Source organism: Gymnogyps californianus, chromosome 28 (genome assembly GCF_018139145.2).
Source record: "Gymnogyps californianus isolate 813 chromosome 28, ASM1813914v2, whole genome shotgun sequence".
Classification (NCBI taxonomy): domain Eukaryota; kingdom Metazoa; phylum Chordata; class Aves; order Accipitriformes; family Cathartidae; genus Gymnogyps; species Gymnogyps californianus.
The window spans coordinates 2,808,144-2,867,383 of NC_059498.1; the positions used below are offsets into that span (position 1 = coordinate 2,808,144).

General features: G+C 46.3%; 2 protein-coding genes across 3 annotated transcripts; both read left to right on the plus strand.

Moving 5' to 3' along the window:
- The first annotated feature begins 7,702 nt into the window (after positions 1-7,702).
- Positions 7,703-48,668, plus strand: GPATCH8 (G-patch domain containing 8). Of its 2 annotated transcripts, XM_050911625.1 has the most exons (7): positions 7,703-7,771; positions 15,886-15,958; positions 29,424-29,491; positions 29,969-30,055; positions 33,992-34,135; positions 43,465-43,595; positions 44,004-48,668. In XM_050911625.1, exons 3-7 carry the CDS (start codon positions 29,465-29,467, stop codon positions 47,851-47,853), a joined length of 4,239 nt encoding a protein of 1,412 aa, XP_050767582.1. In that variant the 5' UTR covers positions 7,703-7,771; positions 15,886-15,958; positions 29,424-29,464; the 3' UTR covers positions 47,854-48,668. The 2 variants fall into 2 exon arrangements, with proteins under 2 accessions (XP_050767582.1, XP_050767581.1); XM_050911624.1 differs by lacking the exons at positions 7,703-7,771; positions 15,886-15,958 and adding an exon at positions 27,164-27,320.
- A 4,380-nt stretch (positions 48,669-53,048) lies between these two features.
- ITGA2B (integrin subunit alpha 2b) lies at positions 53,049-59,153 on the plus strand. The gene is given in 26 exon segments (XM_050912057.1): positions 53,049-53,206; positions 53,284-53,414; positions 53,493-53,549; positions 53,552-53,589; positions 53,677-53,842; positions 53,918-53,967; positions 54,161-54,206; positions 54,399-54,527; positions 54,614-54,661; positions 54,897-54,940; positions 55,061-55,120; positions 55,545-55,597; positions 55,737-55,945; positions 56,121-56,303; positions 56,395-56,440; positions 56,535-56,639; positions 56,763-56,818; positions 56,920-57,071; positions 57,277-57,340; positions 57,343-57,389; positions 58,036-58,106; positions 58,194-58,341; positions 58,486-58,578; positions 58,683-58,762; positions 58,890-58,970; positions 59,042-59,153. Coding segments are annotated over 26 exon segments (2,427 nt in total).
- Positions 59,154-59,240: the final 87 nt, after the last annotated feature.

The following is a 59,240-nucleotide window of genomic DNA, read 5'->3' on the forward strand; positions in this document are numbered from 1 at the left end:
GATGCAAAATGCAACACAAAATGAGATGAATGTCAATTGTGGTTTGCTGAAATTCCTAGTCTTTGGGTTAGGCAAAAGTCTGGTGCTCTGTCCGGTCCTTGCAGAGTGATTCTTGTGTCTCTTGGCCACTGCACTGATGCTGGACTAGTGATATTCATGCAGGTGTCCTGGATGCAGAGTGCTTGCAAGAGTTGTGCTAGGAGCCATCTTTGGGAAAAGCCAATGGATGTTAAAGTGCCTTGTCCACCTAAAGGTCTTGTAACTACTCAATCTCCTCCTTTAAAAAAGAAAATTTTAAATTTAATAGGATATTTGCTTCTGGAATCACTGAGTGGTTTTTTTTGTTTGGTTTTTTTTTCCTTGATCCGTGAAGGTGCCATATATGTGCAGACAGCGAGGATTTTGGAGAGGTGACATTTGCTCAATTGTGTTCAGATGCTGCTTCAGTTTCCTGCGCTTAACTGTTGAGACCTTGCATCTGTGCTGACCCGTCCCGGGACGGCTGCAGGAAATGTCAGCTGCGCTTTCCAGCCGCAGGAGCAGAGACTGGAGGGCACTGCAAAGTATTCTGTGATTTGTAGCTAACGCAGTCTGCCGTGGCTTTATCTACACTAGAAAATGGCCTTTTTTGTGGGTACTTGTTTCTCTTTTTAGATATTCCTAGTGTCTCAACTGCTGGTTTGCAGCCTAATGCCTTCAGAGCTTTCAGGAATGGGGAGTGGGCTTGGTTAAATATTTTAAAGTGGCACTTGTGTGTAACAACCCTGAATTTTATGGCTTGACTTAATATTTTTGGGAGTTTAAGGTTTATTGATTGAATTGATCAATAAATAGAATATGCACAAGTGGTGCTGATTTGCTTTAATGTTTTAAAATTCAATTTTCTAAACTAAATGCAATATAAATGTTATTTTTTTGATCTTTTCCTGATATTCTACCAGTATAAAACTAATGTTTGAATATCGAAGAAGCACACTGTTCTTTTCAAGTGCAGTTAAGCAATCATGATCATGCTGTGCTCTTTTCCAGTGCATTTAAGAAATAATGATGGTGAGTATAAGTGAGGCTTTTCTGCAAAATGACTTTCTTTAGATTGTTATCTGCATGGTCGTGGGAACAAGCGTTTCTGTGCACCTTCCTAAGCTGGTCCCGAAATTCAGTGTGGACATAAATAGATTGTTTCTGCTTTGACACCTCAGCAACTGCGTTTGGCACATTCCCTTCCCAGTCATCACTGGTTTTAGTGCTCTTAGGCACAGGTTTTATGCTGGAGTCTTCTTATTTTACTCCATTCACACCATTGAAGGTGTCATCCCTGTGACTTGTGGAGCAGGCAGCATTCTCCCCAGGTATTCTCATTCTAAGCTCTTCGTGTCTGACTTCTGTTGGTTTTTGTAACTTACATCATCTTCTTTCATATTAATAATAACGTTCGTGTAACTGAGCTCTCTTGTTGAGCAGTAACTGAAAGGACAGCTGAATGAAGGCGTTCTGAAAGAAAACCATTGCTTTCACGTCTCCATTACACTACTCTTTTGTTGTAGTTTTCTCCTGTCTCCGCATGAGAACCGTGTTTCAAGGTTTGGCCTAGCTACTGAAATGTAGACTGCCACATTTACTTTTCTTTTGAAATAATACATGGGTAACTTAGGGCTGTTCATAAAAGAAACCACTAATTCCTGTCAGGAATGTGCACTATATGGAATGTATTCTGCATGCTGACATCTTAATATCCTCTGTGCTTGGACGGATTGTAAAGAGCAGTCCAGTAATTAATATCCAGGGAGGTCTAATAGCCTTGAAGCAATTGAAGTGACTCATCGTTCTTTCCTCCTTGTGTTGGTGATGCTGTAGGTGACTTAGAAAATGCAGTGCTCAGAAGTCGGGTCTGGTTTTGGATACACCCTTTTGGGGGAGTGAGAGGGAAGGAGAGAGCATAGTTTTCTTCTGCTTTGTAGTTGTGAAGATGCTTTTAAAAGGGTTCCCCCCGCCCCCTGTAATATCTGTGTGTCCTTAGATGCTTTGTCTTCGCCCACCTTCGTGAAAAGGTGCCTCATGTAGGGGAGAGAATTAATTCTGTGATACAAGACTTACTCTGATAAATGGGCTGCAAATCAACAATTCATTTCACTTGCATTGAGTCATTTATTGGCAACAATTCTTGCCACTAAAATCACATTAAAGTGTGATCAAGTTCTTAATTTCTTTTTTTTTAATTATACTGACTGGGTCTCACTGCTACAATGTTTGGGACCTTATAAGTAAGAAACAAACAGCAGTACCCTTTGCCCTTAACTATTTAACTTGAATTGTTTCAGAAAATGCAGTGACTCCACTGTGTTTAATCTTGGACTAAATGGCATTTGTTGGGCCAGAGCTCTGAAGTATTTACAATCCAAATAAGGGAGAATAAGGGTCTAAAATCCTGCATGGAGGCAGCTTTTGTTAGTTGATTTTTCAAATGCTGTGTTCATAACTCAGCGGTTAAGTGTGTGAGGGCTCCAAGACGTAAGGTTTGGCGAAGGGCTTCATGCAAAGATCAAACAGTGGGAAAGTGGAGGAGAGAGGAGAGAACATGTGACTGTGAGTAACCAAAATGGGTACTTAGCCAAAGTTCAGATGATATTACTTAAAAAGTTACAGGACGCAAATGTACTGGCTCCTGGAGATGAATGCGACAAGGAAACTTAATGGTGTACGTGGTGTATAATAAGGAATGTTTAGATGTTGAAGGCTTGTCCTTACTTTTCATCCAAGTAGTAAAATATATTGAATTTCAGTACACTTGTAGTGAAGCTCCTAGCGTTGGAGTGCTTGCTGTAGCACAAAGTGATAGCAATAAATGATGCTTAAGTGGAAGCCTCTCATCTTATCTGCTCTGCTATTTTAGGATGGAGGTAGCATCTGTAAGAAAGTGATACAGGCAGTGCAACACATCTTGTTTTACAAAGCAGAAGTGAGGAAGCCTGATACAGGCAGCTTTAAAATGGAGGGGCAGAGGATGAGAGGGAGAAGGGTACTGCATTCAGCCTTGAAATCCTTGTCCACGGGAGCAGGTGGAAACTTTGTCATTAGCTAGCAGGGCCAGGATTTTACTGTATCTCTGTAATAGTCATACAGGGAAGAAGGTTTGGGAATAGGTTTTGAATAGTGCTGGTTTTAATGCAGCTGTTGTTTTATGGCCTGGTATCCATTTTGTAGGGATTGAATTCTTTTCCCTTAAAGGTTTCCTCTGAAGAGGGAAGTATCTCTCCAGTCTGCAGAAGACACAGATCAAACTCATACTAAAATGTGGTCTGTGCTTACTGTTCATGTTTGCCAGAAATGTAGTTTATTCTCAACAGATTCAACATTTAGGGTTTAATTAATTGTTAGATTTAAATGTTGAAGTATTTTGTCTTCCTCTGATTCATTGTCTTAAGATAGAGCAAAACAGAAATGTTATATGGATCCATTTGATGTGCCACATTGAAGGATTGGAAAAGAAGGAAGACAGATGGAATTCCCCCCAACTTGTTCCTTAGCCAGCTTCAGGGATGAGGAAGCAAAGGGACAGACTGTGCTGCCTCCAGCCCCACAGAGTCCCAGCTCCAAAAGGCCTGCCACGATGGCAGACAACATCGCCTTAACAAGCTGTTTGTCGTGGTCCCAGAAGCGAGAACCTTTTTTCTCCTTGTTCGTTAGGCACCATCAGGCTGACCTCGCTCATAAATTTGACCTCAGCATGACTGTTGCTTTTTTCCAGGGCGAGCTACTTTATGGTGGAAGGGAAATTTTTCCTTTATCATTTGTTTTCAGTACTGATAAATAAAGAACAGTTTCTGTGATGAGTACTGATTTCAGTTCAGTTTGGACACTTTGTTATTCTGATGCCTTAAATTCCCAAGCCTGCAACAGTCAGCTTCCTAATATAGGGAACAGTTTGTCAGCATCCCACCAGGGCTTGTTCCCGTGTGCTTGGGTGGCATTTGCATACCCAGGAGTTCAAGGCGATGGGAAGCACCCTGCCTATTTTGAAAGCTCTAGTATTAGTATTGCTGTTATTTGTAAAAACCAGCAACCTGTTCCCACTCCCATTACCAGTAACAAAAAACCCAAAGTAGATATAAAGTAGATAATAAACTCCAAAGTATATAAATATATAAAATAAACCCCAAAATATATGAAGTGGATAATAGTGGGATCACTAGAACTTAGAGAGAATAGCTTTATTTGCTTTCTGACTTCTTTGCATTTGGCTGTGACATAGTGAGTGTTCAGTGTTTTGCATAGTTTCTGGGAGGAGACATTGTTTTTAAGCACAGAAAAATCAAGTTGTAAAGCCTCAAATCAGCAAGGTGTACTTTCAAACTGGAATTGACCCTTGCCTTTGTAAAAACAATTTTAACTGTCTTGGCAGGCAGTGTGCCAAAGGAGATGATGAGTAGGCAGAAATATTTTGCCAGCTCCAGGTAATTTAGTTGACATATTCTGAGCTATCTGCAGGCAGCAAATCACATTGTGAAATTAGGCGGGGGGGATGTATGTCTTTGTTTTTGCTGAGAGTGTTTCAAGTGTTTGTTAACTAAATGTTATGTGGATTTAATTTTTTTATATATGAAGTTTTAGTAATGTGTTTTTGCTAGTGTTCAGCAGTCAACAGTGCAAATTCATTAACAGCATGTGAACTCTTGACTGCTTTTGTTCTCTTGGGCACTACTTTTTGGGAGGCTGGGCCATGTCCTTCTGCCATTGAGGTAGGTTTTATGTTGTCTTCTCCCTGCTGGGCTCCCTGACTTCACGGCACACACATGTACAGTCTGTACATCTACACTGTGCCCGTCTCCAAGAATTACTAGCTTTTTTAAGCAGCTCAACAACTGCATGTGCATGGTAAGTTTGCCTTCAGCTTGTTCCTTGAAGGCTGTCCAAAAAAAATGGATGAGTGGATTGCTGCCTGCAGATTAGGCCCCAGATTTGCTCTGGAGAGGCCGTGGGAAAGAAGACTACTGGGAGCAGAGTGTGGCCTGGGTGAATTATCGCTGTGGACTGCAGATGATGTATAGGCTGGCGGTTGGGGCACCAGCATCAAAGCATGTTCTCTTGGCAACAGGTTTTTGTCAAGATGGTCTCTTGCAGATTTGCATCACTGGATACGAACACTCGTTCCAGAGGATTTTTGGAGGCTGGTGCCTGGCTTGTAAAATTCCAACAAGCAGTCCGTTACAACGGTAATTTGCTCTTTCGCATGCTGGCTTTCGTTAAAATTCTTGCAGAAGGAAAAGTTGGTGTTGGTAGAAAGGAGGAGAGTGACAACATGTTTCTCTTGGCAGCGGTGCTAGGTGTTCCTGCTCAAAGTAATTGCGGAGCTGGGATGCGAATAAAAACTGCCAGGTGTTTGGTGTTTGCTGAGCAGCCAGAAGGATTTCAGTGGCACTGTGGGGCCTGGGAAAGGAATAGGGGGTGACAGCCAAGGCCTTAGCACCTCCTGGGGTTTCACAGGGCTGCGATGCTGAGCAGTGCCCCCGGAATGTAGGAGAGCCTGTGTTGTGGTTTAACCCCATCCAGCAACTAAGCACCATGCAGCCGCTCGCTCACTCCCCGCCCCCCCCCAGTGGGATGGAGGAGAGAATTGGAAAAAAAACCCTCATGGGTTGAGATAAAGACAGTTTAATAGGACAGAAAGGAATGAAAAATAATGATAGTAATAATAATAATATGACAATAGTAATAGTAAAAGAATTAGACTATACAAAGCAAGTGATGCACAATGCAGTTGCTCACCACTCGCTGACCGATGCCCAGTTAGTTCCCGAGCCGCGATCCGCCCCTCCCAGCCAGCTCGCCCAGTGTATATACTGGGCATGACGTCATATGGTCTGGAATATCCCTTTGGGCAGTTTGGGTCAGCTTTCCTGGCTGTGTCCCCTCCCAGCTCCTTGTGCCCCTCCAGCCTTCTTGCTGGCTGGGCATGAGAAGCTGAAAAATCCTTGACGCTACTTAGCAACAACTAAAACCATCAGTGTGTTATCAACATTATTTTCCTGCTAAATCCAAAACACAGCACTGTACCAGCTACTAGGAAGAAAATTTACTCTATCCTAGCCGAAACCAGGACAGCCTGCTGAAATGACCCCCTTCAATGGCTTTTGTGCTAACCTCAGCTGCAGGCATCTCTCCTGTTTGCTTTTGAGTTTACAGCTAGAAAGTCTAGAAAGTCAGGTGTTTTTCCTTTCCAGGTCTGTGCTAGTGACAGTGGATGTTAGTGCTACACCATAGACCTATTGAATGGCCAAAAATGGTTCACCATGTTTGCAATTTCAGGAATTTGAGGTTTCAGAAACCTCTGAAATGACAACAGAGCTACAACAGTGATGTTTTTTTCCTGAAATGGCCATTCACACTGATGGTGTTCCAGCACCAATGGTTATTCTCGAGGACAGAGACTGCCATTTGCCTTCCTAGTTCATGAACCCTGTATGCATAATATCCAGGAAAAAGCATGGAAGGATAGAATTTTGCCGTAGCGGGTGCTTGAGGAGGATTGCTTGACTCTAGTCTCTACTCCAGAGGCTGTTGTTTGTGTGTTGTACTGTGCTTATGTGGCACCGTTGGGTAGGGGAGAGGTTGCGCTGTTCAGAAATTGGGAATCTAGAAGTGTACATGATGTATATTGGTGGAGGCTGGGCACAGTACACCATAATAACAATCCTATATAATTTTCCTGTCTACTTTAATTATTATACATGGCCAGCCTATAGGACTAAAGATGTTTCATGGAGTTGCTCCAAGAGTGTAAGGAAGCAAGGTGCTTGGATTTATCATTCTTTGTAGCATTTTCTTTGCTATGTCAATATCTGCACACTTTATTAGTACACTTCCCTGTATATCTCTTGGTCTGTCTCTCTTTCCTCAAACGTGTTCCTCAGTCCTGTCATTTTTTGTGTAGCAGTTTTAGGTACTGTGCTCACAAACGCTTTAAGCTGGTACGTCTGGAATAAGCAGGTCTGCACGTGCATCCCGGCAGTCTTTGTGCCAACATATGTGCTTGTGTGGCCGTGTGGTCAGCTGGCTGGGGGGACTGCTCGGGGTTGAAACTAATGGCTTTTTTGTGTGTTGGAAGATCACTTCCACTAACAGTTCACTGTGCAGCTGCCTAGATTCAAGGAAAGGGCTGCTCCAGACCATGAACAAGTGCTGTGGGCACAGGGAGAGGTTTCTTTTGGTACCACTGTGGGTTTTTTGTTGGTTTAAGGTGTGTGAAATTACATGTATGCCTCAAGCAATTTGGATTTCCTGCTGCAAGGAAAGCCGTACTCTTCTTTAAAAGAGAAAAGACAACAACAACAATAAAAACTTTGTCGTGGTGGGGTCAGTTCCTTCTGCTTCTTGTCCTGTGTGGTTTTAAGGCCAGCACTGGTGCTTATGGTCAGTGTTTTCATAGACTTTCTAAAGAAAAAACCCAAAAGTATTGTCATCGTAAATGTTTGATATTTTGCCAACTTCCATAGTTTATGATTATCATCAAATTGGCTTAGTTTTTAGGATAATTTTTTTTGTTCTTACAGCCTATATACTCAATTGAGCCTTTATTTAATAAGTTCATTTGTTAGCAAAATTATGTAAAATATAACACTGTATACAAACCTGAATCTTGAAACTAGACTGTTGGAAATGTGTTCTCTGCTGTAGAGCTAACCCTCCTTTTCTTTTACAGGGCAATCACTTTGATCAATATGAAGAAGGGCACCTGGAGATAGAGCAAGCATCTCTAGACAAGCCTATAGAATCGGTAAGATGCATACTTATCAGCATCATCAACCCACCAAAAATTAGGCCGTGATCGGATGGTACTTGATGTGAATGCAGTCAAATTTGATAGGAGTGGGCATCTTTTTGTCAGTACAGGGTTAATTTTTTTGTGGTAAATTGCATGCTGAGATTAAGTGGGCCTGGGATTTAATCTTTAAGTAGTTCTCCTAAAACTATAGATGACTTTAAATTTTAGTTCAACATGATATTTCAGAAATTATTTGAAATAATACATTCATTCATAGATATTTCTTTTGTTAAGTTTTTATACTTTTCTTTGAAGAATCAGTTTAATTCATATGCAAACCTGATGGAATAGTGTAGTAAAACGTATTTTGATCCTTTTTTAGTTTATTTTTTTGGAAAACTACTGGTGTGTTAAAGTGTTAGAACGACATCTGGCAGTATGGACACACGGATGCATTACAGTATTAGTATAGCAGTCCTTCCCCATGAATCTGAAACTGCGCTGTGAGTTTCTGTAAAGTATTGCTTTGCTTTGAATTAGGTGTGGAGAATACAGCCATAAGATGGGGAAAAATTAAGTGTTGTTTAGCTTTATCTTTTTAAGCTTTTTGGAGCTTTTTAATTTTTCTCTTTGCAAAGCATCTTCTGCTAGTCTTAGGCACAATAGCTTGTTCAGCATAAAATGGACCCAAGTTTGGCACTTAGCTTTTAGCTAAGTTTCATTTGCAGTTTCAGTATGAGAGCAAGAAAACTTGTCATGAATAATCGAGGGTCACTTAGTGATGTTCTGATTAAGACTAGATTTTTGTTAAGAAAGTACTTGGCAAGTGTTTCTTTTCCCTATTAATAATTTAAGTTCTCTGTTAAAGTTTCTTCACATTAGTGTGCACTTAAAAGAAACTTATTGTTAGCAAAAGATCAATATATATTTTTCATTCATGTGTAGGTTGGTGTTGTGTGTGTTTGTGTGCGTGTTAGATGTTTACAAAAAATTTACACAACTTGGGGTGTTCGACATTTTTCTTCCGCAGCAGTTGGCCCATATTAGCTAAGCAGCCATGATCTGGTTTGTATTGCACGGTCTGCCTTTTTTAATTTCTTCTCTAGGGTTTCCTTTCCCCCTTCTTATTTCTGTTCTTCTGGTCCAGTGAACACTGCATATAGTACCTACTGTCTTAATGTGCTGGCATGATGCTAGATTTAGGCATGGCAGTAATTGATGACGCATGAGATAATGCTGCAGAGATGGGAATTCGTATTCAATGTTCTCCTGAATACTTCAATCTTACGTTGTGATGTGGGGATTTTAATTAAAATGCCACGCTTGTTTCCTTATGTAAATATAATGAGAAATACTTGTTGGTAGCCTACTCTGTGCCACGCTGGAAATTAGCATTTCAAAATAATTCAAATACTACTTACAGACTAGACTGGTTACCTGATTTCTAAAAGTGTTTTCCCAAACAGAGCAATAGAAGTGGTGTTCTGAAGGGAGTGATGCCTACAGAAGTATGTAAAATGGGAACGAGTACACAGGACCCAACAACATGGGCACACAGACGCACAGTGCAGCTTGGATCATCTGCAGATGTAATACTTTGTTGCAGCTTGATTAATGTTGAACTGTGGCAGAAAAATTAAATTCAATTACGGCTTTAATATTTTATTCATATGTATATCACCATCCAAATATCGGGACACTATTAATCTTTGAAACTTTTTGGTAGCTTTTAATATGTACAGTTCAGCCTAATGGTTAAATTTGAAAACAGTTTGATGGAGAGGGCAAGAGAATGGCTGCTTTGGGAGGAGAAAGAGTTAAAACGTCAAATTGTTCTTACTTTAAAATCCAGTTTGTTTCACTCTCCTTTTGTGTGTAATAAAGAGAAACAAGCATTTGAGGTGTAAGACCTGTAGCCTGGGACATTAAACTCTTGGAAGGAGTCACGGAACTGAGTCAATGTATGTTCTGCATTGTCACAGCAGTTGTGCTCTGTGTCAGAGCACACTTGAGCTGGCTTCACGTGCTAGTCTCAGAATTTAAAAGCTGTGACTGCTGCACGGGGTGTGTTTTTGGCCTCATGAACAAGTCCAGTGTCAGAAACAGCAGTCAGAAACAAACCAGTCACTTTTAAAGTTAATCGTCAGATGGTCTTCATGAAATACATTGTTGATTCTTAAAAGAAATTCTGTAGCTGGGAAGCATAAATAATTTTGTCAAGTTTCCTGACACCTGTGAAAATGCGTTTGCTTCCACACTATTAATAACCTACGTGCTTTTTAAATTGGCAAATCACACACATTAAAAGAAGGAATGGTTTTCTTGTCAGAGTTTAGTGGTGCACCTCTCCTGCAAGATTTTTCACTAGGAAAGAAGTGTTCATATTGCTTTTTCTGCTGCCTAGTATTCTATGCTGTTTGCTCACCCAGAAGTGGATAACATCCTTGAACTGAAATTGAGAGGGAAGGAGTAAGGGCAAGTCTATAATTTGCAAATACCACACATCTAAATATTTGCAATATTAACGAATTGTTTTATAATTCTTAACCAGTTCTCTGTTAGCAATTCAACTGACCTTTAAAAAGGAATCTGCTCAGAGTAATGAGTAAGAGTCTATGCTTCACATTATGGAAATAGCTTGGATGACAAATGTCTTTGTGCGAGGAAGGGTGTTTATAACAATAGCAGATCAAAGCACTTTCCAGTTAAAAGTTTAAAGTTTGGATATTCTGCAGACTGAAGAGTGGATTAAGTATATTCTCTTAAATGTGCTTCTTGCAGCTTCTCACGTCTTCTTAGTAATATGAAAATGCTTTAAAGACTAAAGGTAGCTTGCATTTGGAAATGCCAGGGGGCAGAGGGTTTCACTTGAAGTATACATTTGACAATCCCCCCTGAAGTGAGATCCATCTCTGCAGCATTATCTGTTGAGAGGTGCTGACTGTACTGCTACAGCATGCAACTCAAAGGTGGCTGGAAAAATAGGTTTGGGAGTCTACAGATCATTACAATGTTGAAATGTGTCCTCAATTAGCATACTAGTATTTTTGTTCCTGTGGAAATCCTGCTTTGTACAGCTTGTTTAGGCCAAAGATGTCTGGACTGAAACATGCGACTATAACCAAAGTACATTTATGGAAAATAGAGCTGACATGAGCTAGTGGATGTACGTAGCCTGAACGAGAAGCCAGCTATTTTCCATTACTAAATTGAAGAAAATATTTCTTATCAATGGACTCTTCATAGCTGCAAATACTGATTTCCCTCCCCCCCGCCCTGCCCCGTAACAATTTTTTTGTTCTGGTTTGAAAGATGCTGCACTTACACTGACTGTTCACGTCAGTGGAACCACTGGTGTCTGGTGTCCTTGAAAAATTCGAGCACTTAACCCTTTTTTAAATTGAAGAAGCTGCATGCATTTGTTTTAAAATATTTTAAGTGCACTGAGTTCAGGTACTCAAATGGGAAGTCACCAAGTATTGCAGCTTTAATAGAATCCAGATTTTCTTCACGTTAATTCCTTATTTCTGCTTATTTACTGAATCTTGTTGCTGTGAGTTTATGGTTTTCTTTGTCCCAGCAGTACAGATCAAGTAGGAGATAGCAATATACACTTAGAGCCAACACAAGAAAGCAGCCCTTTCCCCATGCAGGCAGTATGCAGAGTGTCAGGGAGTCGAACCACGCTGTCGCCGTTGCAGATTGGAGGCCAGACTGTGTATCACCCACTTATTCTGGAGCTTGTTAGTTTGTCCTTGTCATAACTAACAAATGTCCTTTTCCCCTCCTCTCTCTAATTCTGCTCAGTTACACAAGGAGGTCCTTGAACTACACAAGGTTTCAGGCTTCAGTTGGTAGTTGTTTGATGATCACAGGCTATTGTAGACGACTGTACGAGCTGAAGCTGGGTTTTGTCGCACTGTATATCTGTACAGATCTGTGGACTCCACTAGTTCCAAAGTGTAATTCGATGAGGCTGCTGATTTGACATTTAGCAGTAGCCATATGCGGACAGCGCTATAAATAATGTGCTTCTTGAAGCTGAATGGTGTAGCATTACTATTTGGCTTTTCTCTCTAGTCTTCATTGTGTCATCTGTAGTGAGCTATAGGTTTTGTTTTGGGAATCTTTTCAACCTCTTGTTTGCATGGGTTCACCCAGTAGCATTCAGTCCTTGCTTATAGATTCCTCGATACACAGTCAGCACAGTTTACAATCCACTCAAGAGAGGTATGGTTCCTGCCGATGCCAAGAGATGAACGATGTGAACACGATACATGGGGTGACGTGGGGATCTTACGGAAAACCTGTATTAGGCAAAACTAGTGTGTTGGTTTATCCGTAATGCAGTTCAATCCACTGACTGCGGATTATATCCCACATACAGCATCATCAGAACCTTTCAGTTCTTGTACGCATCTTTTCATTGTATGCATTTTTTTTTTATTGGCCAGGACCTTTGTCAGAAATTTGTGCTGGGGATATCCTGATCAGGAATCACTGATAACCGTGGAAAGCAGTCAAGGGCATCTTGTCAGGGCACAGGATGGGGAATTGGGGAGGCCAGTTTGAGCTGTTGGAGAAGGTCACTTTGGATGAGGTTTTTCCAAAGTAGCTTAGCCAACTCCCATGAAGGTTTGGTGAAGTCAAGACCTTTACGTTTCCTACACACTTTGGGAAAAGTTATGCTTCATCTGTAATGTGACGTTCTCCATCTGTAAATAGAAATGATCACTACTGAACAGCTCCAAAGTGGTGAGAGTAATGCCAGGAGGTGTAAATTGTTCCATCAAGAGCCTGCCGAGCCTCTGTGTCCTACACTGAGCATCCCGCAGTCTGGTGTCCAGCATTGTTTCCAGGACTGGGTGCCCAGACAGATAGCACTGCTGTTGTGAGTAGTTTGGACAGTAAATGAGAGCTTACTTGCTCACTCAAACACCTATTGGGAGACTTATTTTGGCTGCCTCAGTAATTTTTATTGTGGCTGTAACACAAGGAGCTCCAAAATGATAGTGTAAGGAAGTGAGGAGACTCGTGCCAGCTCTCTGCTGAGAAACGAGGGGATTTCCTCGTTGGGCTGTTGGCGTTTTTGTAGATCGCTGCAACTCTTCCTGTAGGAAAATTGCTACAATGTGAGGATAGTTTATTCAAAAGGAATGACAGTTCTTGACATCGACAGGGGAAGTCTGGTGTAAAAAAAAGATGTCTTTTCTGTGTGAAAGAGTCCACACTTTTACAGAACTTTCACTTAAAAATGCAATTTTAAAAAAAGCTACCAGCTGTTGCAACATTTGCTGCCCCAAGTCAAATTTTGGTCCTAGTATCCCTGGCTACTCCCCAGGCTGCCAGGCTTTGCAGAATGGCTCTCACATGGGAGCCTAGCAAGCCTGGCCTTCCATAATTTAATTTTTAGGGCAGCATTTACGCTGAAGAGCAGTCCTGCCAGTCTGCATCTGTGAGAAGTCTGCGCTAGTGATTTGAAACGGAGGAAGAAGGTCGAACATGGCTAGAAATGAGCAGACTAATGACTAGGTCACAACTCAGATGTTATTATTAAACTCTTAGGGTTGTTCTTCCTATTCAGTGAAACAGAAGATGCTCCATTTCAATTCAGTAATACTTAAGATTAGGAAGTAGTTTCACTGCTTAAGCAAACAAATGGAAGCGATCGGGGGGGAAAACACCCCCTTCCTGGGAACTAAGACAGGATAATATTCAGGCGTAATTCCAATTTATGTCAAACAACTTGCGACCATCCTCTTGAGTGGTTTTGTAAAAGTGGTGCTAATGTGTATAACCCTTCTAAATTTTTCTTTTTTCCCTTTAACATTTGTTTACCCCTTCACTGTGTCAGTCACAACACACCGCTCTTGAATCTCCCAGCTGGTCTTGACTTGTTGAATTTATTTTATGCTTTCACTCTTCTTTAATAAATACATTACTTGCAAGCAGTGAATTGAAAACAAAGCAAAAGAAAAACTACCATTAGTGATTGGACAGTTTCTTACTTTGTGTTACATTTAACTGTTCTTTTGACAGCCCAGTTTTTAAAGCCAGGTTCGTATGGAAATGCTTTCACTCCACTTGCACTGCTTTTGGAAATAGCATACTGCTTCATCTGTCTTTATTTTAGTGCATTCATAACACAACACAGTCAGCACAATGTCTCATCTCCACTTAGCAAAAGATTGCAAAGTACTCCTTGTCCTTTTTTTTGAAAATGCAGCCATTTTTGTCAGCACCGGCTTTTAAAATCGGATTCAATAATCCTTTGTCAGATACAGTTGCAATGCTAATGGTAGAACAATTAGTGCGTTATCCACAAAACCTTTCAACTTCGGGCCCCTTTTGCCTGAAGGACTATGCAGTTGTTGTGGCCGTTAGAGAAACGGCCTGCAGCAGATGTGTTTGCAGGTAAGTTTTCCTATGCTTCCAAACAGATAGTCTTCTCCATGGTGTTTGTGGTTGGAATCCATATTTGTTCATTTTTCCTTTTTTTGCATATACTGATTTAAGCTTTTATAACCAGACATTTCCGTACTTCTTTTTTTTTTTATTTTTTTTTCCATGTAGCCCTAATTATGTCCTGTGGGAGAGCCGGTAGTGTGGGAAAGACGTACACTGTAGCCTTGAAAAATACAGTGAGACAAAATGTATTAACTGGTTATATCAGAAAAAAAAAATTAAATTTATACTTGATAGAATCTTTTTGAGGAAAAATGTGTCCATGCAGCCAATATCTTTGGGAAGATTGTGTCTTTCAAGCTGATTCACCAAAGTTCTGCAAACCATGTGGTCATTTTCTTCAATGTGGAGTGAGTGAACAAACCACTGCTATTCTGATTTCTGTTGACAACTTGGTTACTTAATTAAAGAAACCTGCAGCGCATATATATATATATTTTTTTAAGATTCCATGTACCACTCAAGGTTATGGATTCACAGCCTGTTATAATTCAGGATATTTCCGTGATATCTTGAGTTGTGGTTTGCCTTATGACAATTAATAATCAACAAATACATATCTGATTTTTATTTTTTTATGATTAGAAGGTGAGCATGGTCCTAACTGAGAGTCCTTCTTTGAGGAGTTGACAGTTGGTCACTGCTAGTAAACTGGTAAACGGATCAATAAGGGATAAGCTGTCAGCTTTAGATGGTTAGAAGGGTGCCGTTAGCACTCTTGTTCCTTGTTTCGGGGAAGAAATCTTGCATAAAAACACAATGAATTCCACGCAGAGCCCTGCTCAGCCCTATTTTCAAAAGCTGACACTTAATTGCTGCGTCAGTACTCTTCCACGTATTCCGAAATAGCTTTTTTTTTTTTAGGAAGATGAGACATTATGCTTATTGTTTCCCCTACATGCACTAATGGTTCCTTGCTGTTAACTTATTGCTAGGCCTGTTTCATTCTAACATCTTAGTATTTTTGTTAGTTTACATGTGAAATGCATCACCCAGTCTGTGCTTGAGCTCATTTTATTTAATTGATTTTATTTTTTTTTTGTTTTACTAACCTCACTGTTTTTTCAGTTTAATATTGGCTGCATGCTAGTTTATATATATATATATACATATATAAAAACCCAATCAAGTCTAGCCTGGATTTTGCTATGATTGTGTTTTGGTTTCTAGTGGTGGGGCAGTCTTGCATTTACAACTTACTCAGTATTGTAAAAGCCTGACACACAAACAAAATGACTAAACACATTGTAGATTTTCTTTACAAAAAATCTTAAGTGGTGCTGTCTAGGTGATGGATATGATTGTATAAATAGCTTGATTTTATGCTTTTTACTGTCAATTTTTATTGGTACACTTTATTTTCTCCCACATTGCTTTTTTTTTTTCTTTTTTTATTTTAAACGTGATGCACAAAAGTTGCCCAGCACACCATCAGAAAGTGACCGTCCCCGATACCCCACCCCCCTGGAAAAATTCTAGCCAGCAATTTTTGACATTTGTCTTTCCCTTTTATTGGGCATATATTGCCTTTTCAGTAGCATTTTTTTGCATGCATATATATGTAGAAAATCTCTTGCTCATCACATGTTTAAATGTCAGCGGGAAGGGAAGAATATATTATTGGAATATTTTTGGTTTGTTTTCTCTGTTCTGTCTGTCAGGATAATATTGGACACCGCTTACTCCAGAAACATGGGTGGAAGCTGGGCCAGGGATTGGGAAAGTCACTGCAGGGTAAGTCCAGTAGCTTGTGTCTGAAACGTTCAACACCAGCTTCAGTCTTTAACAAAATTACTTCTGCTTTTTGTTCCTAGATTAGATTTTCTTTCCATTATTAATATATCCAAACAAATGCACTGTTGAGTTTCATATTTAGCAATTTGCAAGTGGAAGCTGCTGCCTCACTTATTGGTACAGGTTAGACATGATGTGTGTGTCGTGTACGTGTAAGAAATCACCGTGTTTGGCCTTTTTGGAGGGAGGTGAATTAACTGCCTACTTACTAACAGGTAGTTGTGCAGCTTCTAAACTATGATATTCTGCTGGCTGGATGCTTTGATATTAAAAGAATTAAAAATACAAGCTAGTTACGATGATCTGTGTGCATGTTTCGCAGTGGTGTCAGAAGCCATTAGAAGGCGAGTAAAAGGGCCCACTGAAGACTGAAAGTGGTGGCAGAGGTTCTCATGGATGGGAGAGGCTCGCTTCTAGTTTCTCCAGAGGGCTTTCACGAGTTTGACTTACTTCTGTTCCCCAGCAGTCTATTTGTCAGGGACTTAGCAAATCTCCTCGAGACACTGTAGTGCTAGTTGAACCAATGCACCTAGTCCTCATGCTGTCTTGAGCCTAAATTTTTCCCGTGACACTAAAGTCCATGATTTAAATTGAGCCAATGCTGCCCAGTTCATGTGGGTGGCTTTAGCCATTCCCCTGGCCAGTATTTCTTGTTCTGCAGAGGTCCTAGCCAGGGTGAAAGCATGCAACTGTGGTGTGTTGAGAAAAACCGAAGGTAGTGCTTCCTATCAGTTACTCCTTATGAACTGCCTGAGTATACAGCGTCTGCCTGTGATACTGCGAGTAAGGTGCTCAGTATTTACTGCAGGCACGAGACTGCGTGCCTGGGCAGTTTCTGTAGAAACCTCTTGGAGTGTTTGAAACTCAAGCGTGCCCTGAGTTCCTCAGAGTAACTTACTCGTGTTCCCATACCCTTAGTCTGAAGACCTGGGAGCTTGTAATTGGACTTCCATGCCCCTACACTGAGCCCATTAGAGAGATAAGTATTTCTGTGCTGTGGAGGACTGTCGAGAGGTAACGAGTTCTCTGAACTCTGGGAATGCATATTAATCTCTTGGACTAAGGCACTCTAACTTCTCAGACAGGACTGCGTTGGTGGTTAATGCTTCTTGCTTCTTCTAACATGGCTTCATTTGAAATCCTCTGGTTAATGCATGGCACTCTTACAGTCCTCTCATGTCCTGTGCTGGTGCCAAAGCTCAGGACGTGGTTATAGTTGTCACCTCTTGGGCTTCTGCTTTGGCATGGCGTTCACTGGATGTGCAATTTGGTCTGTTTTCTCTTTTGGGTGCCCAGTATTGCACTGTGCGTCACCAATGTGGAAACACGGAGACCTGAAAGAGGCTAAAGCCTTCTCCCAGCCCCAGCCGGATTCAAAAGCACAGCCCTGAGGGGCCCTATGCTGTGTGGTGTTGCAGGCACTGACGTGACGGAGTAAATAGCAGATGACTGTACAGTCTTGAGTTTGGGGCAAGAGGATGGTGTCACCATGTCCAGCGGACGAGAGAGCCAGGGCTGCCCACAGGGTTGATCAGGCATTTGCGTTTTGATACTTGTCCAGATTTAGATTTTCCCACTGTGCATTTCAAAGCGTTGAATCTGTGCTGCATCTCTGACTCACGTATTATTGAAGCTCTGGTGATTTGAACTGTCTGGAAGCTACAGACAAATCATGGGTATGGGCTGTGAGGGTTTTCCTGCGCCTCCTGCATTTTAATAGAAACGCAGGAGTAAAAATAGCCCATCTTGTTTAACCCGGGTAGGTGCTGAAACCTTCCTAATGTGGGCTTTGGAGAGCGTGCAGGAGTTGTACAGTGCTGTTCACCTTCTGGAAGGAAAACAGCACCCTGTCCGTCTGACAGACAGACAAACAGCCTCTCCGGCCAAGGTGCCGGGCAGGCAGAGGATGCAGAGGAGTGCTGCTGCTCCAGTTCTGCTCGACATAAAGACATTGTCGCTGTTTAACCCCAGCCGGCAATTAAGCACCATGCAGCCGCTCGCTCACTCCTCCCCCACCCAGTGGGATGGAGGAGAGAATCGGAAAAAAAACCCTCATGGGTTGAGATAAAGACAGTTTAATAGGACAGAAAGGAATGAAAAATAATGATAGTAATAATAATAATATGACAATAGTAATAGTAAAAGAATTAGACTATACAAAGCAAGTGATGCACAATGCAATTGCTCAGCACTCGCCGACCGATGCCCAGTTAGTTCCCGAGCCGCGATCCGCCCCTCCCAGCCAGCTCGCCCAGTGTATATACTGGGCATGACGTCATATGGTCTGGAATATCCCTTTGGGCAGTTTGGGTCAGCTGTCCTGGCTGTGTCCCCTCCCAGCTCCTTGTGCCCCTCCAGCCTTCTTGCTGGCTGGGCATGAGAAGCTGAAAAATCCTTGACACTACTTAGCAACAACTAAAACCATCAGTGTGTTATCAACATTATTTTCCTACTAAATCCAAAACACAGCACTGTACCAGCTACTAGGAAGAAAATTTACTCTATCCTAGCCGAAACCAGGACAGACATCAAGGGCACTGCCTCTTAGTTACGAGCAGCTAGAGCCTGTGCCTGTTGCCTGTGGCATTGATGATGATCCTGTTGGGAGTGTTTAATTCATTATCCGGTGACCTTTTTACATGAATTTTAGATCGTCCCAAAATCCAAATATAAACTGCTGGGAAGGAAACACTTGCATCCAATTTTAATCTTACTCTAGGAGTTTGAAGAGTGAAGTTACTTGATGTGCACTGAGAATGGAAGAGCAAAACAAAAAGGGTCTTCCTCTCTTCCATGTTCCCTTCTTGCTCAGAAAAGACCAGGAGAGATTTCTAAAGAGATGTAAGAATAGCAAATGCAGAGCATCGCTGTTGTTAACTCTGCTTGCTTCGTGCTGTGCTTGAGCCTAAAATGTTAAACAGCCTACAGTTAAGAGGTACAGCAGAAGCAGAACCACTTCAAGTAGCCTTTAGCTGTGAATATGGTATCTGACCTCCTGTAGAAGAAGGCCTTTGCAACAAACCCTCAAAAACCTCTATTTTGGTTTACATATATGGAATTGATACTGCATTCATCTTTTTTCCATGCAGTTGACTTCAATTTAAAAGGAAGTTCATGAGTTCAGTGTGCTTATTTTTGTTATGTAGCTTTTAATTCTAGATGTTCATCAGAACTGATGAACATTTAGTTCCCTCTTTAGTTTCGGTGAATCTAAAAGTTATACTACATTATACTTGCCAGTCATAAATGCTTATTTCTTCTAGTAAGGCCATTATGTTGTTGTTCAACAAGAACTTCATGCTGCAGGACTGTACTGTTGTGATGGCTTCCTTCATGTTAACTACCCACTGTGGATATAATCCAGCAGTGAGAGTGCTGAACTGTTTCTCTGGATGGTGGCTGGAATAGCCTAAAATTCACACTTGCCAATTGCTGGTGGTAAAAATCTGCTGTTGTAGTACACAGGTACCCAGCAGATTGGCTCATTCTCTGCAAAATTTCAGAAGCAGAGTAGTTTTGTACCTACTGGGGCAGCTGCCGTGTGGTGTAACTCTTGTTAACCATCGTAGCTGGTGGAAGAGCTGAGCCACTTGGATAAGCAAGCAAGTAATCCATGTTCTTAACGACATAGCTGTCGTAAGAGAAGCTGTGTTCTAACTGTAACACATCTCCATCTTTTGTTTTATTTTAGATGCGTATTGAGTGGAGTATGACAGGGATAGTGCTGTCATCTCTGACCATGCAGGTGCTCGAATACTGGTTCAGAGAAGCTCATAATGAATTCAGCAGAGTCATTCCTCTGCTCATCTCTTCTCCTGATGTTTTTCACATTTTTTTTCCACAAACAACTTGCGTTATATTTGGAAATGATGCTTCAACTTGCTAACAGCCAATGAATATGAAAAAGCAGACGAGGGGGTTGCCAGTTGACAGGGATCTTTTTAATCTGGAGAGTATGGCTTGGGGAACCACTTTTCTATAGAGATTGTGTGATGGTTGTGCTCTAAGAAATGACAAAATGGTGATTGTAGACTGTTTTCTCTTGGGGGGGAACACATATAATTGATAATCTTGAATTCTGTGGTCTACTGAAAAAATAAAACTAGCAAAAGATGTGGTTAGAAACACTGGCTGACCTTCATGTGAAGTCCTGTGCTAAATGAGACTGAGGATTGTGAATTAATCAGAGGAGTTACATAAGTCAGAAGGGGAATGAGAGGGCTGAGTGAAATCTTGGAATTCAAATACTCTAATGATTTCTCTTGGAATAAGTATTTCATATTAAGTTGAAGTATTATTATGAAAAGCATTGAGAGATTGACATGCAGAAGTGGTATAATTTTAATCATACATTTGAAAATATTTTTATGAGCTCTTCACATTTTCCCTGTGTTTTCAATTTTTTGACAAGTCTTGTTTAAAAAAATAATTGTGCTGAAAACTTCTGTTTTTTCTTTTGGACTTGTGTGTTTAATATGAGGTAATAGTACTCTGGAGGTATAGGTGCAAGACTAAAACCAGTAGTTTAATCTCATTTAATTAGACTAGGGAAAACTGAACAGAGCAGGTGAACGCTATCCTTAGGAAAGACAAAGGCTATTAACTAGCTTTGCCAGAAAACACGGGAATATGTGACTTCATTTGATGCACTCAGAAAGAGGATAACAGGACACAGTGAAATGACCTAGCATTTCAGACTGGCTGATGTTTTAATTTGGCTCTCTTGAATCAGTCATCTAGCTCATCTGGGGAGCCATGCCTGAAGAATTAGATGGCTCTCTGGGATGAGGTCAGGACTGTAGTGTGTGTGTGGTGGGGAATAGCTGATGAGGACAGGGTAGACCTGATAGCGAAGAGCAAGCAGGCAGGCTTTAAAGGCTAGGTAATGCCCCATCTGTGGTATTGCTGAGTTAATTCACAGCCATCCTTCGGTTCTCATGGTTATCCTGCTGCTTCCTCTGTCGTAGCAGGGGCTGTGGAGGGAGGAGAGGGGACAGCACTGAAGGGATGGTTTGCTGCGAATAGAGGTGGTTTGGAGAGTGCGGACCGGTCAGTTAGGAAGGTTTGTCTGATGTTTACTGGCCATGTGGAAGGGACTCTCAGGAAGGATTGACCAGCTTTGGTGGACAGGTCTAGCTCAAACTTAGCTAGTCGCCTCGGGAGCGCGTACTGGGTAATAACTGTAATTATTCAACATGCTTTTCTAGGTTTGCCCTTTTAAAGTTCTCTCTTAAGGAAATGTGCTTCCTTGACTGCAACCTTGATGCTTTAAAATTGCTCCAACACCTGTGCAGAAAGCAGTTATGTTAAGTTTCCCTATACCACAAACTGTGGGTAGTGTACGATTAATTTGATAGGTTTAAAAGCATTGATTTAATTCACGTTCCCACAGTATTCCCAAGACTAGAATTATCCTGGTCTTTTGTGGTATCTCTGAGAGGTGAATCAGAATCTAGTATTTTGCTATGGCAACAGATAACATATGTTTTTGTCATGGCATAGCTATTCTTAAGTACTTAAGTTGTTTAATCCAATAGTTTAGATAATATGGGGTTTTAGTGTAGAACTGGAATTGAGCCTTGAAACTTTATGTATGAAGTTTGCTCCTTGGTTGTCTGTAGGGGACTAAGGCAGTCCTTTCATCACTTGATTATTGTTGTGATGAAAATGTGACTCAGTGTGAAACTAAGTTAAGTTTCAAGGTGGATGGCAATGCTTTGTGGGATGCTGTTTTGTACTAGTACTTGGGTTATCTCAGTTTTTCAGAAAATAGAAGCAGCAGGTGGCTATGTTTAGAAAAGGGAGGTCCCTTTTGGGGCAGTTAGTTGAAGTAGCAGTAGCTTTACCTGTAGCCTTTGGTCCAAAAGAAATGCCTTCTGTCCCCTGATTCCTATTCCTATGTAGTAATAACTTCCTTTTTGTTTGCTTATGTTTTTAGCAAAGTTTTGGCATCATTTCAGCATAACTATTCTGAAAGGCTGGTTGCATCTTCCTGGTGAGCAGCAATACTAATGTAATGCTGCCATGGAGGAGGCAGGCTCCTGCAGTCAGAGCCATGTTCAGTGTCATGGGAGCTCTTGGCAGTGCCATGTAAAGCTGTGAACCCCTTCCTGCATGCTGGTTCTCTTCCACTCAGGCTAAAACCAGTAAACCCTTTACAAATTGTCAAGACAGTGCTGTTCCTCTTGATCAAGGTGTGCTGCAAACTCATGGTATAAATTATACTGGTGACACAGAGAGCAACAGTTACAGGTGTGCATAACGGAACTTTGGTTTTATTTTATCCTTTCATGAGCATATAAATTAGCTAACAAGATAGCAAAGTCAGCTGCATCAGATTTGTTAGAAAATGCTAGAATTGAGTTCCTCCATCTAACTGTATTCTTGTTCCATGGTTTTCAATTAAAAAAAAAGCACAAGTGGATTTCTGCTCTGACTTGCAAATTCTGTGATGATAAATATAGTCATCGTTCCCCCTCTTCAGTTATACTACGATGCAGTTCTTATTTGGCACGTTCTTCAGTAAATCTGTTCAGACAAGCTCTTGTTTTCCCTCTTGGTATAAAGGATAAGTAGAGTGAAAGAACAGAACTGTCTGACAGAAATGCTAGAAGATGTGCAGTGAGGAGGAGAGCCTGCAGGTGAAGAAGTGATCCTGTGGCTAAGGCAGGAAATATCCGTTCTCTGGCAGCCTCGGTGATAATTCTCATTTCTGAGATCAAGCTCAGTAAGAGTCACTATTCCCAGACAGTGTCAGGTGGCCGCGGGTGATGCACACTATGTTTTCTGGATGCCGGTTTTGTTAGACGTGTGGGGAGTAATAAGCGGAGCTTTGACCACTCGAGCAACTGAGATCAGTCGCAAATGTGATCGCTTGGCAGCTGTGGCTTGGAGAAATAAGCTCAGGGTTTGAATTCCAGAGGTCTTGAATCCTGGCTCTGTCACCAGTTCGCCAAATGGCTTACAGCTAATATATTAATATATTTTTCCATTTGTTAAATCGTCTGATCTCATGAAGGCAGACAGAGTAGATGTTTGTCAGGCCTTGAGAACATGGAACAATGAGCATCTGAGAAAAACACCACGAGGAAATGAGGAATGTTATTTCTTTCTGGGTTTTGAAGCTTTGTAATAAGTACAAGAAAATATGGAAGAGAAAGATAAAAATGCTAAACAGTGCCTTATTCAGTAAGTATGGAATGATTTGGCAGTCTTACCCAAGAAATAGATGTGAATACAATCTTACCTTCCTGTATCTTAACATGTCCTCATGGGAATCTGAATTCTGACATAGACTAACATTTCCACGCTTGTGCTTGCAACATAAATCATTGCAATAGACTAATATTTTCATGTGAAGTTAGCTTTGAAAAACCTGGGTAACGTGGCTTTGAAAGCCTGCTATCATCACACCAATCTTCGTTACTATGTCGAAATCCACAAGACCGCAGACCTAAAGGAAAGTTTACTTAATGCCTCAATCTCCTTTGGGGGAAGCAGTTGCCCCCTTGTTTGTTTTCGAATGTGCAAGATCCTTCCTTCGATTACTGGTGATAAGTTTATGGGTTACTTGAGTGTGTGTAGTCAGTGAAATCATAATTCTTTCAGTGACACATGCTTATTGTGACAGAGATGGCCTTCTCTTGGCTTAGTATCAGGCTTTATTGCCCTTTGTGTTCGTATAATGTTAAAGCAGTTTAATAAAACTGTGAAAGATGAGTGCATGGGAAGTGAGTAGTCATGGCCGTGCACAACCTCCCCCCACTCTTGCAGTGTAGCCTTAAATCAGATAGGACTCTTCAGCCCTCTCCACTTACCAAGATGAAGTAAGACAGCAACTCTTATCTCTGATTTCTATTCTAGATCAACCAAGATTTACGTTCTTGCTCTAACATCTTCCATGTTGTTCTTTAATACCATTGATCATCATTTGGGTTAGGGATGTTTTTTGACCCAGACTCTGCTGTGTGCCTTTCCTTGCAGAAGTTCAGGGAGTTCTGCTTGGTTTTCTGCCAGTGTCACCCTTGGTTTGTGTGTCAAAGAAGATCTGAGCTCCTGTTTGAAGTTTTCCATGTGATTGGGGTGTTTGCAACTTGTCTTTCAACTGTCATTTCTCTCCTGCTTAGTAAGGATTAAGTTCACAGTGCAGTTTTTGTGTACTTGGAAAACAGTTTCTCCTCACTGGTACTTGATGCTCGTCACTGAGGATGATAGATGTTTCAGACTTTGAATCTCTTGATTGTTTGTGACCCCTTCCAGAAATCTGATATAAACAGGATGAGCTCACAAATCTAATTCCCAAAGGAGACTAGGATAAAAGGTTGCCCTTGTTTGTTTGTTTGCTTCTTGCAGCAATCAGAATGAGCTTGATAACATAGCATCATTTTTAGCCAGCAAGGAGCACCACGGAGCATGCCAGGACTTGTTCACCAGTAAAAATCAGTGGATTTCCTCATCTCTCTGCTTCTGATGTACTGAATGAGGAGTCTGAATTTTCAGCGTGACAGCTCTTGGGCTATCGAAACAGGCAATAGACCCAGGAAAGTTTTGAGAGCTTGCAAAATCCTGATCTTTGAAAATGGAACTCATCCACGACCACAGTGACTCCTCCCTACCTCACATCTTCACAGAGACAATGCAGTTGAATGGTGATCATGCCCTGTATCTGTGGATGTGTTGCTGTGGGCAGTGGTAGCTAACTTCAGGCACCTATTGACCTCTTACAGCCTGTAGTGGGCTTTGTACCACAGGTGACTAAACAAACTGACCCTTATCCACCAGAGCAAATCCAGTGATGTGATCATGAAACTCCGCAGTGCTGCCTTCACACAGCCGTGTTTCTAAGCTCTGTGGTAGTCCCTTTCCAAGAGCAATTAAAACTGTGGTTTTGTTTTCGGTTGTAGCATAAAGATAGCGAGTAAGTAAAAATCCTCTGTGCTCAACGAGATCACATCCCGCTGTTTGAATCCTCCTGAGATGCTTAGTTCATGAAATTCTCCTCTGATGAAGAGTGTGATATCAGTCAGTCCTCTAGGATTATATCCCACAAAGCTTGTACCTGGGAGGAATTTCTATTAAGATGTCAACATAGTGAGCAGGATTAAGGCTGTTTTGTTACCTCTCTGGTGCTTACATGCTATCATGTGATACACTGAAATATATTTGATTGAATTGTGTTAACGCATAATTTTGGGGGTACATCTTTTTTTCAATGGGAGCATCCTGTTCTTTCGCTGTCATTAAACAGACCTTCAGAAACGTCTTGTATCTTATTGCAGTGCACGATATTGCTGGAGGGAGGAGTTCTTCTGAATCTGCAAATTGTCAATGAAAACTGGTTTCTGTTTTGACTGTTTAAAAAAAGATAAAATGTGCACTAGTATTGACAACGCCAGCGTTTCTAGACGGGCTCAGATGGTAGGTCCATCTGGTGCAGCGTCCTGTTTTGAAGAGCAGAGCAGCATCTACCCTCTGTGTCCAGAGAAGGAGCACGCGCCCTGCAGCTGGCAACTGGAACGATAATCCTTCGCGTACAGCATGACTTGGTGTCTGATACTAAAGCCCTGAAGCGTTAGGATTAACTCTTTTCCCAAGATTTGTTAATTTATAGCACTGCTGGCAAAGTCTTTGCTCATATCCAATAACTTTGTGCAATTAAAAAGGAGTGAATTTGGAGAAGCTTGCCCTGCAAGGTGCTGCCTGCAGTCTGCCTTCTCCCTGCCGCTGGCAGATGTCTGGGCAGGCACGGGGCTCTAGGAAGGAGGCTGGCTGTCGGGGTGTATTTGGGGGTGAGCAATTTTTCACAAGCTGGGAGAAAGGTGTCCCCATTTCTTTGGGAAGAGGAAAGCAAAACAAGTATATCTGGTCAGTTTTGAAATCTCATTTCATTTCTGAATTAAGGAAATAATTACAAACTTGAAGTAAATTAAGAAAATGGGATTTTCTAAGGTGCAACTCTTGTGTAAGCTGTTTTTCCCATCCTGCTGGAGGTTTATGCTTTGTCCTCTCCACAGAAGTTTTCCCCTTGCGTGGAAGTGTTTTATACAATAACCCTCTCTGGTTTGGAGTTTGTAGCCTGTGTAATGTGACCAGTCTGTAAAGGAAAAAGTTTGTGACCTGGTTCAGAAAGAAAATACGTTTTCTGGGGTGTAGGGGGCCGGGGCACGGACACAGCTTTGTGTGTTCTGCATGATTTACCGTGTGGGGGGGTTAGTTGTCGATGTGGCAGTGCTTGCAACCCTGCATAGTGGCATAAAGTGTGGGAATTCTTGCCCTTTCTTGAAAGCTCAGTTTTTCCCTTCAAAGTACGTTGGTGTACCCGAAAAGAGTCAGCAGGAACCCTAAACCTGAGAGTCCCACAATGTCTGAGAACCATATTTACATGCTGGTAAAGATCCCGTTGTCATGCACAGGAGCTCTGGAATAAATTTTCGTGAGGAAGTTCTTTAAAAGGAGAACTTAAAGAGCTTAAGTTAAGTCCCATTTTCCCCTTTGGCTGCTCTCCATCTTCCGCCCAGCCCGCTTGGCAGTCAGTGGGGTGAGAGGTGGCCCTTTGGCCACACAGAGCCTGTTCCTTTCCCTCAGCCGTAGTGGCTTTCCGAGGACACGGAGCGAGGCTCCCCTGGCCCCAGTGACCCACCGCCCAGCGCTTTGCCCGGCAGCGTGTCCTGCTGCCCTGGACAGAGCCGCGGTTTCGGTGGTGGGGATGGGCACTGCTGCCCGTAGCTGTGTTACGTGCTCAACGTGGTCGGACGTGGCGCTTGTCGGCCGGGTGTCATGCTGGGCGGCTGTGCTGGGTGGCTGCCGTGGTATTTCATTCATAATGAAATGATGGTTAAGTTTAATACAAAGGCATCGCTTTTCGCATTGAATACTTTCCTCTTACCTGAAAACAGAGCTCCTTTTGACCCAAAGTATTTGTAATTGCCTTAAGATCCTGATTTGTTTCCTTTTTAAACTGCCTGCTTAAATGTGCCTCAGTGCCTCTTTTAAATTGGGCTGTCACCAGGAGCTCAACCTCTTCCAACACCCAAAACTTTCAGGTTGAGAGCGCAGCTCTGAAAACAAATAACTGCTCCTCAAAATCTACCCGCTCCCTGATTCCACAGGGCAAAGCATGGTGATGGGGTGGAGGGGTGAGGAAGAAGCCTCGTATTATTATTATTTTTTTTTTAACCCATCCTACCTGCCTACTACAAACGGCCTATTTTCTGCCCCTAATGGTTTCTGCCTAACAAATGGTGTTTCTTTTTTACAGCGTTATGATCCTGGACTTGTTGTGGTGATGGTAAACTTAGCAGTGGTAATTTTTTATTTTCAGACTGAATTACTCCTTTTGTCATCAGTGCACCAATATGTTAGGCTTACTTTCTCTGTTGTAGCCATCATCCTTCTGCTTGGTCTTTCATTTTCCTTTCCTTTCCTTTCTTTATGCACACTTGTCTGATCCTTGTTCATTAAAGGGTATTGCTAAGAAGGGATGTTTCTGTTTGTGTTAGAACTGCCAAAATCAGTTTAAACATAAATTTCTAATACTGTCCAAACTTGATTTTTCCCCAACACGATGGGCACTAGCACTTGCTACTGCAATTTCCAAATAGATTTTGAAAAAAAAAAAAAAAAAAAAACCCAAAAAACTTTGACTGCCTTAGAAGGCAAAAGTACTGATGCATTGTTTGTACGCAGGGGTTTACCAGGGCAATGAGGCTGCATCGAAAGATCTCGATTGCTGGAGAAACAAAACAAAACAAAAAACCACAAACCAAAACAGAAAGAAAAAAGCTTGCAAAAAAAAAATAATAAATTGTTGGCACTTGCTGCCAGCCATTCCATTTGGGTTCACCACTTACCAGTAAATCCCTCGCTGAGACGTTATGAAAGTGATATTGCACTTAGGAAGTCATTTTTATAACCTGTCTTTAATTTGGTCCTTTTGCTAAAAATTGCAGTCACTGCTTACTTTATTATACCATTGGGCGTAAGAGAAACATTATGGAACGGAGAACAATTAAAATACCCAAACAAAAGCTCAATTCAAAATATCATTTTGGATCAGCGTGATAACTATTTTTGGACTTGGTGGATATATGCCTGTCAAATTTATGGGCGTATAAGCAAAACAATAAAGCGATTAATTAAAATGGACTTGTTTCTGAAAGAAAAACACATGCCTCTGTACTTTAAGAGTTAAAAAGACACAAGTCTGACCAGAGTGGGTTTCCTTTGAGGACTCTGGAGTCTTGGGATCTGTGGGCTGTCGCTTTTGCAGGAGTTCTAGAGAAAGCTGATATTGGAGAAGAGAGAAGTTGATGCCTACACAGGTTTTCTGAGGCAGTTTTAAAGACTTTAACCTCTTGCGCATGTGGATGGCAATGGAATATTTTTGGCATGATTAAAACCTGTAGATCTTTCAGCCCAAAGGTATAATATATGTGTATGTGTGTATAACAAAACAGTTGTTTACACCAAAACAAGAGCAATAATAAGGGAAGTAAACATTCTGTTTTTTTACTCAAGGTATGCACCGGATAAGGTAAGTACTTTTTCAGTGGGCTTACATCACAACGAACAGCGCGAGTTGTGATGTAAAAATAAAAATAATAATAATAATAAAAAAAAAAAAGCTGTGGTAGTAAAGTGCTTGTCTGCCCCATTTTGCTTTGTTTGGCTGGTTATGAGTGGATTAAAGATATGTTTTTAAAAAAAAAAAAATATCTCCAGCATAGTTTGATTAGTTCAAAGTCAATTTTCTTCGCAACTAGTCCTTTTCACAGCTTACAGATGACACAGCGAGTGCTAGAGCATCTCTCTGCAGGAGCTGGGGAAGCAGGTGCCCGACCACCTGGCCTGGGCCGGGCGGTCGTTTGGGATGAAAGAAGTTTGGCTTCTGTGCCATGCTTCTCGGTCAGCTTTCCTTACTCTCGGGAAGGGACAAAAGTTGGCGGGAGGGAGGCTTCCACATCTTTTACAGGAAAGTCCTAATCAATTATTAACGTGGTAGAGCAGTAAAATGTATTTAATAGCTTTTTCACTTGCATCAGAAGATGAGGAGTATGTATTGCCTGATGTGGAAGCATTGAGAGGAAGGCTCATTTCTCAAGTCCTGTTAACAGCCCTGCCCTAGGACTTGTCGTGGTTGAACATTAACCACAAGAATATTTTACGTGACCAGTTAATATTCAGAAAATACCATTTATCAGTACTCGGGGTGCATTTAACTGTAATCGGTTTGGAGCCGAGAAGCGGGTTTGACTGTAAGCTGTGAGAATGGCTTGTGTTTGGTTCACTGTAGCTTTCTGGTCTCTGCACTCCAAGGCAAGATCTCTAACCACCCAAACCCAATGTGTAAAGCGAGCTGTGGTGATGGACCGGCCCCTGACCGCCTGTGTGTGTGTTCCTCTTACAGGGAGGACAGATCCCATCCCTATCGTCGTCAAGTACGATGTCATGGGCATGGGGCGGATGGAAATGGAGGTAAGCTCGCCCGGCTCCTGCCCTGCACCCGGTCACTCCTTGCATGGCTCTTGGGGAGTTGATAGGGAAGAAATTTAAAAGTGAGAATTTGTGCATCAAAGGTAATGAAAAACTTGCTCTTAACACAGTAAGAAAACACTTCTCAAAATACATACTCTGTTTACCCATGGGTACCTGAGTTCTGAGGTCTGGATGCTATCCGAAATTCCTGGGCTTTGCGATTTCACTTCTGCAAAGCTGAGGCTGCTGTCAGCAGTGGACGAGCCTGCTGGGAGCCTCCACCTTGGAAGGATTAATGAACTGGTTTGCATGTGGGTTACACTGTGGGATGACAAAACGGGGAAAGTGAAGTACAATATGCAAAGATTCTGTTTCGAACCTCATCTTTTTTAAATTACACATTCTGGCAGTCTCAGTAGTGCAAAGTATTTATGGGACAAATTGCATCTCTCTTTTTTTTAAAAAAAAAAAAAAAAGCTTGACTATGCCGAAGATGCCACTGAGCGGAGGCGTGTACTGGAGGTGGAGAAAGAAGACACTGAGGAGCTGAGGCAGAAATACAAGGTACTGAAATGGGGGCATTAACATCAAAGTTCCCGTGGGCTGAATGGGAGAGGATTTTTTCTGATAGGACAGAGCTGCTCTTGTTAGGCTGCGGTAATGGTAGTAGGAATTAAGTATTCTTGTTTTTTGTCATGTTGAGATTATGTATATTTTAACAAACTGGTTATTCACTTCCTGGAATTAACCTTGATGTTTGTTTAGCTGCTTAAGAGCTACAGGATAGCAGCAGGGCTTTCTCTGTGTGCTTTGCTCCTGTTCTGGAAAGAACAGTCCTAGGGTAAGCAGAACATTTCCTTCCCTAGACCCAGGGCTGCCAAATTTTTCTAGTGAACCTGCCACGTTGTCAGTGCAGAATCTGCAGATGCAAATGTTAGATGGGCAGTTATCAGCTGGAAGTGGAGTAGATCTGTTACTGAGCAAGCAGTAAGTAGTGCATTATGATATTGTTGCATAAATCCTGCTTTCTTTGAAACAGTAGGACACTGCTCCAGTTTTGAGAAATCGATGGGCTGTATCTCTTTGGAAGAATTTCTCAGGCAGCATTACCAAAAAAAAAAAAAAAATTCTGTATTTCCATAGGGTTTACAAAACCTGTGGGTTTTTTTGTAAGCCAAAGACTGTTATCTTTTTAATGATAAAAATGGGCCATCATGTTGGCATTGAGTATGACATGTTGGAGCATACTTGGATTAGCTGTAACTGAGTTCTCTGTGGAGACATGGTCTTTGCTAGTCCTTTAATCCACTCTTCCACTTACCAGCCTGTAAAGTACATCGAGTCTTAAGAAAGCCTGCTTGTTTAATTATCCTGAGATTTGAGAAGTACTGGGGTTGAAGAAGAGCCCTAGACATTAGAATAAAAGGCCAGTTTTGCATAAATTCTAGTTCTTTGAGGAATAATGAAAAAGTAGTTTCAATTCCATTAAAATTAAACATAACCATGGCAAATCTAAAATTCCATTTCACTGGTTCAACAGTTAATACTGCAGGCAGTTTATTCAGCTACAAAAATTTATAGCCTCCTTTCCTGATTTTTTTTTTTCGTAAGTTGAGACCTTGACTTGCTTGGTAAGTGAATTGCTGGTATATTTGTTCATTTAAAAATAAAAGCCATTGTAATTACTTTTAAAGCTAATTATTAGTTTGGAGCTGAACGCAGTTAGTGATCTCTTCTGGCACACTTTAAAGTACAAGCGTGCTCTTAAATGGGCTTACGCAGCCAGTGCTGAACAGTTCCTCTACGTTCAGGTGCATGTTCTCCTTGAAGATGTTTCTCCTTTTTGTTGTTTTTAATCTCCTGCTGGGTGGCATGCTGCTCACACTCTACAAAGGGAAGGTTTGGCTCTGACGTTGGCTGTTCTCGGGCAGCGTGTGGCCGAAAGCCTGGATCCCTTTCTGCAGCAAACCCCCAGCTGCGATGCTGGGCATCTTCAGACAGCAGCAGCTGTCGAGTACAAAGTATTTCTTCGTTTCAGAGCGGTTGGTAGGAGCTCTTGTGTGAACTGCATGTAATGATGTTTTATCTCAGGTCTGCAATGCGATTTATAGTGAAGTTCTTGGGTTTTGCAATTGTCTTTTCAAATGCAGTTGAATGTGCGTTGCTCTGAGACTGTTTTGTCTTCCTGCCGTTATTCAGCACAGATTTTTTTTTTTTTTTTTTCAGGAACTCTGTGGAGCAGTAGCAGTCTCTCCCAACTCGAATGTGTTTTTATTAGCATGCTTTATCGTTAGGCTCTTGCATTTCTGTATTAATCTGTGAAAAATCTCTGCAAGTGTAATTTTTTTCATTGCTCCGCAGGAGTCCATTATGTAATTGCCAACTGTGGCCGCATCCTGATTAGCCATTCAGTGAGTCTCAAAGGAATTTGAGATAACTCTGCAACCAAGAAGCAAGCAAGAAATGTTCTTTAATTCCCTTCTTTCGTGTAGATTCTGATCATTCAAATGGCTGTGTTTTCATTGTTTAGCCACAGGATGCTTTCTGAAAAAAACCTCCACGTGGTGCAGGAAGCTTGTTCAGGGTTTCGGAGGAACTTTAAATGTCATTGTTCTGTGGATCTCACGCTGCTCTGTTTTCCTTTCTTGTCTTCCTGGAGACCTGCTTCAGGCTCAAACCTCTAGATAGTTTTGTTGATTTCTTTTTTTTTTTTTTTTTTTCCCCCTTCTTAACGAGGGCATCTGGTAATAGATGGAAGCAGGAACTTGAAATAGATTTTTTTTTTTTTTTTTTTTTTAAAATTTAGATGATGAACAGTGCTTTAAATCGGAAAAAAAAAACCTTTTAGCACTAGAATTTTTCAGGTATTCCCCCCCTGGGTGTTGAAATTTTTTTATATGAATTTTGCATTATAGAAAACATGCTCAGCAATATTATTTTAATGTAATTCTGATGTGGTAACTGGGAGATAAACCATATTGCCTTCAACAAGATCTTAAATAGAAAAAAAGCTTTCATAGTATATCTTTCTTAAATGCTTGCTAGCTCCTCTTGCTAATGCAAGGAAATTTCCCATAAGAAGTTTGTATTGAAGACGGAAACTCTTAAACTCTTAAGTGCTTCTTCTCAAATGTTAGGCTATGTTTTCTTATATAATTTCTCTTTATTCCAGTTGAAATGCATATGGTAAATAGCTATATGGGGTTTGCTGATGTTAGTACAGCGTACTTTGTAATACAACATTTGTAGGTTTTTTTTTTTTTTTTTTTTTTTTTAGTTTGCATCAGCCTAAGTGCTTCCATCTTGTTAAGGTGAACCTTCCCCAGCTTTCTTGTAGAGAGTGGTGATGTTTTATTAATTTTGCCGGTTGGATTGTAATTGAAATGACCTGGCTAGAGGAAGAAGTTGCTTAGCCCGGAGGTTAGTGTATGTCTCAGCATCAGGAGCGTTTTGGAGCCCCCCTCCCCAGTTGCTGAGCCCCCCAGGTCCGTATCGGCTGCGGCTGTGCCCTGGGGACGGGGCTCACAGAGCAGCACAGGCTCACTTCCAGGCACTCGACTTCGAGCCATTACAGCCACTTGAGGGACTGGGATTTCCGCGGCGTCCCAGAGCTTTTTGACTCTGTCAGTCAAGAAGCTGCTACTTTTCCTTATAGCAAAAGAGGGGAGGACATGACTGTTGCCAGTTTAGACACCTCACCTTTGCTTGGAGATTTGGTTTTGCACCTATACAAATGTTGAATTATATAAGGAAAAAAAAATACTGTCTGCAACCTCTAAGGCGGTCTCCCTCCCCCTCTTTTATTAAGTGGCAGCTACCTGTACCCACTCCCAGTGTAATCACTGTATTTGAGCTCAGCTTAATGGACAGCATTGCTCCTGGGAAGATTTCACTGACTGAAAAAGTACACTGAAGTGAATTAGGCTCAACGGTTTGTGAACTGTGCTTTCCCAGCCGCGGATCTGTGTTCCTCCCTATTGAATTGCAGACAAACTGAGATCAAGCAGACATCTGTTAGCACTCAAAATGGAGGAAGTATCAGCATTTAAAGTTCTAAGATTCTGTTCCAAAAGCAGTGATTTTCCTTGGTTTGATGCGTATTTTGTGCATCTTATGTGAGCAGGCAGCTGCCAGTTTGTTGATGTGTTAGCTTGAGGCTTTGAACCTCTCTTTTTGTCTCAGACAATCCAGCAGGCTCTCCTCTTGCAGCCGCAAAACTGCCTTCCTGCCATCAGCACTGGATGTCTTTTTTTAAGCAGTGTCCTTTTACTGATACCTGTGCTAACGACAAGATTATGTTCTATGTTAGGAAACTAAGTCAAGGCTAGGTTGGTAGTGTTGCAAAGTTATCCTTCATACCTTTTAATTTGCAAAGACTGGTCAGCTTAATAAATAGAATCATCGGTGTACGCTAAGGTTTTCTTAAGGACTATTTTTCCTTAAAGGATTAGTTCATCTTCCAGTTTGTTTAACAGAAGCATTTTTTTGTTAATTTTGCAGGATTATGTTGATAAAGAAAAGGCAATTGCCAAGGCTTTGGAAGACCTCAGAGCAAACTTCTACTGTGAACTCTGTGACAAGCAGTATCAAAAACATCAAGAGTTTGACAACCACATAAACTCTTACGATCATGCTCACAAGCAGGTAAACAAGTGTTGATAGCACAATTCATCAATTTTATATTCATTGCAGCAGTCTTGTTTGTGCTTAATACTTTGAATTTCCCCAGTGTATTTATTTTCCTTATAGCCCCGGGAATAGGTGTTTTATGTCACTGGTTAAGATTCTTATGCCCACCATACATTTAAAAAAACCCAAAACAACAAACAAAAAAACCCAACCCACGGTTGGCATCAAGGAGTCCAGTTTTGAATGACCCAGGAGCAGGAATGGGCTGCTGTTAGACTGGGAAGAGTACACGTGCATATGGATGGCTCCCAGTTTGCATCAGCTTTTAACATAGTACAACTTTGGAGACTGATGATATGCCATGTGTGCGCATTTTAATACTTTAGTCTGTGTTCTGTCAAGTTGCTGAAAACAGACTAGGAAATAATGGGCTGTGTCAAAGGAATTGTAGAAAAGGAGCACTTTCCAAATTCTGTAACCCTCAGGAGAAGGTGGATCCAGAATCTGTGTGGAACTGGCTGTGGTCCCAAGGTAGGGATGTACCATGGCATCTACATGATACTTCATACTGCACAGTAGATAATAAAAGTTCATGTGTTAGCCTGATCTATTTGACCATTTGAAGCTGCTAAATGAGATGTAAATGTACAGCAGATAGCGGTGTTGTGCTCATCTAGAGTTGAAATTGCTCAAAAGAGGTTTTTTGATATTCCTAGTCATAAATTCTAACAAAACAATCATTAAAATGCTGATAACTTCTGGAAGATGTGCTGTAGAGTACTAGATCTTGCAAAATAGCAGTGAAGCAACAGCTTAAAAACAAGGATATGGCATTATAGAGTATGATTTCCTCCTCCCCCCCCCCCCCCCCCCCCCCCCCCCCCCCCCCCCCCCCCCCCCCGCCCCGTGTATTAAGTGTAGGATATGATAGTTCAAAGTAAATTCACTAAGGGAGTCTTAACAGGAATTCTCAAATTCACTAAGGGAGTCTTAACAGGAATTCTCATGGCAGAGCAATTTCTGTTTGCATACTGTGATGAACTGTGGTTTAATAGAATGAATTTCTGCTCCTAATTGTTTTACTTTGTATTGGGAAAATGGGCTGCTTTGACCGAGCTGGTGGCACAGTCGTGGTAGCTGATAGCAGTGTACTTCATCTAAAGGTTTCCATCAACTTCGTTGAAACTTGAGTACAATGACGTGCATCTGTTTAGGAGGTGGAAGGACCTGTTTGTGTCACATTCTTACAGTTACTTGTGTGGTGATGCAGTATGATTGTCAACTCCTGTTTAAAACCCTTGGGTGATTAGTAGGGGGACTGACATGAGATTGGGAAGGCTGAGAGTTTTTCTAGCATCTAGAGATGCTGTGGAAGAAGAAACAAACCTGTGGAAAGCAACCACCCCTCATTGGTATGAAAGGACTCATCAGTAGGGGTGCAAGAAGACTGACCTGAAAGAAAAATGTCTTGGGAACACACAGGGTGGCATAATCTTCTCATCGGCAGAAAGGATTTGGGGGTTGCTTGGTACTGTTGATTATTTTTAAAGGAACTGATGTTCTTGGATAATTTGCATCCATTGCAGTAACTTCAGGCAGGCTTTGGAGAAAATGAGCCTTCAAGCTCTCGCTATGTCACCCAGCATTAATTCTAGTTACACAGGGATTTAAACAAAGAAGCAATAATGCTTTGCTTAGGGAAAAAATTGCTTGTCCAGCTTTATGTCATGCTGAAATGTGTGTCACCCTGTTGGGTCAGTGTTCAGTAAGTGAACTTGAAACTACCTAGAAATAATGAAGGTAAATTTGCATAAGTAACACTGTCTCACTTCTGTTCTTCATTACTGCTCAGGATAGGCTCAGTTCTAACAGTCTATTCTGAATTTTAAGGTAGTTGAAAAAAAACAAACCTGCTCTGCTTTTCATAATACATTGCCCATTGATGTTTCGTGTTTTGCCTCTTTGGACAAGAAGGCTAACATAAATTTTTTGAGGCAAAACATAAGGTTTTCTTAAAAGTAGGCTTTCTTGGAAAGATGAGACATTGCAGTGTCCTAGATAATACATACCAAGCCGGTTTGCTGTAATTATCTGCAGTGTTTTGTCTTAGTGGTAATTCTTGAGGCAACAGTGCTTCGTTTTTGCCTTTTTCTTAGCTTGTTGAACAGATTTCCACGGGATCACTTTTGCTTTTAAGTATTTTTAGTTACACATACCCATGACACTGAAGTGTTTGCTTATTCCTTCTGTGGCTCAGTGAGCATTAGGCTGTCCCTGTAAATAGATGTTCCATCCTCAGATCCCTTTCTGCTCCCGAGTTATAAAGACACTGTCTTGTATTCCAGGAAGGAACTCAGGATTATTGCGAAACAGGGACGATAGGTAAGTGTATTGATCCCTACCGGATAAACTTTGGACCCACCAACTTGTCAACACCAAACAATTAAAGGGGAGGTTTTATTATTATTATTTCGTGACTATACTGGTTTCATATAGCATTCGGGTATGTCTGAATTGACCTCAGCACCAAGTTTCTACCCAAAAGGCAGTATTTCTAGATTACCTTAACTGGGAAAATAATCTTCAATTTATTATCACAAACCATTGGCCTGTTTAAGTCATTGGACTTTAAACATCTTGTTGGAGGTGTGCAATGTTGTTCTCTAGATATTTTTTTAATTAGGTTGATACTTGAAATGAGAAGTACAGATGTTTTAAAGAACAGTAACCCTATCTATTCACCAAATGGTCAGTCCCTCTCAGGGGAAGCCAAAGGACTAAAAGCAATTCGAGTTCATACAGATGGCACTGCAAGAGGAAAAATAAACTCAGTTCCCTTAAAGATCCTTCAGTGAGCAACTGAAAAAGCCTGTAACCATAAATGTCATACCCTGGAAAGCTACTGATATCTTTAATGGGGTGTTTTTAGCTGTAAGATCTTGAGCCTGGCAACTAGAAGGACTGGTAGCTTATGAAGGACCCCTGCCTCTGATGTTACACAGTCCTGACTGTCCACAGAGTAATAATAGTTAACAGACAAATGCAAAAGGTGGCAAATGTAGGAAGAAAACTTCTCCTGCAGCTAGCGAGGAACTTGGGTAGTGAAGATGGACCCCGTGTATTTTTGTGTTGCTTTCCTGCAGGTATGTGACGTCCAGATGCTTGAGACCTCCCACAGTCCTAGAATACTCTGGGCTTAGTGGGAACGTATCCTTAGGGCATTACATCCGAGTGGGCCCTTAATTCAGGTTTAGGTTTTGACATCAAGCTAGAATACTTCATGTTAGATTTGCATGAAGGTGAATGTGGGTCACCTTATCTGGGGTTGTACCCAGTTCGCGTATTCATATCAAAGAAACCTAATCTGTATTGTCCATCACTTAGAGCAGCTTGCAAAAATTGTTACAGTTGGAATTATTTTACGTGTAATGTAGCATTTAGAGTCAGCTTTTACTGTGTTTTTTTACTTCATCCAAGAACTTACTTACAGAATCTTGTATACGGTCGCCTCTTTCCTGCTAGCATGCCTGATGAAGGGGTTGAGCTGTTTACTGAGTCACTGACCCAACAGAATAAAAACATTCGTCTTCTGAATTCAGTGTGAAAAACAAACATGTTCCTGTGTGAACTTTTTGCCAGGTTAACTGTGAGAACGCTAACCAGTATTGAAATGCAGTCTTTTATGTAGCTTTCATTTTATTTATTTCTAAATGTGTGGCATTTTGGAGGTGTAGATGATTAATTCTGCATAGATTCTCTTCATAAAAGGACAAAGGGAATGTATTTCCATAAAGAAGTTATTTGGGAAAGAGGGCGGAACTAAGAACTGAAGCTATAGATCTGCGGTTCTCTTCATGCCCTAATTATCTGGATCTTTGCTTCTAATGCCGAGGGGGAGGGATCTGTTAAAGCACAATAAAATTACCAACACACTCACTGCTGTGGTTGATGAGTACTCTAAATCCAAACCCTGAACTTTCAGGTTTGGGGAGAATTGGACTTGCGCTTTCCAAAAACTTGTATCTTCAAGCACAGCTTGAATGTAGAAGACTGAAGAGAGAATCTCCGAGATACTCGGTGTTACATGGGAGGCTTTTCTACTCTATAAATGCTTTACCCTCAAAAAACCCATGGTATTTTTCTTAATCCAGTTTTAGCTGTTCAGCTCCTCATTTGCTGGTGGTAAACACATTTGGAGAAGTGCACTTATGCATGGAGAGTGTTCAATAAAATAAGTCTTCAGCGTGCAAGGCCTGGACATTGTGATTGCAAGCGATGCTAGCCTCCTGAAGGGCAGGCAGACTCGTGTCATTGGGTTATCTGCATTGCATTAATGTGTGGTATATTTTTCTAAGTTGAAAATGAGGTGTCAGGGAAGAAATTAAGATGAAATAAAACTGCAGTTGCATGCCATTTCCCCTCTGCTCTTTTCACTTCATTTACGAGCGTGCAGAGAATGTTGATTACCAAAAATAAGCAGGGCTTGTGTTCTCACTTATATAAAATTACAAAGGTTGCCATCCTTTGAGCTCATATTTAGCTAATGGTGTAGTTCACTCCCAGAAGCTTTTGTGGCAAAGAATTGAGTATACGTCAAAAGTTCAGAAAGCCAGAAATCTGCTGGCATGTAATGAAAAGTACATTATTATTTTATTTAATAGGGTTTGGCAGAGAGACTTGAGAACAATAGCAGGGGAGGAGTAGGCTCTAATGCCATTGTGCTGTCACATGAGCTGCCTCCTGTCTTAAGCCAATGCAGAAATCTCACTGTATGTGGATCCAGTCTATCCCTCTCTCCTGAATATAAGGTTTGTCAGGAAAGTCTCAGATCTTCAGGTCTAGTAAAACAGTGTAGCGGAGTGCTTTTTTTTATTCTGAGAATAACATGAACTCTTTCTGCTCTGCAATTTTAGGCAAAGAATGCCTCTCAAATGGGCCTCAGTTCAGCGAAATTGCATGGCTTTGTCAGCTTAAACTGAGAAAATCGGTTTACTGCTGGTCCTGAACCTGAAAAGCGATGCACTCCAGCTCGATACTCGGGAGGTCTTACCTTGATACCATCTCACCAGCAGAATCTCATGCACAATTGCCACAGCGTGCGCTGCGTTTTTTCCTGTTACGACAGTTTCTGAATCCTGATTGTCCCCCTTTTATTTAACCACTTTCACGTGTCTGTGATGGGCTATCTCTAGAGCTTTTAAATGATGCCGGAGTGCAGCTTATTTAAGCCGATTTGAAGAGAATTGTAAGGTAATGGCATTGTATGCCAATTTGGCCCCTCCTGCGCTATGCAGTGATCGGGAGATAATCCATTACTGTAGCCTCTTTGTGCTGGAGTACTGAGGTAGCTGCAGCTTTTACAGAAAACCTGTTCTTTAAGAGCTCGATTTGCACTCCCATTGAAATTTAGAGACGACTTAGTAATTTTGTTAGAAACAAGGCTGAAAACTTAAAATACTATTCTTTGTTACAAAGCTGAGGTGGGCGGCAGCTATTAATAAAACACAATACCAAACTAAAGGAAGGCTTCAGGTAGTGAAGTACTGCTTCTAGTGTGCAGAAATTTGGACAAACTTTATTGGAGTGGTAGTGATTTGTGTCCTTGTTTGCTGGTCACTGGGCTTACTGACGTGGCCCTTCTTATAGCTGAAGTAATAAACCAGCAGAATAATATTGCTTGGCTTCATGGTCACTATCATCTTACAGTTTGTAAATGCGTTGCTGCTTAGATAAACCTTCTGCTTCCTCAGAAAACACTGCTTTTTCTCAGAAAAAATGCTTCCTAATTTTTAAATCCTATAGTAGCATGAAGCTATATGTTTGGTTTAATACAGGTTGGTGGCTCTGATCCTGTTGAAGAAATTATAGTCTTGCTGAGCACTGTGGGAAGACTTAAAAAGGCTGGTTTCACCCCAAGAAGATGGGTTCCAGGGCTCCTTTTCCTTAGTTGGTGGGGAGAAGCTCCCTGAGGATGACTGAGTGGCTACGTTAAATTCTTGCTTCAATTTCTTTGCTGTGTTGGAGGGGAAGAGGCAGCTGTGCGACTCGCCTCCCACGGCTGTCCAGCCTCTCTGAACACCCACGCATATGGTGTGGTCCAAAAAGTAATTTAGAGATTTTGGAGGATTAGAATAATGAACGCTTGCCTAAGGATTAGATGGAAATTTCTTTAGTGTAAGCCTAGCTTAAATATCGATTTAGTTCAAATAGCTTTCTGGGAAGGCTGAGACCTGGAGTTTGCTGAAAAGCATTTCATTGCTTTGATAGACTCCTTTTACTACTGTGAAATTGTACTTCAGGCTTTTAATTGCTTCACCCCAGTTAGGTTTGGGGGAGGAGGGTAGGCATAGCTGTAGTTAACTGGTTATCCAATGTTCTTTGCGTGGATAAATGGCTGGATTTGATTATGCACTTGGAACTATTAGCGAGGTAACAGTTACTCTGACAGGATATTTTGAAAAGTTCTGGCTATTTTAAAAGTTCAGTGCTAATCAGCTGCCTGCAAATGTAGCCGCCTGCATCTGTTCCTGTAGTGATTTGTTTTTACAGATGAGCAGTCTGGTCTTCTGTTGTCCCTCTTTCCCTTACCCCAGGTTGCATTTATATAAGATAATGCAGTCCAGCCAGGTTTGTTGGAACTTGGCTCCTTGCAAACTTGAGAAATCATTTCTGATGATAGGTGCATCATTTTAGGTCAGTCAAAGATGCTGAGCTTCGTTATGTTCCACATTTTACACTTTGCATTCCCAAGGAGATGGCATGGTGCAGTTGTGGAGATTTTTTTCTATCTTAAACTTACCCAGCAAACCCTTCTTCCTTCTGGCCCCTGTGCTACAAAAAGAAACTCAGCCTTGAGATCTCTTAGTCCTTCGTAAAGTCAGCTTTGTAAAATCAGACAAACTTTCCCCAATTTGGGGAGTAATAAATTCTCAGTACTCTTGAAACCAGGGTTAGTGGTTTATCATCTTAAAAGGCACAGATATCAGTGTAGCTAGAAGTTGCATATTCTGGAGTTGCAGTACATCGGGGTAGTTCACTTGCTTCGTTGCTTCTAATTTACAAGTGTTGCACAGTAAGAGTGGGAGGTTTTGGGGACCAGAGACACAAAAAGGTCAGCATTTAAGGAAATGGGCATTTAAGTCTGTTTTCATTGAAATTGTCTATTGTAACAAAGGCAGGATTGCATTGTGGGCAGCTGCATCATCAACAGACTTTGAGCCCATTTTATTTCAGGGGGAGATGTTTAAGGCCATGTTTGGGGTTGGAGGTGGGTTTCTGAGTGCAGCATTGCACCTTCCTCTTTAAAGTAAAGGGTCACAGTTCATTTGTGTTTTAAATAGCTGGGTCATATTTTTTTCCAAATGAATGAGTGACCTAGAGACTTGGCATCGAACCCCAGTTAAATAGTTTTGTCAGCTGTTGGTGACTTTAACTTCCTGGAGCATTTTAGATACGCTTTTTAAATCAGCATGAAAAAGCTGATAGCATTGCTTAGTCCATTTCCCCCCCGCCCTTGGAAAAAAAATTACTATCCAACATTTAACATACACCACAAAACCCTTGAGCCCTTTACTTGTCCTGGTGAAAGTAGCTCTGTTGTTCCAGGTGGGATCATTGCTGTGTCTGTGCGTGTATGTGTATGTGCGTTCCTCCCTTCTGCTCCAGACTCCCTAAGCTCAGTCCCGTAGCTTCGCTGGCTCAGCTCCTTCTCCGTAGAGTAGCTCACAGACACACCGAGAGCCTGTGTAGTAATGCTTGCTTTTTATTTTTTTTCCTCTCTTCCACTCTTGTTATATTTTTACTTTCTTTTTTTTCTTTGTGATGTGACGTTTTCAGCTGATGTATTGAAAGCAAACCCTTCTAATTTTGGAGTCCAGATCACAAGAGTGAGTTTCTTTCTACTAGTGTCTATAGCTGTAATTTTTTTGTGTGTCCTCCCCTCTGATTTTGGTAATGCTCAACCACATTTAGTAAATACGATTAGGTAAGAGAATCCTCTGTCGTGTCAAATCTTCCCCTTTTTCACAAAGCAATGTTCTCTTTACATTGGGCCAGCTTAATTCCTCTGATTTGAACTCTGGGTTAATTTTCAGATCCACTGTTGCTGTGTGTACCGGTCTGACTCTGCTCCATTAAAGAGGCAGAGTCAGCCAGCCAGAAGGAATATTTAGAATTCACAAACGATTTGTACATCTTGTATGAGAATTTTTCTAAAGGGACTACTGCTTTGAGTACCGTTAGTCTTTCAGGCCCTTCATAAAATGCCTGAAAAACATGAGACTTTTTCAAAAGCTGGGTACATGATGCTTTCTGGAATTGGGCCTTTTGAAAGGGTTTCAAATTGTGCACCAAAAAAGAAAAATTAATCCTTTAGGATGGTAGAGGTCTTTCTTTGCTGCTTTCTGTTACTGAAACTTCTGTATAGCACTCTAAAAAAAAAAAAAAAAAGCCTTGTAAATTTTCACATGTATTCAAAGGACAAACAGCAGCCTCTTTTCCTAGTGCTTTGAGATTGAGACAAGGACTTTAAATTTTCTGAAGTCTTGGATGTTTGATTTCTATTATAATTAGATATCTAGATTTCCTCAGTGATGTTATGATGTTTGAAATTCCTTGGGTTTGGGTTTACTTCCTGATAGGGTAAGATTTCTGGGGAACTTAGTGTTTCTGCCCTCTAAAGTATTAAACCCCAAAAGACCCCACTGCATTTTAGAGCATTTTGTTTCTTGAGAGACTGTCTCAGAACTACTGTCAGGAAAGCAAGTAACTGTTTGTGGTGTATGTTGTATTATTTATTTGCTTACCGGAATCATTAGCATGGGATTTTTGGCACCTTCTCCAATGTAATTTGTACATTGCTTTTGTAAGATATAATACCTGGGTAACTCTTGCACCAGCTAATCCCTTTCTGTTCTCTGGCCCATGCTGTTAAGACTTCTGTCATGCACTGTTTGTCAAGTACATTTGCACCCTGCAAGAGCAGCAAAGTAAACAGCCTTTTTTTTTTTTTCCTTTTCCTTCCGGAATTTGCTTGTTGCTTTGAAATCAGCTTTGTTGTACATGCTAAAGAAAACCAGTAATGTTGATTGGAAATGCATATACACAGACTTGAAGTCATAGCCAAAAGTGATCAACAGTTGTCTTTTCATTTAGCTACTGGGAGGATGGCAATGTGCTCCGTTTGGTTTGTTGAGCTAAGACGCTGTTGCTCCATCCTAGCTCAATAAATGTTACTGGGGAGAGGCTTTACAGCGTACTTTCCAGTGCTACAGCAAAGAGACGCTTTCGGACACTTAACCACAAACCGGTTTTGTCTAATCCGTTCCTGCTTTCTTTTGCCTCAGAGGTTGAAAGATCTCAAGCAAAGGGAATTTGCTCGCAATGTCTCTTCAAGATCACGGAAAGATGAAAGGAAGCAGGAGAAAGCCCTCCGGCGTCTACACGAACTGGCTGAACAGAGGAGGCAGCCTGAATGGTGAGTACGGGTGATCCCCGAGCACCCTTGGAGCACGTGTGCGGGAGTCCTGCGTGGGGCTGCAGCCTTTTGCTGCGCTGGCATTCTTGCTCCTGTAATCCTGCGCAAGTTTTGAGGGCTAAGCTTCATGCTTCAGTTTGGCCTCGTGCTGTGGTTTTGGTAGGAGTGAATTCACTAAACCGGTAGTCCAGAGCATCCCCAAATTGCTTTATCCAGCAATACGTTTTCTTCAGTTATTTAATATTATTTTAAAATCCAAATGGCTGTATAATGCTATTTTAATGCGTATTTCTGGATACAAGAGTACTTGAAATGTGTAAAAGACTGTTTTAGATGAGGCATGAATCCAGCTGCGGAGGTATACAAATGGCAGTCAGCTGTTTTCTCTGTTTTAACTTGTTCATACAGTGCTCCTGGAAGTGGACCCATGTTCAGAACCACCACGGTGGCTGTGGATGAGGAAGGTGGAGATGATGACGATGCTGCAGCCAACAGCAGCTCTTTCATCCAGACGACTTCTGGCCAAGCTACAGAGATGACTATGGACAGAGGTTTCCTAAACACTGGACAAGTCGGTGGCACTGTTATGCCAAGCCAAATGCCCATCCAGACAGCGCAAGCAGTCAGCTTTGGCATTAAGAGTACTTTGGGAACTCCACTGCAGAAGATAGGTGTGTCATTTTCATTTGCGAAGAAGACTCCGGTAAAGCTTGAGACCATAGCTTCTGTTTTCAAGGACCACGTGGAAGAATCAAGTTCTGCAGATGGAGCAAAAGCTGATGAGAGAGGGTCCTCAGATGCAGGGAGCCTGCAGAAATCTGGTGAGGGCGAAAGCACAAATAATTCTGATGGCAAGGCGGAGGAAGATGACCAACATGACAAAGATAGTGGGTCTCTAGCCACCACGTTATCTAAACTAAAAAAGATGAGACGAGAAGATGGACCAATGGCAGTTGAACCAGAATACTACCACTATATTCCCCCAGCCCATTGTAAAGTAAAGCCTAATTTTCAATTCCTGCTTTTCATGAAGTCTACAGAACAAATGGAAGCTGAAAATGTGAATAAAAAAAACACGCATGAAGTTAAAAAGGGTAGTTCTCCGAAACCCAAGCCCGGCAAGTACACAGAGAAGGCTGGTGAGAGCACGGGGCAGCAGAAGGAGCAGAGTACTACTGAAACTGCAGCTCAGCAGAGCAAAACAGAGCTAAAAGAAGTCCTAGAAAATGCAAGTATGCAGGAGAGCAAGCATCTTGCAGAGAGCAATCTCCCCGAGCCAGACACTACTAAAGAAATCGCTCAGCCCATCCCAAGCTGTAAAGATGTCACTGAAGGACCAAAGCATCTGACAGGACCTTTTTTCCCCGTTCTGAGTAAAGATGAGAGCACGACTCTCCAGTGGCCTTCAGAGCTTCTCATATTTACCAAAGCAGAACCATCGGTTTCGTACAGCTGTAATCCCCTGTATTTTGATTTCAAGCTCTCTCGCAACAAAGATGCTAAAGGTAAAGGGGCAGAGAAATCTAAGGATCCAGGGGGTCTATGTAAAGAAAACGTTCAGAGCACAGAATCTGGTGAGATAAGCAAACCCAAGGAGGCAGAAAGCGCAGCTAACAGTTCTGCTCTAAAAATGGAGAACAAATCTCTGTCCACCTGTGGCTCCCAGAACAAGCAGGAGTCCAATTTGGCAAGCGTTAGTAAGGGAGAGGGAGAGGACAGTAGTAAAAGCATAACCAGTAAGAGTAAATCTGGAAGATCCCATAAACACAAAAAGAAAAAGAAGCACAAAAAGTCCAGCAAACACAAACATAAACACAAGGAGGAAGCTGATGAGAAGGGCCGAAAAACTGACCTGGGGGAAGAGAAGCCCAAGAAACGGAAAAGACACAGGCACAAAAAAGGCAAATCCGCTCTTTCTACTGAATCGGAACGGGCGCTAAAAACTGAACTGTCTGAAGACTGTAGCCATTTCCAGAAGAAAAAGCGGTGCTCTCAGGAGTCCCAGAGGAAGTCTCTGTCTGCTGAAGAGGGAAGCAGCGGTAAAAAAGAGGATGGTGGTAACTCCTGCCAAGAGCATGGCAACAAAAAACACAAGGCTGACCTGCAGCAGTTACCTGCTTCGAGGAGACGGTGTTCGGCTCCTTCCCTGGGCAGGACCAGCCGCAGGAGCCGACAGAGCAGCGGGGACTACGACAGCGACGAGGGCTCTCACAGGAAGCACTGCCGGCAGAAATCGCCGTCGCAGTACAGCGATGACTATGACTCTGGCAGCGACCAGTCCAGGAGCCGCTCCAGGTCGGGGCGGAGGCACTCCTCTCACAGGTCGTACTCGACCAGCTCCGACGCTTCCTCGGACCACAGCCGGTACAGCCGTCGGAGAAGTTACTCGGATGATAGCTACAGCGATTACAGTGACCGGTCAAGGTGCCATTCAAAGCGGTCCCACGACTCGGAGGATGACTCTGACTACAACAGCTCGAATCACAGATCAAAGCGGCGCAAGTACTCCTCTTCTGAAGATGACTACAGCTCGAGTAGGAGCAGGTCGAGGAGTCGAAGCAGGAGCCGAACTCACCCTCGAGGCAGGTCAAGAACAAGGAGCCGGGGCAGAACACGCAGCAGCAGCTGCAGCCGCAGTCGAAGCAAGAGGAGAAGCCGAAGCGTAACGGGTCGCAGCTGGAAACGGAGCCGCAGCTATAGCAGGGATCGCAGCCGCAGTACGAGAAGCCACTCGCAGAGGTCTCTCTCGCGGAAGGGCTCTCGAGGCCACGAGAGCCCCGAAGAGAGGAGGTCTGGGAGAAGAGACTTCATCAGGTCCAAAATCTATCGCTCACAATCTCCTCACTATTTCCGGACAGGCCGAAGTGAAGGATCATCACTGAAGAAAGAGGATGGCAAAGGAGAGGATCTGAAAGGCTCTGGCTCGCTCTCCCAAAACAGCAGCAGCTCTGGCACGGGGAGGGCCTCGGAAGGTGACTGCAGTCCGGAAGAGAGAAACTCGGTCACTGCAAAACTTCTTCTGGAAAAGATTCAATCCAGGAAGGTTGAAAAGAAGCCCTGTGTCACTGACGAGATGCTGGCAGGGGCAAACAAGGTGGGCATAAAGCTCAAAGATCCTCCCCAGGGCTACTTTGGCCCGAAACTTCCTCCTTCCTTAGGCAACAAACCGGTTCTCCCCTTAATTGGGAAATTGCCAACCGTTCGAAAACCAAATGCCAAAAGGTATGAAGAGTCTGGCTTGGAGAGGGGCGAGGAGCAAGAGCTGTCGGATTCTGAGGATGTTTCCCAAGGCATTGAGGAGGCTCAGTTGGCCGGCCAGTCTCTCCTGGAGGATGTGGTGATGGTAATTCAGGACAAACCTCTGGATGAGCAGAAACGTGACGAACCTGCTGTGGAAATGCCGTCCATCCCCCTCGAAGCGCCGGCGCTCCCCGAGTGCTTTGGTTCTGGAGATCTGGTCATGCCGCACAACTTCCTCTCGGATCCGAGCGATGGCGATGGGCTAGAACCTATGGATGGGGGCAACCAGCCGGTCCCAGTGGAAACCAGTATGATGCCCTTAGTTCCAGATGTCGAGCACTTTCCTGGCTACGTGCCCCAGAGCGGGGAGCCGAGCATCGAAGGGGATCGGGAAGGAGGAGAAGACTCCTCTCTAGCACCGCTCGAGAGCCAGCCGATCACTTTTACACCCGAAGAAATGGAGAAATACAGTAAGCTGCAGCAAGCTGCTCAGCAGCACATTCAGCAGCAGCTTCTGGCAAAGCAGGTCAAGGCCTTTCCTGCCTCGGCGGCCCTGGCGCCGGCAGCGCCTGCCCTGCAGCCCATCCACATTCAGCAGCCGGCGGCGGCATCCGCCACCTCCATCACCACCGTGCAGCATGCCATCCTGCAGCACCACGCCGCTGCGGCCGCCGCCGCCATCGGGATTCACCCTCACCCCCATCCCCAGCCTCTCGCTCAGGTTCATCATATACCCCAGCCCCACTTGACGCCTATTTCATTATCCCACTTGACCCACTCGATTATTCCAGGCCACCCTGCTACGTTTCTAGCCAGCCACCCCATCCACATCATTCCGGCGTCAGCTATCCATCCGGGCCCCTTTACTTTTCATCCGGTTCCTCACGCTCTTTATCCGACCCTTCTTGCCCCAAGACCTGCTGCCGCTGCGGCCGCTACAGCGTTACATCTTCACCCTTTGCTGCACCCCATTTTCTCAGGACAGGACTTGCAGCATCCACCCAGTCACGGCACATGAAGGACGAAACGAAATAACCTTGGAGGAAGGAGAACATTTTGCGTTTTGGGAAGGGGTTGAAGTTGATCCAGCTGGCAGGTGAGATCTGAGAATTTCCTTTCACTCTTTAGCAGCCAAAGAAGCCAAAGGCTCGAGGGCTGGGTAGCAGCAGGCAGCGGGTCAGTTCGTAAGCGTTGTGTATATCCGCTACCAGGGACTGTCTTGCGTCCCCGACACCTCCGTGCACGTAGCAGCACTCTATCCTAGAAGAATCATTTCACGTGTAGACCAGCAAGACACTTGGAAAGGCTTTTTTTTCCCTGGATTCTTACACTTGGTCATCTTCCTTCTGCCGCCTTGTATATGATAAATGAGATTTCATACACACTAATAGGTCTCTCAAAATCCTTTTAATGAGGTCATCTAATTAAAATAGTCAGCATGATTGAATCCGGCTTGTAATCAGCGATAAAACATTCAGGAACTGACAGCTGTGGATCCTGGTGAGGAGACCGATGGAAGGGCAGCGCCACTCTTGTTTTGGCTGGGCCAGTACCAGTTTTCAGGCATTACAGGAGATTTCTTGGCACCCTTTCGCTGCATACTTAGGTGGTTTTTTTTTTTCCTCGGTGTGAGCAGCAAAGATGGAAGTAAGATCGTGTATTAAAGCTGAAGAGAGGAGCTGCGCGTGTGCCCAGAGCTCGGACCCTTCTCCATCCTGCGTTGGCATTCTCCTGTGCAAGGACTGCACCGTGACGCCTTCTGGATGTCCGGGAGTGGAGAGGGGTTCTCGGTTTGGGGGCCGGTGATTTCAGTCTGGGCTTTGACCACGCTTCTCCCGAGGGGGGTGGGTGGGGAAGTATCACTCTGACTTCCATCTCTTGTGGTGTTGGGAAAGAGGCACTCGGATGAGAGAGAGAGAGCAGAAAAATCCCTTTAAGATTTGAAGCAATACAGAGGACTGAGGAGAGTGGCCGGGGTATGTAAAGTGTATTCTTTCCTCTGTAAGACTGATGGTTTCCTTATTAATTTATAGGATTTTTTTTTTTTAATGTAAAGAATTGCACTGAACTCTGTAAACAAAGATGCTGCTTTTTGTAGCTCATATAAAAAGGTTACATTTGTAGTATACCGCAATAATATTTTTTACAGCCAGTTCTTTTAGTGGTACTTGTTCTGGTGGCTTTTGTGTAAATATGTTTGCTGTAGGTGAAATAAGACACTTGTAAAGGTTCAACTTTATAGTTTCAGCTAGATGCAAAATGACTAAGCATGTATATTTTATCAAGCTCATGTATTTTTGAAGTTTTTATGTACTATAAAATGTAAAAAAAAAAAAAAATCTTCATTTAGCATTTTGCAGAAGAAAAAAAAAAATGTGAGACTTGGACTAGGTGAGGTGCGTGGACGACACCGGTGACTCTAACAGCTAATGAACGGCATCGCATTGGCAGGCGGTGGTGGCTGCCGGCTTTGCGGAGGGCAGCAGCCCGGGCATGCTGCGTGCTCCTTGTCTTTGCTAAGCAGCTGCTTATAGGAATCGACACTGGAGGCAGTCTCAGGAGCGTCAGGAATTTGAGTTGTCTCCCAGAGTATAAAATATCCCCTTTTTTTTTTTTTCTTTTTCTTTTTCCCCCCTGGGTTTGAACCGGTGATTTGCAGGTGCCAGCCTGGCTGTGCGGTTCAGTACAGTCTTTTGGTGAAGGAAGAGCGTTTTAACCATAACCGTTCGCCATCGTACACGCAGGGAGAGGTGGTTTAGGACGAATCCGTTGAGGCTGTGCCTGCCCGTGATGTTCCATAAGGGATTTCTCTGTTCTTTCCGGCATCGTCCACTGGCTGCAGGTAACACTAACTGTGGGAAGCTTCTCCATCTTACGAGCTCTTCCCATCGCACCAGGACGAGTTGCTGCTGTCCCCGTTGACCTGGGTATTTCAGGGTCAGGTCCTCCTCGTGTTAGAGCGGGTTGGGGGCACCTTACGGTGCTTTGTAGGGCCTGGTTTCAGAGCAGGCAGGCAGACCCGCTCCTACCTGCCAAACCAGGCAGGAGCAGGCAGCGAGGGGACGCGGAGCATGTGCCGGCTGCATGGCATCCCCTTCCCCCTCCTCTCCCGAAGCGCAGCACCGAGACCTGGGGGGACAGAGATTCAAAGGATCAAAAACTCTTGAGCTTCCTCACTCTTTAAACAAGAAACTTTGCGTTTGAGCAGGTCGGAGTGAAACACAACAGTCAAAAAAAAAAAAAAGGGACTCAATTTCTCTGTAAATAATTAACAGAATACAGTATTAATGTCTCAATGCTGAGCTTCATTAGCTTCTAGATTCAGTATGCGTGTTCTGGCACCCTTCACACTGCAGTCAGGGGTTTTTTTGACTTCCAGAATAGTGCTAAAAATAATTAACCTATCATTACTTAACAAGCATAAACAGACTGTATTTAACTTTGTCACATAAGATATATATATAAATATATATATATGCTGTAAAATGAGGGGAAAAAAACCTTTCTAATAAACCAATGATTTGTGGAAAAAAACGTGTGGTTGTGTGAGATGACTTGGAGCTGCTGCATCTGATCGCGATGTAGCCCAGGGCTTTTTCCTAAAATAACAGTATTAGATGCTTGGTTCATTGAGTAAAACAACTTTTGATTGGAATACTTTGCTCGGAAGATATTGAGCTGGATACAGAGCAAATGTACTCTTAATTATTGTTTGGGTTTTGTTTTTTCGTTTTTTTTTTTTTAAGGACATTATTTTGGGTAGGAGCCCTCAACACAGAGTGGGTTCTGCAAGTTCTCTCCTGGCATGATCAACCTGCCTGGTCAAACTGTTACTAAAGGTGAAACCGGGCACAAAACGGTGGTTGTCGGCACTTTGGTGACTGGATTGGCAGCGTGCCGCGGTGCTGAGCATCTTGGCCACCCCATCTTTCTGCTCCGCGCTCTCCCTTGTGCCGCTCCTGCAGCCGGGAACAGCCACGGCAGTTGGGTGTCGGGGTGCTGCATCCAGCCTCCCTGCCCTCGTCCCGGCCGCGCTCGGGGCAGCGGCAGCGGAGCGAGCGTGTGTGCCGAGGGTGGTGCTGGCCACCATGTCACACGGATCTGTTGGGCTCAGACCGAAGGTCCCTCCACCCCTGCGTCCTCTGACAGCAGCCAGAAGCAGAGGGGTGGAGGAGAGTACCAGCCCCTGCGAGCGGGGATGATGCCGCCTCGCCGCGCTCTGCCAGAGGCAGCAGTTTGTGATGGGGGCTCTTCCAGCCCTCCTTGCATCTTTTTTTTCCATCTCCCTCTTCAGCAGCTCCTGACCCGGGCTGCGGCGTTGTCCCTGCGCTTGCTTCTGCACTAACCCCCAGCAGAAGGCGAGCGGGCAGTGGGGGTGAGCGTGCTGCTACCACCCCCGCGGTCATCTCTGAAGCCGATGGCTGAGCAGCTTCTGGCTTGTCTGGGTCTGTGTCATGGGGCATTGCTCGCTGTGCCCGTCTCCGTCCCCGGGACTGCTGCTGCTTTGGTGGGCACACCCTGCCTTTGCAAGCCTGAATGAGCGTGAGAGGGGGCGAGTGCTGGGGGTGAGGAGCACCGGCCTCTCCTTTCTTAACTAAAGGTCCTGGTTTGGTTAAAGAAAAAAAAATTCAAAGCCCTGAATGTTGTCGGGGTTGGGGTACGGGATGCAACCTGCCCTTTGCCTGGGCTGTCCTCCTTCGGGTGGCCCTGGAACTGGTTGGCTGACAGCGCAGAAGTGTTACAAGGAACAAGAACTTAAGTAATTTGATGGGAGGAAAGAAACAGAGTTGCCTTAAAGCATTCTGGTGTGGGTTTCAGCTGGGTGTGGATGCTTGCTGCCGCCAGCCTGGGAAGAGATCTCCCGAAGAGGAGCAGCTGCTACTTAGTGCAGACTCCGCTGTTCAGCATGCTCCTCTCCCAGGGGCGTGGAGCTGAGCTGGGCTCAGCTAAACCCTTCCCAGTCTTCAGAGCCTGCCAGCCTGGGCTCAGCCCCAGCTTTGGGCAAATCCCACCGGTTTCTGATTGCAGCTACTCCACGGCAGCCAAGAGGCTGGAGCCGCCTTCCAGCTGAGGTGCCAGGTCCCGAGGTGCCGCTTGGGCACTGCGAGGACCACCCTGTGCCCCCTGAGGAGCCCAGGACCCACGGCCCCCTGTGATCCCTGCCTTGCTTCCCACCTGCAGCTTCAGAGTAGATTAAAAGGATGAAAACCCCGTTTCTGCACGGGGGGCTGGCTGGCAGGGAGATGCTCCGGTGCCTCTCCCTGCCACCGGCTCTGGCTGGGCAAGAGGAGCCCCCGGCAGCTTGAGTGGCCTTAACTGAGCGCGTTTAAATTAACCCCCCAAGTGGGTTAAGCCGAAGGGGACACGTCGAGCGGCTCCCACGGCCGTCACTGCGGGGCTGGGCCCCAGCAGCTACCGGAGACCCGACTTGGCGTGCCGGGGCGCCCTTTCCTCCGCCAAGGACAAGGAGCCCCCTTGTTCGCTTGGCTGTGGGCTGTCCCCCCGCCCTGGCACCCATCCTCCCGCCCTGGCACCCGTCCCCTTGCCTGAGCCGTTTCCCTGCAAAGCGCCGGTGCTCGGTGGCTGGGCTGCCCCGGCCCTGCTCTCTCCCCTGGGAGGGTTTTGGGGTGTCCCTGCCCTGGGGAAGGGGAGATGGTTTGGTGGCAATGGCCAATGCTGGCGGGGTGAGAGTGGGGAGCCAGGCGTCCCCCACCCCCCCGTCTGCTCCGTCCGGCTGCGGAGGGGACCTCGGGGGATGATGGATGGGGCCCCTGCACCCTGCAGCCGGCCCCCCTCCCAGCCGCGTTTCCGCCTGCGCCCCAAGATAGGCATCCTGTGGCGCGGGCGGAGGGCTGGATTTGGCTCCGGCAGAAGGAGGGTGTTGGGCGCAGGCTGTTGTGCTGCTTCCCACCACGGCCGTGTCCCCCCCCTCGGCCCTCACCGTGTCCCCCGGTGGTACTGCCACCTCCTGCCCCCTGCCCTGCTCTGCCAGCTGGGCTGGGCACCTCCATCCCCTGGCCAAAAGCAGTGCATCCCCCCCCCGCACCCCTGTACCCCTTTGGCTCCCTGGCAGGAGTGGTTGTGCTTGTCGGGGGGGCCCTTCCTGTGTCCCCCGTCCCCGCCATACCCGTCCCCAGCTGTGTCCCCTGAGATAAGCAGGGGACGTGCCGGGACGGGCTGTGCTGGGGCTGCCGGCCGCATTTCGGGGAGGCGATGGGGGCTGCTGCTGCCCTGCTCCGGGCCCTGCTGCTCCTCGGGGGGCTGCACTCAGCCCCTGCCCTGGGGCTCCTCCAGGACCCCCCCACCGTGTACGAGGGACCCCCTGGCAGCTATTTTGGCTTCGCCCTGGATTTCCACACGATGGAGGGCAGGTAGGGAGACACCGGGGTGCTGGGGCCGGGCACAGCACCCGTTCCCCCCACCCTGACGCCCGCTTTGCCCACCTCAGGCCCAGCGTGGTGGTGGGGGCACCCCGCGCCAACACCTCCCAGCCCGGCGTGGCTCAGCCTGGTGCCGTCTTCCTCTGCTCCTGGCCCGCCGGCGAGACCCCCTGCCACCCCCTCCCCATCGACACTGCGGGTGCGTGGGTGCCATGGGATGATGGGTGGGTGCGGGGGGCAGCCGGCCTGGCACGCTCCCCCTCTCCCACTCTCCCAGGGGACGAGACCGAGACCCAAAAGACCTTGAAGCTCCACACGTACAAGTCGCACCAGTGGCTGGGGCATCCGTCACCAGCTGGGACGGCAAACTGGTGGTGGGTGCAACCGGCAGGTGGGTGGGCACCCTTGGGTGGTGGCGGGGTGGGCACCCACCCCATCCCTGTCCCCGTCCCCGTCCCCAGGCCTGCGCCCCGCTGCAGCACTGGAACGCGATGGACAGGCAGCACGAGGCTTTCCGCACCCCGACGGGCGCCTGCTTCGTGGGTGCCCCTGGGCTGCGCCGCGTCGCCTGGTACTCGCCCTGCCGTGACCAGCTCATGGCCAGCACCTACCGCGAGAGCTACTATGGTGAGGGCGGGCGGGTGGGTGGGGGTGGTGGGTGCCCCCACCCCTGGTCAGTCTGACCTTGCCCTGTGCCCGCAGCCTACGACAAGCGCTACTGCGAGATTGGCTTCAGCGCGGCCGTCACCCCGGTGAGATGGGTGCTTGGGGGCAGGCGTGCCCGGGGTGCCCCCCGGGGATGCAGAGGGTGTGGCTGGGATGGTACTTGGGTGTGGGTGTCAGGGTGGGGATGCTTGGGGGGGGATGCTCGGGTGGGGGATGCTTGGGGGGGGTGCCAGGGTGGGGGTGCCCCAGGATGGATGCTGACACCAACTCTTCCCGCAGGACGGCACGCTGGTGCTGGGTGCCCCCGGCGGGTACTACTTCATGGGTGAGTCCTGCCTGCCGGGCGCTGCCACCTGGGCTGGCTGGTCCCGGGATACTCACCTTTGGGTGGGCATGGCGGGAGGAGGGCACCCAGGATGGGGCACCCCGCAGATGCCACCCGCAGCAGCACTGGCAGCCCAGGACGGGTGCCAGCAGGTGCCCTGTCAGTGCTGGCACCCACCCCGGTGTCCCCCAGGGCTCCTGTACTCGGTGGAGGTGGACGCCATCCTCACCCGCTTCCACGGCAAGTCCCTGCTGTGGCCGGAGAGCCCCGGGCGCCCCACGGAGGAGCCGGTGTCCACGGACTACGAGGACGGGTACCGGGGTGAGCAGTGGGCGTGGGGCAGCCCTGCCCCATAGCCGGCTCGTGCCGGGGCACGGTGGGGGTCACCGGTGCCTGTCTCCCTGCAGGGTACTCGGTGGCCGTGGGCGAGTTCGATGGCAATCCCAAAACCAAAGGTACGGCCAGGCGGGCGCAGGGGCCAGGGCCACCTGTGGGGGCTGTGGGGGGAACGGGTCCTGGGCACCCCTGGGCTCCGGGGTGCCCTCCCTTCCCAAGGGCTCTGGGACACGGGTTGTGCCAGCTCAGGAGTCCTGTCCATCTCTGTGCCACCCCAGTGCCAGGGGTATCCTCGTGCCCCCATGCCCACCCCAGTGCCGTGGCGGGGGCACTCAGGGCTCTCGTCCCCCACAGAGTACCTGGTGGGGGTCCCCAACAAGAGCAACACGAGGGGCGAGGTGAGTGGTGCCCGGTGCCCAGCTGTGTGGGGACACCGCTGTGGCCGGGCACCCCGGGGTGGCACCCTGGGATGGGGCCGGGGCCGGGGCCGGGCCGGGGCCTGACGCTGCTCTGGGCAGGTGGAGATCTTCAGTGTGGGGGTGACCCTGCGCCGGCTGCAGGGCATAGCCAGTGAGCAGGTACCCCCCGGCCCTGCGCCGGCACCCCACAGCACCCTCCCCCGCTGCCCTGCCACCCCACAGCACCCTCTGTGCCCAGCCCCCACGTGCCATCACCCCACGGCACCCTGCCCCATCACCCCCAGTGCCTGTTCCACTGCCCCCAGTGCCCTCCTTACCCCACTGCCCCCTTCCAGCACCCCACGTCTCCCTGGTGCCCACTACCACCCTGCCCACTGCCCCGTCACCCACAGCACCCAGCTGCCCCCCCCCCCAGTGCTCCACAGCACCCCTGCACCCCCACCCATAGCACCCCAGCACCCCCCAGCACCCAGCTGCCCCCCCCTCACCCCACCCCTCCATCACCCAGTGCACCCCATGGTGCCCCTGGCACAACACCCCCTGCCCCCCCCCAGTGCCACCCCCCCACCTGGACCCTTTCCAGGTGGCATCGTACTTTGGGCACACGGTGGCCGTGGCCGATGTCAACGGGGACGGGTGAGAGCCAGGACTGTCATCCCCACCCCCATCCCCCATGGGAGCACCCTAGGGTGCTGCTCCCTTGCCTGGCACACCCCTGGGTGCCACCAGTCCCCGAACCTGGGGACCCTGACCCTGACCCCCGCGCCGGGCGCAGGCAGGACGACGTGCTGGTGGGTGCCCCCCTGTACATGGCCCGGCGCCCCGACGGCCAGCGCAGCGAGGTGGGGCGCCTCTACCTCTACCTGGGGCGGGGGCAGCAGCCCCTCGCCCGGCCCCCCCAGACCCTGACGGGCACCCACTCCTACGGCCGCTTCGCCGCCGCCATCGCCAGCCTCGGGGACCTGGACGAGGACGGCTACGGCGGTAACACCAGCCTGGCACGAGGGTGGCAGGGAGGGGGGAGGCTGTGCCAGGGGACGTGCCACCCTCCCATGGTGTCTGGTCTAAACCATTGGGGAAACTGAGGCAGGAGCACCCGGGCAGGTGGCGGTGCTGGGATGGGGCACCCGGTGGGTGCTCACATCCCCTGTGTCCCCAGACGTGGCCGTGGGTGCTCCGTCGGGGGGTGACAGTGGCAGCGGGCAGGTCTTCATCTTCCGCGGACAGAGTGAGGGTTTGATGCCGGTGCCCACCCAGCGCCTCGACAGCCCCTTCCCCGGCCCAGCCGCCTTCGGCTTCGCCCTGCGCGGTGCCACCGACCTGGATGGCAATGGCTACCCAGGTACAGCCCAACCGCGTGGCCACCGCCGTGCCACTGCCGTGCCGCCCCAGTGCCACCCACCCCATCACCGACCCCCTGCTTGTCCCCGCAGATCTGCTGGTGGGAGCTTACGGGGCAGCCAAGGTGGCCGTGTACCGGTGAGTGCTCACCCTGCCACCTCCGGTGGCAGCATGGCCCGGGGGGGTCCCTGCCCGGGTCCCCTGGCACCTCAGCTCTGTCCCCGTGTCCCAGGGGACAACCTGTGGTGGTGGCCCGGACCCAGCTGAGTGTCCCCGATGGGCTGAACCCCAAGCTCCTGTCGTGTGTCCTGCCCGACTCCGGTGCCCGCGTCAGCTGGTGAGCCATGTGGTGGGGACACTGCCATGGGGACACTGCCGTGGGGACACCACCGGCGTGGGGACATCGCCCCGGGGATGGCGGCAGGTCCCTGAGCACCCTTGGGTGCTGTCCCCCTCGCAGCTTCCCCGTGGTGTTGTGCGTCAGCGTGACGGGCCAGCACATCCCCCAGAGCATCCGTGAGTGCCGGTGTCACCCGGGGGGGACGGGGCACCGCCGGGGTGTCACCAGCGGTGGCACTGCTGCCATGCCCCCTCCCCGGCCCGCTGTGCCCTGCCAGGCCTCGACGCTGAGCTGCAGCTGGACCGGCTGAAGCCCAAGCTGTCCCGGAGGGTCCTGCTGCTGCAGGGCCACCAGTCGTCCTGGCACAGGGTGCTGGCGCTGACCCCGGGGACACCCCCCCTGTGCCACAACCTCACCGCCTACCTGCGGGTACGGGGACGGTGCCAGCGTGGGCTGGCACGGGTGGGGACAGTGGCATCCCCAGCCCCAGGAGGGTGCGGGACAGGGATGGGGACAGTGGCAACTCCAGCTGTGATGGGGACAGGGATGGGGACAGCGGTGTCCCCAGCCCGGGTAGGCAGGGGCCCCAGGGGCAGGGTGCCCACCAGGGTGCTCTGCCCATGGGTGCCCGCAGGATGAGGCCGACTTCAAGGACAAGCTGAGCCCGGTCGCCCTGAGCCTGAGCCTGGCGCTGCCCGGGGGGCCCCGGGGCTGGTGCTCTACGGGGACACCTTGGTGCAGGCACAGGTAGGGGGGGACACATGGCTGAGCTGGGGACATCACCGCGGTGCCCTGGGATCGGCTCGCCCCCACGGTTGGGCCAGGGCACACGTGGGTACCCCCAGCCCAGGGCACCCGCTGCCACTGCTGTCCTCTAGCCCTGCGGTCCCCAGCCTGTCCCCAGTGTCCCCAACCCCTCCCTGGGACATAGCCCCTGTCCTCCCCACTGTCCCCAATGCTTCTGCGGGATGTCCCCCCTGCCTCCCCTGCTGTCCCTGCTCCCTCCTCGGGTTGTCCCTCCAGCCCCTCCATCCCCATTACGCCCCTGGGATGTGCCCCCTACCCTCCCTGCTGTCCCCAGTCGCTCCATGGGATGCCCCCGCTCCATCCCTGCTCCCTCCTCGAGATGTCCCCCCAGTACTCCCCACTGTCCCCAGTCCCTCCCCGGCATGTCCCCCGAGTAGGCCTCGCTGTCCCCAGTCCCTCCCTGGGATGTCCTCCCAGTACCCCCTCTTGTCCCCAGTCTCCCCCTGGGACCTGCCCCTACCCTCCTTGATGTCCCCACTCCCTGCCCGGGATGTCCCCCCGGTACCTCCTCTTGTCCCCAACGACTCCCCATCCCGCACACCCCCGCTGTCCCATGTCCCCTCCACGTCCCCCGGCTCCCTCCCAGACCCACATCATACTGGAGGACTGCGGCGAGGACAACCTCTGCGTCCCCGACCTCCACCTGGCTGCCGACACGTGAGCGCCCGGGTGGGCGAGGGTGGGTGCCCGGTGTCACCCCGGGGGTGCTGAACCTTGTCCCCGTGTGTCCCCGTCCCCCCCCAGGCCCAGCAGACGCCTGCTCATCGGGGCGGAGGCCGTACTGCGCCTGCGTGCCAACGCCAGCAACGCGGGCGAAGGCGCCTTCGAGGCCGAGCTGTGGGTGCAGCTGCCCCCCGGCACCCACTACCAGGCGGCCCGTAGCAACATCCCGGTGGGTGCCCGGCGGGGGGGGGTGCCAGGGGGTGCCCGGGGTAGGGGGGCTCACACCCTGCCCTTGGACCGTGCAGGTCCCCGGGGTGGTTGGTGCATGGGGGGAGCCATGATGTGTCACCTCCCCGTTGTCCCCACCCCGTAGGGGCAGGAGAAGCTGAGCTGCAACCCCAGGAAGGAGAACGGGAGCCACGTGGTGCTCTGCGAGTTGGGCAACCCCATGAAAGCGGGTGCCCGGGTAAGGGTTTTGGGGTCCCCCCGCTGGGCCCATCACCCTGGCGTCGGGGCTGGGCACGGCCGGTGGTGGTGGGTCACCCGCTCACCCTCCTGCTGCCCTCCCAGATCACCGTGGACATGGAGCTGAGCGTGTCTGGGCTGGAGGACATGGGTGATGCCATCACCTTCCAGCTCCAGCTGCGGAGGTGACACCGTGCCAACCCCCGTCCCTCCGGCCCCTGCCCACTGCTGGGACCCGGGCACCCGGGACCTGGTGGCCTCAGCATGTCCCCAGACTCGGTGGCCAACCCTCACCCTGCTGTGTCCCCACAGCAAGAACAGCCCCAGCCCCACCAACGCGTCGGTGACGGTGACAGTGCCCGTGGAGGCGCAGGCGGCGATGGAGCTGCGAGGGTGAGGGTCTGGGGGGGCACAGGGGACCGGGGGGGCCACGGGGGGGACACTGACCCCCCCTCTCCTGCCAGCAACTCCCTGCCTGCCACCACGGTGCTGCCCGCGAGCTGGCACAGGGTGGAGGGCAGCCGGCGGCTCGAGGACCACGGCGTCAAGGTGGAGCACGTCTACCAGGTAGGGTAGTGCACCCATGGGTGCCTGGGGGACTGTCCCCTCTGTCCCCTCCCCGGTGTCACCTCACCGTCCTCCTGCAGCTCCACAACAAGGGTC

Coding starts and splice junctions, on each gene's coding strand:
- GPATCH8 (XM_050911625.1), top strand. CDS start 29,465: ATGGGCATGGGGCGGATGGAAATGGAG. Junction 30,056..33,991: donor AGCTGAGGCAGAAATACAAG/GTACTGAAATGG, acceptor TTAATTTTGCAG/GATTATGTTGATAAAGAAAA. Junction 34,136..43,464: donor ACGATCATGCTCACAAGCAG/GTAAACAAGTGT, acceptor CTTTTGCCTCAG/AGGTTGAAAGATCTCAAGCA.